This window comes from Silene latifolia, chromosome Y (assembly GCF_048544455.1).
Source record: "Silene latifolia isolate original U9 population chromosome Y, ASM4854445v1, whole genome shotgun sequence".
Taxonomy (NCBI): Eukaryota; Viridiplantae; Streptophyta; class Magnoliopsida; order Caryophyllales; family Caryophyllaceae; genus Silene; species Silene latifolia.
This window is the reverse complement of record NC_133538.1, coordinates 228,762,556-228,834,644: the sequence shown is the minus strand read 5'-3', so window position 1 is coordinate 228,834,644 and position 72,089 is coordinate 228,762,556. Positions and strand designations below refer to the sequence as shown.

General features: G+C 42.3%; 1 protein-coding gene and 1 non-coding gene across 2 annotated transcripts; one reads left to right on the top strand and one right to left on the bottom strand.

The window, feature by feature from the left end:
• Positions 1 to 25,419: 25,419 nt before the first annotated feature.
• Positions 25,420 to 25,526, bottom strand: LOC141636979 (small nucleolar RNA R71). Its single transcript, XR_012541544.1, has one exon. It is a non-coding gene; the product is annotated as a small nucleolar RNA R71 (small nucleolar RNA).
• A 21,953-nt stretch (positions 25,527 to 47,479) lies between these two features.
• LOC141630180 (uncharacterized) lies at positions 47,480 to 47,923 on the top strand. The gene has a single exon (XM_074443043.1). The coding sequence runs from the start codon at positions 47,480 to 47,482 to the stop codon at positions 47,921 to 47,923; it is 444 nt and encodes a 147-aa protein (XP_074299144.1).
• Positions 47,924 to 72,089: the final 24,166 nt, after the last annotated feature.

The window sequence follows — 72,089 nt, the reverse complement described above, 5'->3', positions numbered from 1 at the left end:
CCTCAGGACCAGAAGTTGTACTGTTACGCGAGCTGGTCGATTGACCGGCATACCTGCTGATCGTCTTTTCCTTACTACTATTCATTCCAGCCTTTTTCTTGCTCGATTCCGCCTCATCTTTTTCGGTAACATCTTCGACCATAGCGGGCCCATCAAGGGTAGACCCACTCCTCAAAGTGATCGCATTTAGAGTCTCTTTTTGATCCGGCTGCGACGGTAAATGCCCCGGAGCTCTAGTTGCACTTTTGCTTGCCAATTGGGCAATTTGACTCTCCAACATTTTTGTAGAAGTCTCTCTAGCTAGAGACTCCTTTTGCAGCAAACCCGACAGATTCTGAACCATGTTTTTCAATTAAGAAATATCAGAACCTTGAAATTGCTGCTGCTGAGGCACCTACGGAGGCTTTTGATACTGCTGCTGCTTATCAGGGTGATGTGACCATAATTAGCGCATATTTAGCCCCCGAATTAGCCTTGTTCCCATGCTTTTTAGTGCCTATTTGGGTCATTTCTTATCTTTAGTTCTTTGTTTTGCATATTCTTTGAGATTTTGATCCATTGGTAGGAAAGGAGTAAGAATCTTGCATTTTCATGGCAAAACGAGGCTAAATTAATTGTATTCAATGACCAAGCATCAAGAAGAGACAAGACTAGAAGGCCTTTGTACATATCATAGTAGAAGAACAATGTTGAGAAAGGATCCTTGCGTCCCCAAGGAAATCCCCAAGGATTTTATGAAGAAAAGGGAAGAAAAGTAGAAGAATTGACGCTGACCAACAATCCGAACGGATTGCAGACAATCCGCCCGTCCAGCCAGAACAATCCGAGCGTCCCTCCTTGGAATCCGCTCGGATTCCTCCTCAACAATCCGAGCGTCCCTCTCCTGAATCCGCTCGGATTGCACAGCCCAAATCCGGCCGTCCCGACTCTAATCCGCCCGGATTCCTGCACAGCACGGATTTCATTCTTCAAGCTACGAAAAGAGAAGCCCTTCTCTCAGAAAATACCGGGTCCTCCTTGCTCAACTTAAAAAGTGTAATTACTAGTTTAGCCCTTAGTTAACCCTAATGCATCCTCCCTAATTTTCACTATAAATACCCCATTAGGCTAATTAGAGGAGCATGTTCTTCTTATCAATAATTAGTGTAGTTAATATCAATCAAATCTCTCTTTAATATTGTAATCAAGTATTAATCAAGTTTTAATCCAAGTTTTAGTTCTTTAATCTCTCTCTTGTTCTTCCTTTATTTTGGGTAATTGAAGATTATTTGAGTTATTATTGGGAGATTAACAACCTCTCAATCTAGCATTCAAGTACTTCTATTATTCTTGCTTTATTATTGGAATCATTAGTAGGTATAATCTCTTAATCCCTTTTTAATTATTGTTAATTACTTTCATTTATTCATCATGTTTCATATTGTTGGTATGATTGACAACCTTGCTAGCATGATCAACATGATAATGAGTGAGTAGTCTCTTAGCTAGGGTTTAATGGGTGATTAGGCGAAACCATCATGAGATGATTCATGCTTAAATCAACATGCTTTCATATCTTATTTGCTTGCTTGTTTTGATCTCAATTCATGCACGTTATATTTGATGAAATGCTAAGCCTATGAATCCTTGCATTTACTATCATCTTCTATCTTTTCAATGAGACTTGTAAGACATAACCCAACTCGAGTCTCATTAGACCATGCATGTTGACACGTCTGTCGCGTACCTGTCAAAAATAAAACCTAACGGTCTCAACTAAAATGTAGTAGAGGCAGTCGAGTATCGAATCCACAGGGAGGTAATGTAACTACAGCAATCTATTTCTAATCCTATGGTAACAATTGGTGTTGATTGAATTTTTGGTTTCTAAACTACGGAGTTGAAAGGAAAGAGAAATAAAGCAGAGGGCAGTAAAGCAGGAAAGTGAATTAAAACTATCAATAAGAGGGGGACATGTCGGGAATTCGGTTCACTACGGTAGTTCAACAACTTAGCAGTAAATGACTCAGACGAACTAATGCGAGACGGATATTAGAAGGTCCTTTCGGTCCACTTCCCACCCTAAAATACCACTAACTTAACTTTCGTCCTCATTAGGGTAGTCTACTGTTTATAGCAGGCCTATTTAGTCCAATCTTTCGATCCAGGATTAATTGTAGCCAGTTTAATGGGTGACATAGAAGCGTGCACTCAACTAGGTCGGGAATTACAATTAAATTGCTATAGTGATAGAGCCTCTTAATCAATTCGTCCAGGTCATTCGCTACGTCGTCATTTTCCTACCGCAGATCCCCTAATCCCAACATGAAAGGATTTAGCTACTCATATTCTTAATAAAACTAACGTAAAACAATTTCCCGTGAGATGACATAATGAAATAATAATAAAATTCAATAACGGAAATTAGGGCAAGAAAGAACGATAACATAAACAAGAATTAAAAGCAACAAGAAGGTTAATTATTATTAAGGGAAGAGAGGAGATTACAATCTAAGCGATTCCGGCGTAAAGAACAACCGAGTCCGAGTGAAATAATCCCAAAAATAAAAGTACTTGATTGAAGGAGCAAGAGTAACGTAGCAAAAGTTCTCTTGTGGAAACTTAGAGAGTAAAAAAAAGTGAATAATAGATAAAAAAGATGTTTATTAACCTAATTCACTTAGGTTTAAATAGAAAGTAAAACTGAAAACTTGCGAAATAAAACATCCACGGACTAAGTAAAAGCCCACGCCCGTGAAAACCTCTCGATCGAGTAGATTAGACCACTCGATCGACCATCATCTCAAATAGAAGTCCCTCGATCGACCAGCAGGTTACTCGATCGAGGACTTGGTCATGTGCGGCTTACTCGATCGAGTAAGGAATAGCTCGATCGAGCCTCAGGGAACCTAGGAACCACTCGATCGACCACCAAACGGCTCGATCAAGCACTTGTATCTTCAATTCAGCTCACGTCTCCACCCAAACGCCTCGTAATGCGTGCAACGACACTTCCAAGTGCAATGTCTTACTTTGGGACAATCCCGTCTCCTCTAAATGCATGCAAAAAGGACGAAAAGGAGTATGGTTCCGCTACTTCCACGATCATTCCTACAAAAAGGACCAAATACACCAAAGTAGCCAATTCGGGGCAAAATACTATAAAAACAGTATAGAAATGCATAGAAATACGTGCTGAAATAGGCCAAAAAGATTATACATTAGGCACGTATCAAATCTCCCCAAACCAAACCTTTACTCGCCCTCGAGTAAACTCAAAACTAAACTAATGGAACGGAAATGATAACTCATAGCTAGCTTAACTTGTCTACTTGAACCAATTTAATGCAACGAAGATCAACAGTTAAAGCTAAGTAGTCAATACGCAAACGAATTATAAGCTGTTCAGAAATAAAGCTGACCTATCGACCTTGCAAGACCAACAAAACTGGACTCTCACGTGGTCACTCTTCTCTCATGAAGCAAAGGGCAAATGTTATATGTAAAAGAGAGAAGAAAAGGCAGTCACTCACCTAACTGCGACCTACATAGCATGCATGCAACAAAAATGAAAGACAATTCAAGTACTAATGCACACACTCCAACCAATAATGTCCGTCACAAGTAGAGGATTTGCAAATAATATGGGAATAGTGAGGTTCAGGTGAGAAAAGGCAAAACAAGTTATGGAAATGTGGAGGTAAAAGCGTCAAGCTAGTTCCTAACAGACCACAACAAACCATCCGGATCTCAATCGATGAAAGACTAAACACAGGTGCCCTTCACTTGGCACAAAACTCACTAGACTCAAAGCACAATCTTCTCAAAAATTATAGAATAAGAGTGGAGGAGTTAGACGGTCACAAAGTTCCCTTTTTTAAACACCGTCTGAAGATACTAACTGGAACAAACAACCTTTTTCAATTGTACATCCTTAAACATCTTCTCAACTCTGACAAGAGGGTACACTTTTCACAAAATTTTTTTTTTCTTTTTGTTCACTGTATACGTGAATCCTCATCATTTTTTCATTTTATTTTTTTTTTCTTTTCTTTCTTTCACGTTTCTTTTTTTTTTCTTTTTCAATACTTTTTTTTTCTCTCCTTCCTTAATACAAACACCAACTCCAAACGGGAATTACGGACCAAACTGCAACGAAAAACATACCACAAAAGGACAGACTAACTAGCTTGACTAGGCAGGCTTAGTTTGGAATGTGGCTAATGGGTCAAAAAGGCAAGTTTTGGTCAATGTGGAGCTAAATGGGTGAAAGATGTAAAGAAAGGGGAATTTGCAAGACCCTCCCTGCATGTGACACCAACCACAAACCCGAATATGTGCATTTGACGAGAAATTGAATGTCATAAATGTGCAAATGAGACAAACATGCTATGCAAGGAGTACTACTCTCAAAATTCCTAATGAACTGGTCATGAATGTCACCAGTTATGGCTCTAAAACTCAGAATTTTTAAGTAGTTTGCCAGTTTATAGGTCAAGTCTAGACAGTCAGCTATTATTTGAACAGAAATTCGTAGATTATGCGTATGACAAGGCTAAAGACTATCAATAAGGTGCAAGGCTCAAGTAAATTGACAAGTTAAAGTGCAATTTCATCACGGGAATCTACCGTTCCGACTCAACCTATATGCAAAAATAAACGTGAAATTTTTTGAATTTTGCCATTTTCTAATTTTTTGGATTTTTGATTTTTATGAAAATAAACAACAAATGCAAACTGAAAAATTAAACGTGAATGCAAAACAAATGCAGATGCAGACTCAAAAGGATGCAATACCCTCCCCAAACCAAAACGGACAACGCCCTCGTTGTCCTCCAGCATACACCAGCAGAAAAATGGGGGATGGGAGTATACAACCAACAAAAGAAAAATAAATAAAGGAGACAAAAATGAAAAGAGTAAGAGAACATACAAAACACGAACTTCCCCAAACCAGACTGAAAACTGGGGAAGTGAGTAGACCAGTAGCTACTCGTCGTCGGCACCGCCGTCTCCCAGGTACTCTGACTCAACAAAACGGTCTCCCCAAACCAGCAACAAACAAGGGGAGACTCGGTCGTCATCTCAGGTGATCCTCCGGACCGGGCACGAACGGAGGGTCACTCTCCTCCTCTCTGGCGGCTCGGCTCATTTTGTGCCGCTGCTCGGCCCAGAACCGCACCTCTCGTGCTACGGTGCCTCCTCCGCCTCCTCCTCTCGAGTCGGAAGGTAGTGGAGGGTACCCGTCCGCCGGGTATCGGTAGAAGGAAGGATGCGGCCACCCCCTCGGAATCGGTCGCCGGGCTCGGATATGGAACTCGTAGAGCGGGAATACGGCCAAAGCCATATCCCGTCTCATCTCGCAATGTACCCGCACATATCCGAAAGCACGGCATCACGACGCCCTTGGTCCATGACCTCGGGCGCCTCTAAAGACAGGAGGCAGACAAAATTGGCGGAAAGGTAGGATCGAAGGAGGTGGAGTGAGTGAAGGTGGAGGTGTGGGAGTGTGTGGGTCGATCCGAGTCCGAGAGGCGGGTGCGGGTGCGGGTCCGGGTCGGAGTCGAGAGCTAGAAGATGCTCGGCCTCGCGCTTCCTCTTCCTAGAAGAAGAAGCGGGGGTGAAGGTAAGGTGGTAGGTAGGTGGAGGTGGCCTCGCTCCCTCGGCGCCAGCAGAGGGGAGCGGTAAAAGTGGCGGAAGGGTAGAGCACGGCAAGGTAACAGACGTGGAACCACAGATCTTCCACGTCCTCGCGCTCCCCTTCGCCTTTGGGAACCAGGCGAAGTCGGTCATGGCTCCCAGGTCAAGGTAAGCCTCCCTATCGGGTGCAATAAGTGAAGGGTCAGTGGGGTAAAGGTGGCGGGCAATCCTAGTCGCTAGCCCGCCACTGACAACAATGGCGGTCTTGACCCGAGTCCCAGTCGATTCAATCTTTGAGCTACCAGATAGGCAATGTTTAGAACAAACGAGTACCGGAGTCAATGTTGAGGTACCCGCGAGAATCGCTAGCTCGGTGTTGGTCACGTTATTGGACTCAGTCGCCCAAAGATGGTCTCTCCTATCGACGCAAGTAGTAATGGGGGCGGGTAAGTGAACGTGAGCTCCCTTCCGTGAAGGGAAGGGGTGTGAGAAAGTGCGGCCCCAAAGCGGTGAAGGAGGTCTCGAGGTGGGTCGGTGGGACCGTCACTAACTAGGCCTAAAACCTGCCCAAACTTGGCCAAAGTTCAGTGGTGTGACTCGTTGCGGAGTCGAAAGTGAATGCAAGAGCTGGAGTGATCAGCATCATAAGAGTCGGTGTCAAAGGAATAGGAGCTAAAGAACTCGTACGTAGGGGTACGAATAGTAGCTTCCTGCATGGTGATCAGACCCGACATACCCGTCCCATTCAACAAACTACAGACCTCCTCATAAATTCCTAAGGTCTCTAGGTCGGTCCGTGCAAGGAAACGGGTGGAGGAGAGGGGGAAACGAAGGAAAGCGGCTAACCGAGTCCGGTGAGCCGCGGAAGTAAAACGTACCGTGGGCATCCACTGTAAAGGTGTGACGTCGCCCTCTCCTGTAGCTGTAGCTGTAGCTGTAGCCGCTGATGGGCTGGAGGTGATGGCTAACTGGCTAGCCTGCTGATGTGGCCTCGGTGGTGCCATGCCAGGAGACGGAAAATGAGGGATGAATCCTCGTTCCAGCATGGACAAAGGTCTGGTAGAGGCGGAGACAGCAGCTCGAACTATGGTGGTAACCAGGGCAGAAGTAGTGGTGACAGCAGGGACCACCGCTCGCGGACGGTGGAGGACGTACTAGTAGAAGGCAAAGAACTAGCATCCATCCTGCAAATGTAAAAGGGCATGATAAGAGAAGATGCTGCTAACCGTGGTTAAAACAACCGTTAACCAACATTTGACAGCAAATAATGGCCCTATCAGTCGAAACAAATCGACTTACAGCAAGTAAAACCCAACAATTCCTCAAAACTTCGAAATGCATTATGCGAGTGCTGAATAAATGACACAAATGATGATCATGATAGAGACTGAAATGAGCAAAGAACGACATATGGCAACATATAGTCTACTAGCAGGCGAAAAGGTCGACTCGCAGGGCAAGATTTACGATTATTTATGGCATGTAATGGCGACAGGGGACGGAAAAACAGTTAACAACAGTAGCAAGGAAGCATGGACTGAATCTAAACGGAGCATGGCAGCATAAAAACCGTCTAGCAGTCGAAAAATTCGACTGAGAAGCCCTAGTCGCGAAATCTTGCGCGAATTTCGAATTAAACAAGTGGATACAGTGGGGAATTGGGGTAAGATCATCAACAAGCTAATCAAGGGTAAATAAACACAAATAAATCGAAACAAATCGACTAGACATGGGATTTTCGAACCCTAATTCAAATCACCTCATGAAAATCGAATTAATGGAAGAGAAAATGCAAAGAGTGTGAAAGAAACACTTACTTGATGATGATGATCCTATACAAGCAATTAAACTTCAAATAACAAGCAACAAAGGCGGATTTTCGATTGAAAAACCCGCGAACCCTAATTCCCTTTAAAAACCGCGAAAACAAGCACAAAAGAGGGGGAAAAAAAAGGGGCTATTGAAGATTAATTAGCTATGAAGGGATTGTAGGTGGTGGATTTGGAGATTTTGGGCAATAAAATTGGGGATTTGGGGAGAAATCAATCGCACATTAAGGGGGAGTTAGACGGAAATTAGAAGTGAAATGAAATAGAATTAGGAAAATAAGAGTTTTAAGAAAGAAAACTCCCGTCCACTGTTCATTTCACTCGATCGAGTGGTTTTAATCACTCGATCGAGGACTTTTGCTGTCCCCTTTGCTCGATCGAGTAAGAACCCTCTCGATTGACCTGTTCCTCTTTGGCTTTTCTCGATCGAGTAACCAGACGGCTCGATCGACCCATTTTCCACTTGATCGAGTACAAAAACTACTCGATCGAGGACTTCCTCGTGTAGACTCTTTGAAGTTCATCCCTTCTTCCTCGACTTGCGTGAATCTTCCCCAAACCTGCGTAAAACATATCCAAACACATCCCAAAATACCAAATACGCAGAAAACACAGTCTATAGTCTCAGTCTAAGCTAAAGGATTGTCTAAACTAATTGTCCTAATTAAAAACGTAATAAAGAAATTCAAAAGAAATTCAAACAAATATCTATTACAATTTGTTACACGGGGCATTTCCCCGTTTAATTCCCATCAGCTTTCAGTAGCCCCTTGGTGGGCTTCTGACTGGAGGACGTTGATCGGAGCCATTTGGTGTTCACAATTAAGCATATGTGGTCGTTGGTCAATGGTCGATACAAAACACAATTTATACTTCACAAACAACTCTACAATTAGTAAAGAGGCAAGTAAAGGTCGGATCCCAAGGGACGGGTATTGAAATGAAGATTCTATTGTAACTAGTGGTGTCTAGGGGTGTCACAAATTGGGTTGATGTAGAAGGTTACTAAACTAAGATAGCAATGAAAATAAACTAACAAGGTAAATAAAATAAGGGTGTAAACAATTGATTAAAAGCACTAGGGTGTCATGGGTTCATAGGGGAATCATGGGATATGATCATACAAACATGTTCTCAAATTATAAGCAAGCAATTATTGTTGTGATGGATTGAGTTGGGTTATATCTTACAATCCTAGGAAAGTTTGGGTCCCGGAGCCGAATCTCTTGGATTGTACAACACCTACAAGTCGACTTAATCTTCCCTACTTAACACATGCATGGTCTAACAAGACTCGAGTTGGGTTATGTCTTACAAGTCAAGTTGAAAGGATAGAAGATGATAGTAAATGCAAGGATTCATAGGCTTAGCATTTCATCAAATATAACATGTGCATGTATTAAGATCAAAACAAGCAAGCAAATAAGATATGAAAGCATATTAATTTAAGCATGAATCATTCCCCATGTTGGTTTCCCTAATCACCCATTAAACCCTAGCTAAGAGACTACTCACTCATTATCATATTGATCATGCTAGAAAGGTTGTCAATCATACTAACATAATGAAACATGATGAATAAATGAAAGTAATTAGCAATAATTAAAAAGGGATTAAGAGATTATACCTACTAATGATTCCAATAATAAAGCAAGAATAATAGAAGTACTTGAATCCTAGATTGAGAGGTTGTCAATCTCCCAATAATAACCCAAATAATCTTCAATTACCCAAAATAAAGTAAGAACAAGAGAGAGATTAAAGAACTAAAACTTGGATTAAAACTTGATTAATATTTGATTATAATATTGAAGAGAGATTTGATTGATATTAACTACACTAATTATTGATAAGAAGAACATGCTCCTCTAATTAGACTAATGGGGTATTTATAGTGAAAATTAGGGAGGATGCATTAGGGTTAACTAAGGGCTAAACTAGTAATTAAACTTTTTAAGTTGAGCAAGGAGCCTCCGGGATTATCCGAGAGAAGGGCTTCTCTTATCGATGCTTGAGGAATGAAAACGTCTTTGTCTTGGCCGCGATCCGTGCGGATGGGAGTCGGGACGGCCGGATCTGGGCTGAGGGATCCGAGCGGATTCTTGGGCAAGACGCTCGGATTGGCGAGGGGTAATCCGAGCGGATTCCTTTGCGGGACGCTCGGATTGGCGAGGACGGACGGATTCTCTACAATCCGTTCGGATTGTAGTTCAAAGAACTTTCCTTCTTCTTTTTCTTCCCTTTTCTTCATGAATTCCTTGGGGATTTCCTTGGGGACTCAAGGATCCTTTTCTCAACAATGCTCTTCTACTATGCTATGTACAAAGGCCTTCTAGTCTTGTCTCTCCTTGATGCTTGGTCATTGAATATGATCAATTTAGCCTTGTTTTGCCATGAAAATGCAAGATTCTTACTCCTTTCCTACCAAGGGATCAAAATCTCAAAGAATATGCAAAACAAAGAACTAAAGATAAGAAATGACCCAAATAGGCACTAAAAAGCATAGAAACAATGGTAATTCGGGGGCTAAATATGCGCCAATTATGGTCACATCAAATATCCCCAAACCGAACCTTTGCTCGTCCCGAGCAAAGAGGTGACAAAGACTAGGACCAATACTAACCTAACCTAATAATAATAGCCGATATGAGACAATTAGCGGGTCTCACTCCGCCCCTTCAACTCACAACAAGACAACCATGAGGTAGGATGCCTTCTTGCAAGGCAAGGTGGGTCTTGCCAAAATGGCGACACATCCAAACATTAAGCACACAAAAACACATAATGGATGCATCTACAAAAAGAATAGCCACTTTCCTCATCTAAGTGGCGGAAATTATCTACAAGGGAAGCAATTCAAGGGTACACAATCCTTCATAGATGCAATTTGTTCAAACTACTAAGCCTAGAAGGATACCAATAAATCACCTCCAAGTTGTGTCAAGCTAGGGTACCTTTGTCCTCAATCGTTAAATGCTTTTGTGAAGAATAGACTCCCTATGGTGTTAGAAACACTGGAGGATCGCGGAATTCCCCCTCTTGCCTAGACAAGAAGAAGGGTCGTCCCCTCTCTACCATGCACAAAAATGGATATGATGGATAAAGGGATCAATAGATATTTTGAGTTTCATTTTGGGAGTTTGCTTTCATTTTTGTTTTCCCCCCAATTTCTTGTGGCATATAACATTTGAGAACACTTTCTTTTTGCCATTTCTTTTTGATTTTTTGCTTTTCAATACTTGACAACTTTTTGCATTTCTTTTGAACATTTTCAAAGTCACCCCATATGTAGGGAGGGTGCCTTATTTTTGAAGCTTTAGGAGTCTATTTTTGCTCCTCTTTTCTTTTGATGCATTTTGCAAACTTTCTTTCACTTTTCATTTCATTGAACTCAAATTGATTTCTTTTTTTTTGTGCCCATTCCCTTTGATGACAAAAATATGGTAGAACATGGATGAATGATGGAAGTATGCATGGTTTCAAGGGTCACCTTGGAATAAACGATAGCCAAGGAGTTATCACACCACAAGGTACTCTTGACTCGGCCTTAAACCATGGGTCAAAGGATACTAGCATGACACATCCTAGGGTGTTTTACAAGTATTCTAACAAGCAAAGTCTTAAGAATAAAAAGCATCTACTAGGGCCTATATACACTTGTCAAGCTTCCCAAATAGACGGTTTCGCAAAGTTTTCTAACATGCAACTACATGCCATGATGCAACTAACATATACACATCCTAATGCAAATGATTCTTCCAACTAATATGCCAAATAAACTAGATGCAATCCTAAGTTCACATTGTTTATACCGCATCAATCAAAATAAAGCCACATAGTCATTAACATAAAGAGGAAAAAGGAGATTGGAAAGATCATACCATGCGGTCTTCAATATCCTCATGTCTCGGATGTGGCGTAGTCAATCAAAGTGAACAAGGATAAACAAACACAATATATACAAGACAATATATACAAAGGAAATGAACTTGTTTTTGGTTTTTCAATTTTTCAAATTTTTATGATTTTTTGAAATTTTTTCAATTTTTATGGTTTTTGAATAAAAGTTAAGTGTTAGAATTCCCATCCCCACACTAATATGGGCATTGTCCTCAATGGCCAAAATGATGGAAATTATGCAAGAATGATGCATGATTTCTATACTAAATGCAATTCTACACTAAGCTATACTACATGATGCATGGTTTTTGTTATGACGGAGAGGATAATTTAGATTACCTCCCGTTGTGTATGCATTAACTTCCCCAAACCAAATAAGACACTATTGCTAATGTCAAAGCATGGGGGAGTTCATGCACACACTATGCTATGCATGAAACTAGATTGTCATTTTGGATTTTACAAAAGTGGGAACAATAAAGAACACCTCAAAGGAACCGAGGTGTGAGTCCTTTGATGTTGCTAGGACCAAACCAACAATTAGTCAAAGTTAAATAAAATACAAACAAACAAGATGCAAAGTTCTTTTCATGAAAAATAAAGATAAAGAGGAGAGATTAGAAAACTTCACTTGAACTAAGGTGGGTGCCTCTTGCCCGCTCCACCTAGTGATGAAGTAATCTCCTACAAATCGGCATCATCTCCTTCAATATCGGTATCCCAAATATCCCTAGAAGCATCACTTAAACTTGGATCCATGAATTCATCTTCTTCACTCTCAAGCTTCACCGTATCACCTCCACAAGAGTCGCCGCTCTCCTCCCCTTTGCGACCGTTTACCCCTTCATTGGCCTTGTCCGAGTTAGGAAAGAGCAACTCCATTTGAGCCCATGAAGGAAAAGCTCCTTCTTCACTTATCCGTCCCTTTTGAACCATGTCGTGGTATTGAGGGTAAAGAGCATAATAGTTGTCCACCTTGGTTTCATATTGACGGTAGTGCAAGTCTTGCAAGATTCCCGTGACAAAGTCGTCACGGGGGAGGATGAAGGGATTCAGATGGTTGTAAGGTTGGTAGGGAAAGGGGTAGGGAGGCACCTTTATCTTTTCACCTTGGGTTTGTTGTTCTTGTTGTTGCGGTGGGGGAGCTTGTGGGGGTGGAGCTTGCCTTTCTTGATTTTGAATGAGGTAAGAGGGTATTGGGGACAAGCTTCCTCTCCTTGGGGAGACTCGAGGTAGGTCGGCCATCGGAAGGTAGATAGGATCACCTCCTTTCGTCAACCATTTGATCCTTTTATCAACCCCCTCAAGGGTTATCCAATGGTGTTGGACAACAAGGAGGTCTTCATTAATTCTCATTCCTCCCGAGAGTGGAGTGTACTCATTGTTCTCATTGAACCTAGGATTAAAGTGCTTTGCAAGTCTTGTTATGAGTCCACCATTCACTATATGCTTCTTCCCATCATCATCACCATTTCGGAATTTCGCCCACTTTTATAGCAAGACTAGAGGTGCATTGAGATGATACCCGTCTCTTCCTTGAATGTTTAGATAGGATTCCATGAACATGAGGTCCATTTGATTCACAATAGCCGGGTCTCGGCGGGCGAAGAGGGTACCCGAAAGAAATCGGTATGTGAGCCTCAAGATTGGGTTTTGGATGTGAAAAGCAAGACACTCTTTGGTAAGAATGAAGTCCCGACCCGTCATGGCCCTCCACAAAGGTGCGACACTATACTTCTTGGGTCTTGATGTTCGGGTAGGCGAAACATCAAGACCGAACACACTCGCAAATTCCACAAGGGTCATTGTTCTAGAGACATTCTCCAACCTAAACTCTATGCTAATCACTTTGTTTGAAGTTGTAATCTTTAAGCAACTCAAGAATTCGAGCACAAGAGACCGATAGGTGGGTTCAAACATGCGAAAGAGTGTTGAAAGACCAAAAACTCAAATAAAGCCTCCACTTGGTGGAAAATTCCAAGCTTTCTTAAGGTATCATGACAAAGAAATTTAGTGGGAAGAATATTCTTACTTAAGAGTCGATGGAAGACCAATCGCTGCACATCATCAAGGAATTCCACATTCGAGAAATCGTCGAGCCTTGTGAGGTCTACAATTTCTACATGCTCTCTTCTAATGGTGTTGAGATGTGAGGTAGAGGAACTTCCCACTATCCTAGGTCTTCTTGCACTTCTAAAGGAGGATCTTCTAGGTGCCATCCTTGAGTTCTTTTGATTTGTGAAAGAGTAAGGTTGCTATTTGTTGACTGAGTGTTGAAAACCCTAGAAAATTTGGGGGTTTTTGATTTTGTGGGTGAAGAGAGTGATTTGGATATGTATGGGAGTTACAAGGGGGTGAGTTTTATAGGGTGAGTGGAAGGAGTAGTGATGTGTCATTATATGGGTGGTGGGGTGTAATTTAATTGAGAATAGTCGGGTCGAGAAACGGGCAGGGAGACGAGCGGATTCGAAGCTGAGACGCTCGGATTCTCCTCTCACGGGACGGGCGGATTCTGGGCAAGACGCCCGGATTCTGCCACAGAGTATAATCCCAGAATTTTTCTCGCCTCAAGACGGGCGTCCCGAGCATAAGACGCTCGGATTCATCAGGGTCAGGACGGGCGTCTTCTTGAGAAGACGGGCGGATTCTTCGACAGAGATTTTTTTCTTGAAATGTTCAGGGGAAAAGACGGGCGTCTTTCCACTAATCCGGCCGGATTCTCTCAGACGGGCGTCTTCTTGATTAGGACGCTCGGATTCTTCATCAGTCCAGAAACCTTCAATTTCTCAACACAGCTGGACGCGCGGTTTTTCCCTTGGACGTTCGTATTCTGCCAGGACGTCCGGATTTCCAGAGAGACGCACGGATTCTTGCTGCGAGTGTTGACTTTTTCTCCTTTCTTTCAATGCATCCCCACACTTAGGAATTTTCTCCTTCCTTCATTCAAAAACTCATTAGTAACCCTCCCTCACTTGCGCTCAAGAAAAGAATTTATGCTATTAAACAAATGCAATTAAATAATAAATACAAGTTAGAGGGTTAGTATATTTACAAATGGTGGTTTAGGGAGGACTCCACCAAACTCTCATTCTTGATGAGATGTCAAGGAGAAGGAGGACCGAGGTAGGTAGCCTCGACCTCTCCAACAAATGCTCCTTCATAGTATGGCTTCAATCTTTGACCATTTACCTTGAACTTGCTTCCATCTTCCGCCTTGAGTTCGAAATCTCCATACTTCCCAACTTCGGTTATCACATAGGGACCCATCCATCTAGAGTTCAATTTTCCCGGAAAGAGTCGGTAGCGGGAATTGAATAGAAGGACTTTGTCTCCCTTGTGCAAGGCCTTTTGTCGAATCCTCTTATCATGAAGCAATTTTGTTCTTTCTTTGTAAATCTTTGCATTCTCATAAGATTGTAGTCGGAATTCCTCCAACTCTTGGATTTGGATCATCCTCTTTTGACCGCTCAATTTGAGATCAAGATTGAGTGCTCGGATTGCCCAATAAGCTTTGTATTCCAATTCGATTGGCAAATGACATGCTTTTCCATATACAAGCTTGTAGGGGGGGGCACCTATGGGAGTCTTATAGGCCGTCCTATAAGCCCAAAGAGCATCATCAAGCTTTGTGCTCCAATCTTTCCGAGTCTTGTTCACAACTTTTTCAAGAATTTGCTTGATCTCTCTATTTGAAATTTCCACTTGACCGCTTGTTTGAGGATGATATCCCAAGCCGGTTCGATGTTGAACACCATATTTGGTCAAAAGGGATGCAAGCTTCTTTTCGTGGAAATGTGTTCCTCCATCACTAATGATAGCTCTAGGAACTCCAAATCTTGGGGAAATTATCTTCTTGAAAAGCTTGGTGACCGTTTTTGCATCATCATTCGGGGTAGCAATTGCCTCTACCCACTTTGAAACGTAATCTACGGCCACAAGGATGTACTTATTCCCGTTGGATGTCACAAAGGGTCCTTGGTAGTCGATTCCCCAAACATCGAAAATCTCTACCTCTAGGATGCCTCTTTGTGGCATTTCGTTCCTCCAAGATATATTGCCCGTTCTTTGACAAGCATCGCAATGAATGATGAATTCTCTTGTATCTTGAAACATTGTGGGCCAATAGAAGCCCGATTGGAGAATTTTTGCAACGGTTCTTCTTGCTCCATGGTGGCCACCGTAGGGTGATGAATGACATCCTTCCAAGATTCCTTGGATTTCCCATTGAGGGATGCATCTCCGGTAGAGCCCATCACTACACTCCTTATAGAGGTTTGGATCATCCCAAAAGTACCTCTTCACTTCGAATAGGAATCTCTTCCTTTGGTTGTGGTTCAAGTTAGGAGGGAGCACTTTTCCAACAATATAGTTAGCATAATCGGCAAACCATGGGGTGATGTGCCTTTCAAGTTGAGTTCGAATAGCCATCAAGATATCGTCGGGGAATGAGTCATTGATCGGGGTTTCTCCATTTTCATCATGAAACCGGATCCTTGACAAATGATCTGCCACTACATTCTCGGCTCCTTTCTTGTCTCTTATTTCCAAGTCAAATTCTTGAAGTAGCAAAATCCATCTCAACAACCTTGGTTTTGCCTCCTTCTTTATCAAGAGATGTCGAAGAGCACGGTGATCCGAAAATACAATCACCTTGGATCCAAGTAAGTAGGACCGAAATTTATCCAAAGCATATACAATGGCAAGAAGCTCCTTTTCGGTTGTATCATAATTCGCTTGAGAAGGGTCGAGGGTCTTGCTTATGTAATAGATGGCATGAAGAGCTCTCCCTACCCGTTGGCCAAGTACCGCTCCAACGGCGTAGTTGCTAGCGTCACACATAATCTCAAAAGGTAACTCCCAATTTGGGGGTTGGATGATTGGTGCCGAGATTAATGCTTCTTTGATTCTATTGAAAGCTTCAACACACTCGTCAGTAAATTGGAATTGGGCATCCTTAAGCAAAAGTTGAGTGAGGGGTTTTGCTATTTTAGAAAAATCTTTTATGAATCGACGGTAAAAACCCGCGTGACCGAGAAAACTTCTCACCCCTCTAACATTCACGGGAGGTGGGAGTTTCTCTATCACCTCAACTTTAGCTTTATCGACCTCGATGCCTTTTTCCGAAATCAAGTGACCCAAAACAATTCCTTCATTAACCATGAAATGACACTTTTCCCAATTTAAAACAAGACTAACATCTTCACATTTTTGCAATACAAGAGAAAGATTATGCAAGCATGAGTCAAAGTCCTTTCCATAAACACTAAAATCATCCATAAAAACTTCCATTATGGTCTCTAGATAATCGGAGAAGACGCTCATCATGCATCTTTGGAAAGTAGCGGGGGCATTACATAATCCAAAAGGCATCCGTCTATATGCAAAAGTGCCATAAGGGCACGTGAAGGTGGTCTTATGTTGGTCATCCGGGTGTATAGGGATTTGGAAGAATCCCGAATACCCGTCAAGGTAACAAAAGAATTTGTTAGAGGCTAACCTTTAAAGCATTTGGTCAATGAATGGTAAGGGGAAGTGATCCTTCCTTGTTGCGGAGTTTAATTTACGGTAGTCAATGCACATACGCCAACCGGTAATCATTCTTGTGGGTATTAATTCATTCTTTTCATTTGTCACTACCGTAGTACCTCCTTTCTTAGGTACCACTTGGACGGGGCTAACCCACAAAGAATCCGATATGGGATATATGATTCCCGCATCAAGTAATTTCATGACTTCTCCTTTGACAACTTCTTGCATGTGGGGGTTCAATCTTCTTTGGGGTTGAATGGTAGGTCTATGGTCGTCCTCTAGATGAATCCTATGCATGCAAAAGTTGGGACTAATCCCCTTAAGGTCATCTAGACTATAACCTATAGCCTTTTCATGTTGTTTCAACACATTAAGCAATTTTCCCAATTGGTCATCATCAAGTCTATCATTAACAATCACGGGTTTGGTCTTTGATTCATCAAGGTAAGCATATTTCAAATTTGGGGGAAGGGGTTTTAAAGTAGGAGTTTGTACCTCACTTTCCTCCTTTGGAGTGTCATTGAGAATTTGCTCCATCTCCATTAGACATTCCATTCTCATAGCATACTCAACTTCACTTTCATTAACCTCATCATATTCAAATTCCATGATGGGTTCCTCTTGCTCTTGAGTTTGTAGAATATCCTCTAGGATAGATTGCTCATCCTCTATGGGTTGACATGCTTCTACTAGAATATTATGCACCAACTCGGATTGTGCATGGGTGAGTTCTTTGTTAGCTAGAGCGGCCTCAAAGTGATCCACCTCCAACTCCCAATACATGCTCTTAGCCTTACTTGCTTCTAAGGCCTCTAATGCTTGCATGGGATCCTTGAAGTAAGGGATACTCAAATGGTCCTCTACAAAACAATCTATGAAATCCATTCTCGCAAAATACCAAACAACTTGAAAACGATTAGAGCAAACCTCGAGGGGTTTTACTTCCCCAAGGTGAAAAAGACACAACTAAAAACAATAAAAGAAATCTTAAATCAATTAAACACCGTCCCCGGCAACGGCGCCATTTTTGATCGGAGCCATTTGGTGTTCACAATTAAGCATATGTGGTCGTTGGTCAATGGTCGATACAAAACACAATTTATACTTCACAAACAACTCTACAATTAGTAAAGAGGGAAGTAAAGGTCGGATCCCAAGGGACGGGTATTGAAATGAAGATTCTATTGTAACTAGTGGTGTCTAGGGGTGTCACAAATTGGGTTGATGTAGAAGGTTACTAAACTAAGATAGCAATGAAAATAAACTAACAAGGTAAATAAAATAAGGGTGTAAACAATTGATTAAAAGCACTAGGGTGTCATGGGTTCATAGGGGAATCATGGGATATGATCATACAAACATGTTCTCAAATTATAAGCAAGCAATTATTGTTGTGATGGATTGAGTTGGGTTATATCTTACAATCCTAGGAAAGTTTGGGTCCCGGAGCCGAATCTCTTGGATTGTACAACACCTACAAGTCGACTTAATCTTCCCTACTTAACACATGCATGGTCTAACAAGACTCGAGTTGGGTTATGTCTTACAAGTCAAGTTGAAAGGATAGAAGATGATAGTAAATGCAAGGATTCATAGGCTTAGCATTTCATCAAATATAACATGTGCATGTATTAAGATCAAAACAAGCAAGCAAATAAGATATGAAAGCATCGTAATTTAAGCATGAATCATTCCCCATGTTGGTTTCCCCTAATCACCCATTAAACCCTAGCTAAGAGACTACTCACTCATTATCATATTGATCATGCTAGAAAGGTTGTCAATCATACTAACATAATGAAACATGATGAATAAATGAAAGTAATTAGCAATAATTAAAAAGGGATTAAGAGATTATACCTACTAATGATTCCAATAATAAAGCAAGAATAATAGAAGTACTTGAATCCTAGATTGAGAGGTTGTCAATCTCCCAATAATAACCCAAATAATCTTCAATTACCCAAAATAAAGTAAGAACAAGAGAGAGATTAAAGAACTAAAACTTGGATTAAAACTTGATTAATATTTGATTACAATATTAAAGAGAGATTTGATTGATATTAACTACACTAATTATTGATAAGAAGAACATGCTCCTCTAATTAGACTAATGGGGTATTTATAGTGAAAATTAGGGAGGATGCATTAGGGTTAACTAAGGGCTAAACTAGTAATTACACTTTTTAAGTTGAGCAAGGAGCCTCCGGGATTATCCGAGAGAAGGGCTTCTCTTATCGATGCTTGAGGAATGAAAACGTCTTTGTCCGCGATCCGTGCGGATGGGAGTCGGGACGGCCGGATCTGGACTGAGGGATCCGAGCGGATTCTTGGGCAAGACGCTCGGATTGGCGAGGGGGAATCCGAGCGGATTCCTTTGCGGGGCGCTCGGATTGGCGAGGACGGACGGATTCTCTACAATCCGTTCGGATTGTAGTTCAAAGAACTTTCCTTCTTCTTTTTCTTCCCTTTTCTTCATGAATTCCTTGGGGATTTCCTTGGGGACTCAAGGATCCTTTTCTCAACAATGCTCTTCTACTATGCTATGTACAAAGGCCTTCTAGTCTTGTCTCTCCTTGATGCTTGGTCATTGAATATGATCAATTTAGCCTTGTTTTGCCATGAAAATGCAAGATTCTTACTCCTTTCCTACCAAGGGATCAAAATCTCAAAGAATATGCAAAACAAAGAACTAAAGATAAGAAATGACCCAAATAGGCACTAAAAAGCATAGAAACAATGGTAATTCGGGGGCTAAATATGCGCCAATTATGGTCACATCAGACGTCACTTCAGCGATGCTGACCGTCCTCTTTGATTTCCATGAGCTTGAATTACTGTTTGCAAGAGGAGGAGGAACATAGTTATAATCTATGTAGGTTCGAACTGTCTTCGTTCTCGCCCCTCTGTCATCTTCTTTGGCATCCTTGGCTCCAGTTTGATTGATAATGGTTGCACCATGTCCCTTGACAGCTCCTTTCTTGCCTTCATCCGTACCTGCAGTAAGGAAAACAGACGAATTTTCCTCCTTTTTGCTCTCGTGATGAGGCGGAGGGTTAGCAATAACAGCAATATTCTCCAAATTTTCATCCGGAGTGTCAATAATAGGGTCAACAGAAGAGAGGGCATTGCAAGGCTGAGCTTGCATGGGGCCCTCGGAACTTGGACCGATGAAAAGTCGGCTCCTCGTCCCCTACCCGAAAGGTCAAAGTCTTCCCCGACGTCTATCACCGCACGGGCAAAGTGGACAAAAATGGTCTCCCTAAAATGATAGGGGTGTGCACATCTTAGGGGATATCTAAGACGACAAAATCAAGGGGAATAAAGAACTTCCCGATCCGAACAGTACGTCTTACGCTACACCTAGTGGCCGTGATAAACTACGGTCGGCCATCCGGGCCAGTCATGTTGGTGCAACTCAGCTTTGTCACACCAAGTCTCTTAGCTAGAGACAAAGGTAAAACACTTACGCTAGCGCCTAAATCGCATAGCGCATTATCAATCAATTGCATACCGATGTGACAAGGGATCGAAAAACTACCCGGTCGATTGCTTAGGAGGTAGCTTATTTTGAGATAGGGTGACCCCACCTCCGTCAAAGCTACGGTCTCATTATCATTAATAGTCCTCTTACGTGCTAAAATTTCTTTCATAAATTTTAAATAAGAGGGTACCTTGGTCACAATTCAAAGTGAACGGCACGGAAACTTCCAAACTCTTCAAAAGTTCAACAAATTTGCCAAACTGTTGATTAACTTTGGTATTCTGCAGCCGCCTCGGGAAGGGAACCGTAATTGGTATTTCGAGCCCCTTGTTTCTCGCTTCCAAAGTGTCTTCCGGAGCAAGTTCGGTATCCTTTGGACGCTTCTTACCTCTCGAACGAGGCCTTTCTGGTAATTCCTCGCTTAAACGAGCACTAGCAGGCTCTCGAATAAGCTTCCCGTCATCAATATCACTCGATCGAGCAATGTGCTCGCTCGATCGAGCGATTTCTTCGCCGTCGATCGATCGAGCAAACTTACCACTCGATCGACCAACCTCATCTTCTACTTCACTCGATCGAGCAGGAACTCTACTCGATCGACCAGATTCTTCACCATTTCCACTCGATCGAGCATCAGACTTCAGTCGATCGAGTAACTCATTTGTCGTGAGTCCTTTTCTCTTAACAGAACACTGTTCATCATCGCCGATGACTTCCTCGGTCCGATTTTGTACTTCCGGTCCCTCATAAGAAAGACCGCTTCTCAACTCTATCAGATTTACCGTCTCATTTGGGTTCTTCTCGTTTTGAGTCGGTAAATGACCCGGCTTCCTCGAAGATTGATTTGCGACAAGTTGGGCAACTTGAGTCTCAAGTGCCTTGAATGCCGTGTCCTTCGTTGTAATTGTTTTGCAATGGACTCGCATCATGGACTTTAACTCACCCATCTCACTCACCCCACTAGATGACGAAGCACCTTGGTTAGGAGGGTTGAAAGACGGAGGCTTCGAATAGCCTTGTTGCTTCTGGTGTGGAGGAATATATGGTCATTGCGCCCGATTTGGAGGGGCGGTGGGGTTGAGTACGTTCGGTTACTCCACCTCAAATTGGGGTGGATATTCGGCTCGTAATGAGTGTTGTTTTGCCTGTAATGTTGAAAGGCAAAGACATTGCTCATAAGGACTAGGACAATAATCAGCGACATGTCCATCTACCCCGCACCTTGTACAGACGAAAGGACCGTCTGTCATAGCATTAACCTGGTACATCCCTCCTTTGAGAGCTCCCCCTAATTCATACTTGTCAAACCTCGCGGTAAGGGCTTCTAATGCGGCTACTGAAGAGGATTCAGCGGCTCTCCTTTGGTTTCCTCTTGAATTCCCATATTCAGCCCTATGAGTGGCTAAATCATCTATGATTTTCCATCCCTTGGTCGCCCCCAAGTTGTCAAAAATCGACCATTGGTGCCTGCATCTAAGATAGCCCCTCGATCATCATATAAACCATTGTAAAAATGGTTGCACAAACTCCATTTTTCGAAACCATGATGTGGTATGGTCCGCACTAGTTTCTTAAAACGAAGCCATGCCTCGTGGAAGTTCTCGTCAGGCCCTTGTTTGAAACTTGTTATCTGAGCTCTAATGGCGATGGTTCTCGAAGCGGAGAAGTACTTCTTATAAAACGCCAATGCTAGCGAATTCCAATCTGTTATGCCGTGAGCAGCTCGGTCTAAATCCCTGTACCACTCCCTTGCAGCATCGCGGAGTGAGAAGATGAACATGGTTTCTTTTATCTGATCAGCTGTCACGCCGGTAGGTGGGGGTATGGAGCAGCAAGCAGAATCAATAAAGGTCTCCATATCGAGCCGCATCTTGATTGCAGCTCCCCCGAACTGATTTTTCTCGACCATATTGATGTATGCAGGCTTTGGCTCGAACTTCCTAGCATCTCCCGGTAATTCGAACCCTTTATAGAGATTGTCAGCCGTGGGCTCGGAGTGACTAGCAATGGTTGCTTCCTCAGCCATTTCGGGAAAATCTGGGAAAGTGATAGATTCAATGGATGAATTGGAAACTGGAGAAGACGGTGGATTGTCTTCGAAAAGCTCGTTCTCGTAAAAGCTACCACGAGAACTAGGCTCTTCCTCCGCCTCGTTGTTCTTGAAATAGTCTCCTTTTTACGTGCAGAGATCTCTCAATCTCGGGATCAAAAGGTAGTAGTGGACCACCTTGCGACCTGCGCATAAGAAGAAACTACAGACAAGATATAAGAATAGTCTAAGGAACGATGTTCCTTAAACTAAAAGAAGAATTAAAAATAAAACAGCTAGTAAATTGAACAATTGCCTCCCAAGAACGGCGCCAAAATTTGACACGTCCGTCGCACTGTCAAAAATAAAACCTAACGGTCTCAACTAAAATGGAGTAGAGGCAGTCGAGTATCGAATCCACAGGGAGGTAATGCAACTACAGCTATCTATTTCTAATCCTATGGTAACAATTGGTGTTGATTGAATTTTTGGTTTCTAAACTACGGAGTTGAAAGGAAAGAGAAATAAAGCAGAGGGCGAAGAAAGGGGAAAGTGAATTAAAACTATCAATAAGAGGGGGACATGTCGGGAATTCGGTTCACTACGGTAGTTCAACAACTTAGCAAGAAATGACTCGGGACGAACTAACGCGAGACGGATATTAGAAGGTCCTTTCGGTCCACTTCCCACCCTAAAATACCACTAACTTAACTTTCGTCCTCATTAGGGTAGTCTCCTGTTTATAGCAGGCCTATTTAGTCCAATCTTTCGATCCAGGATTAATTGTGATTTAATGGGTGACATAGAAGCGTGCACTCAACTAGGTCGGGAATTACAATTAAATTGCTATAGTGATAGAGCCTCTTAATCAATTCGTCTGTGTCACTCGCACGTCGTCATTTTCCTACCGCAGATCCCCTAATCCCAACATGAAAGGATTTAGCTACTCATATTCTTAATAAAACTAACAGCAAACAATTTCCCAGCAGATGACATAATGAAATAATAATAAAATTCAATAACGGAAATTAGGGCAAGAAAGAACGATAACATAAACAAGAATTAAAAGCAACAAGAAGGTTAATTATTATTAAGGGAAGAGAGGAGATTACAATCTAAGCGATTCCGGCGTAAAGAACAACCGAGTCCGAGTGAAATAATCCCAAAAATAAAAGTAACAGTTGAAGGAGCAAGAGTAACGTAGCAAAAGTTCTACTGTGGAAACTTAGAGAGTAAAAAAGTGAATAATAGATAAAAAAAGATGTCTATTAACCTAATTCACTTAGGTTTAAATAGAAAGTAAAACTGAAAACTTGCGAAATAAAACATCCACGGACTAAGTAAAAGCCCACGCCTGTGAAAACCTCTCGATCGAGTAGATTAGACCACTCGATCGACCATCATCTCAGCAGAAGTCCCTCGATCGACCAGCAGGTTACTCGATCGAGGACTTGGTCATGTGCAGCTTACTCGATCGAGTAAGGAATAGCTCGATCGAGCCTCAGGGAACCTAGGAACCACTCGATCGACCACCAAACGGCTCGATCAAGCACTTGTATCTTCAATTCAGCTCACGTCTCCACCCAAACGCCTCGTAATGCGTGCAACGACACTTCTAAGTGCAATGTCTTACTCTGGGACAATCCCGTCTCCTCTAAATGCATGCAAAAAGGACGAAAAGGAGTATGGTTCCCCTACTTCCGCGATCATTCCTACAAAAAGGACCAAATACACCAAAGTAGCCAATTCGGGGCAAAATACTATAAAAACAGTATAGAAATGCATAGAAATACGTGCTGAAATAGGCCAAAAAGACTATACATTAGGCACGTATCACATGTGTTGAGTAGGAAAGATTAAGTCGACTTGTAGGTGTTGTACAATCTAATCGATTCGGCTCCGGGACCCAAACTTTCCTAGGATTGTAAGATATAACCCAACTCAATCCATCACAACAATAATTGCTTGCTTATAATTTGAGAACATGTTCGTATGATCATATCCCATGATTCCCCTATGATCCCATAACACCCTAGTGCTTTTAATCAATTGTTTACACCCCTTATTTTATTCATCTTGCTAGTTTATTTTCATTGTTATTTTAGTTTAGTTACCTTCTACACCAACCCAATTTGTGACACCCCTAGACACTACTAGTTACAATAGAATTCTCATTTCAATACCCGTCCCTTGGGATCCGACCTTTACTTGCCTCTTTACTAATTGTAGAGTTGTTTGTGAAGTATAAATTGTGTTTTGTATCGACCATTGACCAACGACCACATATACTTAATTGTGAACACGAAATGGCATCGATCAAAAATGGCGCCGTTGCCGGGGACGGTGTTTAATTGATTTAAGATTTCTTTTTATTGTTATTAGTTGTGTCTTTCATCACCTTGGGGAAGTAAAACTCCTCAAGGTTTGTTCTAATTGTTTTTGAGTTGTTTGATATTTTGCATGTCTAGAAGGTTACAAAGTGATTTGTTACCTTTTGACCGTGAAATCGAAAGAACCTTGACGAATAATAGGAGACTTGTTAGGAGGAATTTGAGAGGTGTTGGTGAAGTTGTTCAACCCACTAGTGAGTTTGTCAATCCTTTCGCAATAGAAGGAGAAGAAAACCCATTACACAATATCCCACAAAATCCACCTACAATGCCTAAATTCTCGTCACACTCTATACCCACCGAGGAGAATCTACCAAATGGTACTCCTACACCGCAACATCTCACCAGTAATTTTATTGCCAAGTCCGCCTTCATCCAACTAGTTGAGAGGAGCCAATTCGGGGGAATGCCTAGTGAGGACCCTCATTCTCATATGGAAACGTTTTGCGATTATTGTGATGCTATCTCTCAAACGGGCGTGACTCAAGACCAAATTAGATGGGTCTTATTTCCTTTTTTGTTAATCGGCACCGCAAAGCAATGGTTGAAGGGCCTTGATAAGGCCACCCTTGGAATAGATTCTTGGAAGAATTAGCTCTAGCTTTCTACAAAAAATTCTACCCACCGGAAAAGACTAACATGCTAAGAGCTCAAATTACGGGTTTTAAGCAAAGGGATGAAGAATCTTTGTATGAAGCTTGGGAGCGGTTCAAAGGTATTTGTCGCTCATGTCCTCACCATGGACTTAGCGAATGGTTTTTGGTACAACAATTTTGGAAGGGTTTATATGAAGATTCAAGGAACATTCTCAATATGGGATCAAATGGAATGTTCACCGAAGTTGATGACAATCAAACATGGAACAAGATTGAGGAAATGGCGGTCCATAATTCACAATATAGTAGACCTCGCAAGGCTACTAGAGGAGGAAAGCATGAAGTGGACTCCGTTACTCAATTAGGTGCCCAACTAAGCTCCCATATCGACACAATCAACTTGAAGTTTGAACAAGCTATGGCTAGACTTGAGGAAAACTCAAAATCATCAAAGCATCATGTCAATGCCATGACGGCATCTTCATCAATCCCAAGTGGGATATGTGAGAATTGTGGAACTTTGGGTCATGACCCAAGTGAGTGTAGGGGAACAACCGAACAAGTTAATGCTTTCCAAGCTTACAAAAGTGGTACCCCTTATTCAAATTTTTACAATGAAAACACCAAGTTCCATCCAAATCTCTCATACAAAAGCCAAAATGTTCAAAACCCTCAAACAACATACACTCCACCACCCATGAGGAATCAAAATCAAAGACCCTTTTACAATCAAAACCAAGGTTACCAAAATCAAAATCCATACAATCACCAAAATGACCAAGGTTTTGATGTCCAAAAAGCGGTCCTCCAAATGCAAAAGAATCAACAAGAATTTTTCACTCAAATGCAAAAAGATAGCCAAGCAAAGGACACTACCATCAACAACATTCTAGCTCACACCAAGATGTTGGAAACACAGTTGACTCAACTAGCATCTTCAAGCTCACAAAGACAAAAGGGGAAATTACCACCTCAAAGTAATCCCCCTAGACATGAAACGGTTAGTGCCATTCACTTGAGAAGTGGTTCAAGGTATGAAGCACCAAAGAAGCAAGTTGAGGATGAAGTTGTGCAAGCTAGTGAGAATGAAGTTGTTGTGCAAAACCCCAAAGAAGGGGAATCATCAAAAGAAGAAAGTTCAAAGAAAAATGAAGACAAGGCCAAAGAGAAGGAGCCCATTGTGATTAGACTTCCTTTTCCAAGTCGTCAAGCCAAGCCCAAATTTGATGATCAACTTGGAAAGTTCATGGAGATTATGAAGAATTTAGAAGTCTCAATACCTTTCACGGAATTAATTAATCACGTACCGGCCTATGCAAAATACATGAAAGATATCCTCACAAAGAAGAAGTCGATCCGGAAACTTGAGACTATCGCCTTCACTAAGGTGAGTAGTGCAATACTTCAAGGGAGTTCACCTCCAAAGTTAAAGGATCCGGGAAGCTTCTCAATACCGTGTACCATTGGCGACACGACGATCAACAAGGCCTTATGTGATCTAGGGGCTAGTGTGAGTGTCATGCCGTACTCGGTAAGTAAAAGGTTGGGGATGGGAGAGCTTAAATGCACCAATATCACGCTCCAAATGGCCGATAGATCGACGAAGACACCATTAGGGATATGGGAAGATGTCCCCGTGCGAATTGGGAAGTTTTTCATCCCGGTGGACTTTGTCGTTGTTGATATGGAGGAAGATTCCAACATTCCAATCATCTTAGGAAGACCTTTCCTACACACCACGGGTGCGGTGATTGATGTGAAACATGGAGAGCTCACTCTAGAAGTGGGAGATGAAAGCATAACTTTTAATCATGACAAAACCATGAGAGCTCCTCGTTTGCATGAGCCATGTTTCATGATTGATCATTATAGCCGAAAAGATGAAAGGAAGAGATCGGAACTCCAATGGAGGAAGAAAATTGAAGATGCTCCATTCAAAGAGCAAGTGAATTGTGACAAGGAGAGCTTGCAAAGCTCATCAAAATCAACCAAGGAAGAAGAGGATGGCCTCATTGGCCAAGAGAAGAAATGGGGAGAGTTGTCTCCATCTAAGCAAGAGATTTTCAATGATCAACTAAATGAAGTTTGTGGTCTTTGGGACGACGAGTTTGAAGGGATTTTTAATCCCTACATTGGGCATGCCATTGATCATGATCAACAACAAGGGCCACGGTCTATTAAGGACCTCTACCACAATAATGAACAAGCTTTTGATTACTTCTTCAAGGTGTTGAGCAACATCAACAACACCTTGAACATGCCCCCTTGACATCTCATCAAGAATGAGAGTTTGGTGGAGTCCTCCCTAAACCACCACTTGTAAATATTTCTAACCCCCTAACTTACATTTCAATTTTTGTATTGCATTTTTTTTGTCATTTTTGGATTTTTATGTACTTTGATCGAAATAATTGTCATGTAAGAGAGAAGTGAGGGAGGGACTAACGACTTCAATTGATGTGTAGTGCTTTACCTTAGTGTGGGGATGGGAATTGCCTAGGCTATCCATGCCTTAGTAATGCCCCCACAATGAAGAACACAAGAAATGAAGAAGAATGGAAGAATGGTAAAGGGAAATGCATTGTGCACGAATGGAATGAATCCGGGTGCAAAGGACCAGAATCCGAGCGGATTCCCAAAAATCCGCCCGTCTTGTGCAATCCGAGCGTCCTGACCAAAAGACGCCCGTCCTGAGCTGAGCTGAAATTGAAAATTTCTTGACTGTTGAAGAATCCGAGCGGATTTCTGGAAAGACGCCCGTCTCATAGAATCCGTCCGTCTTGTGAAGAAGACGCCCGTCTTTTTGCATTGAAGAAAACAAAGAAATTTCTCGGGGATCAAATCCGTCCGTCCTGAAGCAAATCCGCCCGTCCCATCACAGAAGAATCCGAGCGGATTCCCCAGAATCCGCCCGTCTTTAGGCGAGCTTCTGAAAATTTTGAAGCTGCAGAATCCGCACGGATTGGGCCTAATCCGCACGGATTGCCCCTGCGTTTTCGAAAATTTCGACTTCTTTAAATACCCTCCCACCTTCATTCCTTCATTCATTCATTCATAAACACTACCCACAACATCAAAACCCTCATCCTCTCCATCACAAAAACAAAAACCCTCAACAAAATCCACCAAAATCAAATCAAACCATCCTTCAAACAACAAATCAATCACTCCATCTTCAATAAAAATCAAAACCAAGAACAAAATCTTCAACCTTTAAGTCGATTTTTGATTTCATAAAGGCAAAGCCTTTCACCTTCAAATCGATTTGGGCATTCTACAAATTGAAGATTTTTTATTCTTTTCTTGGTTAGTTCATCAAATGGCAAGGACAAAGCGAGCAACAAAGGCACCAAAGGCAAAGGCTCTCTCTCAAAGGCAAAAAGCTCTCCAAACAAAGAAAGCTTTGGCAATGGTGGTATCAACACCAAACTTGGAAGTGCAACAACAACAACAAACTTTTATGGGAGCATCACCTTCTACTCCGGTAATCGATCAACTCTTGCATTATCCGGAGGTAACTTTTATTTCCGATACCCATAGAAATATATTTGTCAAGTTTGCTATGAAATCAATTCAATCCTCCAAATTCATATGTGAAGATGCCTTGGAGAAATTGGGTGTTCTTGAACAAACAAAAGCCTTTTTCAATGCCATGGGTTTGAAGAAATTGTTTGAAACAAAGGAATCGACATACCCTTCCCTTGTCTTGGAATTCTTAAGTTCTTTAAAAGTTACCAAAGTTGAGGATAGGGAAAATCTTGAGTTTCGTCTAGCTAACATTAGTAGACGCATTACCTTTAAGGAATTGGGTGAAATTTTGGGTCTTAGCAATGAATCGAGATATCTTAAGCATTATGGAAAGTATGACCCCGAGCCTCTTTGGGAGGCAATCTCCGGGAAGAAATTTGATGATTTTCATGCTTGTCGTGCTCTTTTGGTCCATCATCCGGGCATAAGAGTATGGCACAAAGTTGTGGGAAATACCATAATTGCTAGGAAAGACACCAATCATTTCACAAGACTTGATTTTATTCTCCTTGAATCGGCTTTGAATGTCGGAAGAATTCACACCAAGCCTTTCAATTCTTTGAGGCTATTGGTTGATAGATGGCTTAATGTTGATAATGGGAAGAAGGGTACGACCGTTATTGTCAATGGCGGCCTAGTCACGGTCCTAGCTAAGCACTTTGATCCTAATTTCAATAAGGATAAGAAGTACAAAGCAAAGGAAGGTGGCCATCTTATTAATATGCACATTATGATTAACAAGTTCAAGTGGGTTGCCCATAACCCCCTTGACACTAAATGTGGTTGGCTAACTAGTGAAGCTAGATCGTTCACCTTACCCTCGAAGATTTGTCGCCTAAGTGTCCACCAGACCAACTATCTACTTCCCCTATCCGAAGAAGCCGAGTACATCATTCAACAACAAAAGGGTGATCATGAAACCCCCTCCTCTTCCATTGTTATACCGCCTTACCCCTTTGTGTATGAAGAGTTCAAACCGGAAGGAGTTGAAATTGGGAAAGACTATGTCACTCTTCTTATGCAAGCCATGCACAAGCAAGCTTATGAAGATCGGAAGAATGCATATTTGGCTCAATATCCTCCCCTCCTACATTTAGCTAGGCAAGGACTCCTTGATCCATCTTGTCCTTTGCCTAGTTGGGCGGATAAAGAAGCCTTGTTTCCAGGTGCATCTAGGGACGTGATGGAAGACAATGAGGTTGTTGGAAATGGTGAAGAAATTGATGATAATATTGAGGAAGATGGAGAAGGAGATGGAGAAAGAGATGATGAAGATGATGATGAACAAGATGATGAAGAAAGTGACAGGGAAAGTGGCAATGTGACCACTTCTCATGAGGGAAGTGGTGATGATGATAGCATGATGGAGGACTAGCAAGCCTTGGAGACTCCTACACTCCCATGGTTTGTCTATATCTCTTTGTATTTTATTTCATTTTGATCATTGTTGGTTTAGTCCTAGCAACATCAAAGGACTCACACCTCGGTACCATTGAGGTGTTCTTTATTGTTCCCATTTGTAAAATCCAAAATGACAATCTAGTTTCATGCATAGCATAGTGTGTGCATGAACTACCCCAATGCTTTGACATTAGCAATAGTGTCTTATTTGGTTTGGGGAAGTTAATGCATACACAACGGGAGGTAATCTAAATTATCCTCTCCGTCATAACAAAAACCATGCATCATGTAGTGTAGCTTAGTATAGAACCACATTTAGTATAGAAATCATGCATCATCTTTGCATAATTTCCATCATTTTGGCCATTGAGGACAATGCCCATATTAGTGTGGGGATGGGAATTCTAACATTTAACTCTTATTCAAAAACCCATAAAAATTGAAAAATTTCAAAAACCATAAAAACTTGAAAAATTGAAAAATCCAAAAACAAGTTCATTTCCTTTGTATATATTGTCTTGTATATAGTGTGTTTGTTTTATCCTTGTTCACATTGATTGACTACGCCACATCCGAGACATGAGGATATTGAAGACCGCATGGTATGATCTTTCCAATCTCCTTTCTCCTCTTTATGTTAATGACTATGTGGCTTTATTTTGATTGATGCGGTACAACAATGTGAATTTAGGACTTGCATTTAGTTTATATGGCATATTAGTTGGTAGAATCATTTGCATTAGGATGTTTATATGCTAGTTGCATCATGGCATGTAGTTTGCATGTTAGAAAAATTTTGCGAAACCGTCTACTTGGGAAGCTTGACAAGTGTATATAGGCCCTAGTAGATGCTTTTTATTCTTAAGACTTTGCTTGTTAGAATACTTGTAAAACACCCTAGGATGTGTCATGCTAGTATCCTTTGACCCGTGGATTAAGGCCTAGTCAAGAGTACCTTGTAGTGTGATAACTCCTTGGCTACCGTTTATTCCAAGGTGACCCTTGAAACCATGCACCCATACATCCATCATCCATATTCTACCATATTTTTGTCAACAAAAGGGAATGGGCACAAAAAAGAAATCAATTTGAGTTCAATGAAATGAAAAGTGAAAGAAAGTTTGCAAAATGTATCAAATGAAAAGAGGAGCAAAAATAGACTCCAAAAGCTTCAAAAACAAGGCACCCTCGTTACTAATTGGGGTGACTTTGAAAATGTTCAAAAGAAATGCAAAAAGTTGTCAAGTGTTGAAATGCCAAAAATCAAAAAGAAATGGCAAAAAGAAAGTGTTCTCAAATGTTATATGCCACAAGAAATTGGGGGGAAAACAAAAACAAAAGAAAACTCCCAAAAGTGAAACTCAAACATCTATCGATCCCTTTATCCACCGTATCCATTTTTGTGCATGGTAGAGAGGGGACGACCCTTCTTCTTGTCTAGGCAAGAAGGGGAATTCCGCGATCCTCCAGTGTTTCTAACACCATAGGGAGTCTATTCTTGACGAAAGCATTTAACGATTGAGGACAAAGGTACCCTAGCTTGACACATTTTGGAGGTGATTTATTGGTATCCTTCTAGGCTTAGTAGTTTGAACAAATTGCATCTATGAAGGATTGTGTACCCTTGAATTGCTTCCCTTGTAGATAATTTCTGCCACTTAGATGAGGAAAGTGGCTATTCTTTTTGTAGATGCATCCATTATGTGATTTTATGTGCTTTAATGTTTGGATGTGTCGCCATTTTGGCAAGACCCACCTTGCCTTGCAAGAAGGCATCCTACCTCATGGTTGTCTTGTTGTGAGTTGAAGGGGCGGAGTGAGACCCGCTAATTGTCTCATATCGGCTATTATTATTAGGATAGGTTAGTTTTGGTCCTAGTCTTTGTCACCTCTTTACTCGGGACGAGCAAAGGTTCGGTTTGGGGATATTTGATGTGACCATAATTAGCGCATATTTAGCCCCCGAATTAGCCTTGTTCCCATGCTTTTTAGTGCCAATTTGGGTCATTTCTTATCTTTAGTTCTTTGTTTTGCATATTCTTTGAGATTTTGATCCCTTGGTAGGAAAGGAGTAAGAATCTTGCATTTTCATGGCAAAACGAGGCTAAATTGATTGTATTCAATGACCAAGCATCAAGAAGAGACAAGACTAGAAGGCCTTTGTACATATCATAGTAGAAGAACAATGTTGAGAAAGGATCTTTGCGTCCCCAAGGAAATCCCCAAGGATTTTATGAATAAAAGGGAAGAAAAGTAGAAGAATTGACGCTGACCAACAATCCGAACGGATTGCAGACAATTCGCCCGTCCAGCCAGAACAATCCGAGCATCCCTCCTTGGAATCCGCTCGGATTCCCCCTCAACAATCCGAGCGTCCCTCTCCTGAATCCGCTCGGATTGCACAGCCCAAATCCGGCCGTCCCGACTCTAATCCGCCCGGATTCCTGCCAAAGACGGATTTCATTCTTCAAGCTACGAAAAGAGAAGCACTTCTCTCAGAAAATACCGGGTCCTCCTTGCTCAACTTAAAAAGTGTAATTACTAGTTTAGCCCTTAGTTAACCCTAATGCATCCTCCCTAATTTTCACTATAAATACCCCATTAGGCTAATTAGAGGAGCATGTTCTTCTTATCAATAATTAGTGTAGTTAATATCAATCAAATCTCTCTTTAATATTGTAATCAAGTATTAATCAAGTTTTAATCCAAGTTTTAGTTCTTTAATCTCTCTCTTGTTCTTCCTTTATTTTGGGTAATTGAAGATTATTTGGGTTATTATTGGGAGATTGACAACCTCTCAATCTAGCATTCAAGTACTTCTATTATTCTTGCTTTATTATTGGAATCATTAGTAGGTATAATCTCTTAATCCCTTTTTAATTATTGTTAATTACTTTCATTTATTCATCATGTTTCATATTGTTGGTATGATTGACAACCTTGCTAGCATGATCAACATGATAAGAGTGAGTAGTCTCTTAGCTAGGGTTTAATGGGTGATTAGGGGAAACCATCATGGGGATGATTCATGCTTAAATCAATATGCTTTCATATCTTATTTGCTTGCTTGTTTTGATCTCAATTCATGCACATGTTATATTTGATGAAATGCTAAGCCTATGAATTCTTGCATTTACTATCATCTTCTATCTTTTCAATGAGACTTGTAAGACATAACCCAACTCGAGTCTCATTAGACCATGCATGTGTTGAGTAGGAAAGATTAAGTCGACTTGTAGGTGTTGTACAATCTAATCGATTCGGCTCCGGGACCCAAACTTTCCTAGGATTGTAAGATATAACCCAACTCAATCCATCACAACAATAATTGCTTGCTTATAATTTGAGAACATGTTCGTATGATCATATCCCATGATTCCCCTATGATCCCATAACACCCTAGTGCTTTTAATCAATTGTTTACACCCCTTATTTTATTCATCTTGCTAGTTTATTTTCATTGTTATTTTAGTTTAGTGACCTTCTACACCAACCCAATTTGTGACACCCCTAGACACTACTAGTTACAATAGAATTCTCATTTCAATACCCGTCCCTTGGGATCCGACCTTTACTTGCCTCTTTACTAATTGTAGAGTTGTTTGTGAAGTATAAATTGTGTTTTGTATCGACCATTGACCAACGACCACATATACTTAATTGTGAACACGAAATGGCATCGATCACAGGGGGCACATAACTCTGCTGCTGCTGCTGCTGTGGACCCGAATTAAGGACATTTTGGTTAGTCCGCCTCAAATTGGGGTGAACATTAGAGGGATCGGGATAAGTATCAGTCTGCCTATAATGTCGAAAGGTAGCACATGTTTCATTTGAACTAGTACAAAACTCCGAAACATGTCCCTCTCCGCCACATATTTTGCATGTAAAGGGACCGTTTGAAACTGCATTAACTTTATATATCCCACCTTTTTTAGATCCCCCAAAATCTATCTTGTCGAATCTCGCAGTAAGGGCTTCTATTGCAGCTAAAGCAGGAGATTCAGCTGATCTTCTCTAATTTCCTCTAGAATTCCTATGCTCAGCTTTATGGGTGGCCAGGTCATCGATGATTTTCCACCCCTTTGTCTCACCGCTATTTTCTTGAAATCTCCCATTAGCTGCAACATTAGAATAGCTCTCTGATCATCATAAAGACCATTATAGAATTGGTTGCACAGAAACCATTTCTCAAACCCATGGTGCGGAATAGTTCACACCAGTCTTTTCAAACGGACCCATGCCTCATGAAAATCTTCATCAGGACCCTGGTTAAAGCATGTGATCTGAGCTCTAATCGCATTGGTCTTCGATCCAGAGAAATATTTCTTATAGAATGCTAGGGCCAGCGAATTCAAGTCAGTAATCCCGTTAGCAACTCGATCCAGATCTCGGTACCATTCCCTTGCAGCATCGCGAAGTGAGAATATGAACATCGTCTCCTTTACCTGGTCCTGGGTCACACTTGCTGGTCGGGGTATGGAACAGCAGTAGTCAATGAATGTCTCCATATGTTTAGCCGCATCTTCATTTGCAGCTCCCCCAAATTGGTTTCTCTCAACCAAGTTAATGTAAAATGGTTTCGGTTCGAATTTCCTTTTCGTCCCGGCTGGCAATGCGAATCCCTTATAGAGATTTTCGGCTTTTGGCTCGGAGTGACTGGCTATACTTGCTTCTTCAGCCATATCTGGAGATGTAATGGTCTCAGCTGAAGAAGTAGAAACAGGGGACGAAGGTGCGTCCTCCTCAAATAGCTCGTTCTCGTAGTAACTGGACAGAGTACTCAGCTCTTCCTCTGTCGGCAATACTCTAGATGATCATCTCAACTCACGCAAAGTCCTTTTGATCTCAGGATCTAATGATCTCAATTCACCACCCTGTGACCTGCGCATAAGAGGAAACTACAAGTAGAATATGAGAAGAGTTTAAGGAAGAGAGGTCCCTTAAACTAAGAAAAAGACTATAATAAAAACAACTAAAATTAAACAATTGCCTCCCCGGCAACGGCGCCAAACTTTGATACCGTCGTAGAGTACCAAAGATAAATTTATTATCCAAACTACTACTATAGATAGCGGCAGTCAGGGTCGAACCACAAAGAAGCGATGCAATTAATAGTTGTCTAATTTTAGTCTAAAGTAGCAATTGTGAGGGTTTTGAATTGAATTGTTCTACAACTAAAGGCAATCAAATTAAAGCTAAACTAAAGTAAATAAATGAGTGATAAAAGAAATTGGATGAAATCAAATATTAAAAGGATGTTAAGACGGTCGGTTCACTGTAGTTTCGACGGCAGTAACTCTAGGTAAACTGTCTTAAGCATGTTAGACGGGAAATTAAAAAGTCCTCTCGGTCCAATTTAACAGGTAGCAACCTTTCGGCCTAAGCTACGGGTACCTAATCTCACTAATACTAACTTTCGTTCTTGATTAATGAAACTGAAAATCTAAATTAACTTATCTCTCGATCTTATTAATTTAGTCGTCTTAATTAAGTAGTCTATTTTCCTCCCCATCTTTCGATCTTGTCGGATCGGTCAATTCCTAATCATTCAACTAGTCGCGTGCACTCGATTCGTCAAATATAGCAATTAAATTAATTAAGTCGAAGCAAATCTAACACGCTCTGGTCGATCGACCATGTATGTCAGTCGATCTACCGGAGCCCGTCAGCAGGTCACCAACGTCAAAGCCGTCTAACCTACAGGTCCCCTACATCTTAGCATGAAGAATTTAGCTACTCATGATGGTGATAATAACAGCAATAAAATTACCTAATAAAGCAAACGAATTCATACTTAAGTTAACTAAATAAATAACTATCATGAAACGATAATTTGGCCTTGGGAAATCTAAACTAGCAATTCTAATCTATGAATGAATGAAAGCAATGAAACTGAATAATGGAACAGAGAAATACCGTGAAGGATTGAAGAGAAAAGAAAAACCCAGTGCAAAAAAAACTTTATTGACGAAAGAATAATCTATTCTAATGAAATAATCAAAAGTTCAACTTCTGTGTTTTTGAACCCTAATTAATTCGATGATCCTCCGCAATAGGGAGGAGTTACGTTATATAGATAGTCATCCTTAACTTTATTCCTAAAACCTAATTACAATGGGCTTCGGAATTCTAATTAAATCTTGCGTGTAGAGTCGTGGGGTGGTCGATCGACCACTGAGACCAGTCGATCGACCGCTCTCTTTCTGGGACTTTTGTTCAAGATTCGACGTCTATAGACCACGTAGGTCAGTCTATAGACCACTGTAGCTGGTAGTCCGCTTCTAAATTCTCCATAAATCTATTTCCAGGCCTTGAAACGCGCGCCAAGTTCATTTCTTGAGTAAATACTTCATGTCAAATAATACGCCAAGTACTCGGGGACGGATTCGGCTCGATTTCCGCTGGATTCTTCACATTTCTGCAATATTACACAAAAACACAAAAGTAGACGGAAATAGGGAAAATAGTAGCTTAAACTACACAAATGAGCTCTGAAATGCGTGTAAAATAGGGTGTAAAACATCATATTAAGGACACACATCAACATTCCAGAAGGTTCCACTTCTAGAGAGCTCTATAGGAGTAGTATAAATAGGGGTAAGGGGCTTTTTTGTCAATTATCCTACCAAACACACACACCAAACATTGTATCTAAGCCTTGTAATTCTCTTAAACATTTAAGTGCAATATAAGTAACCTTTTCACATTTAGTGTCTAGCCTTCTTATGTGACATTTAGCCTCTATAACTGTAACACCCCCATATACCAAGGTGCCTTACCAAGGATCACTCTAGCATATAAAGGTGTTACCATCTCGGTTTCCCAAGGCAAGTATAACAAAAATGACCATAAAAGAACAATTATTAAATTATAAAGTTAACTTATTACATCGTCTCAAAATGCAAACCAAAGTATAAGAAAAGTGCATCTAAAACAACTCATAAAGTATCTAAACTCGCGACAACGGAAGCTAAGACTCTAAGGGGTCATTTGGTTCAGTGCGTAGGAATGGAATGAATTGGAATGAGAAACCATAGTAGTATGAGGTTCTAATTCCATTCCTTTAAAAACGTGTTTGGTTCATTTTAATAATAAGCATGAAGGAATGGAGTTGGAATCCAAAGAGAAGAGGTCGGTATGGGATTCAAAGGGGTTGGGGTGGAGTTAGAATCCATTGGGTATCTAACTCTATTCCAAAATCACCCAACCAAACACTTGAATAAACTCAATCCATTCCATTCCATTCCATTCCAAAGTAGCCAACCAAACACCCCCTAAGTGATGACATCCCCTCCTTGATCCCGCAACTAACATGAAATCATCACCTATCACAATCTGCTCACCATCCCCGAATGGATCACCACAGTTTTAAAAAAAATAAACGGTGTCAGTTAACTGAATAATCAAGATAAGAAAAACCAAAAAAACCAATACAATTCAATCCAGTCATAGTGTCATCCTCAAAACTCCATTAGTAACCAGTAACCGACTACACACTCAAGTGTGTAGCCCTGCCAGATTAACCATCGCAACAGGTAATCCACACCACCATTGGGGAACCGCAGCCTTGCCCACCAAATCCCCGCTCATCGCAACAAGCAATAAACCATGTCCATTATTGTGCAAATCCCCCTTGTGACAGGAACCACAAGGGGCAAATCAAGGGCGTGAAGCCATTCCCGAAGATGACTCCACTCAACCGAGGACGCGCCTCGAGAACACATACAAACAACAACCAATTCAAACATCCAACAAAGACAATTCTAATATCAATACTATCAAGCCAATACATCAATCAACATCGTCTTAAATCAATTAAACAGGCAACTTATTATGGTAACCCTACCTTATTTCGATTTCGAAATCACAAGCAAAGCGGAAGCTAGAACTGTTCTTCTACAAATCCTTCACCTAACAATAACACAACAATACTATATCACAATCATGCTAATCTACCTTTTTCCCAAGGAGCAAGCTGTGGTGCAGCACCAAGGGGCGCTTGAGGGAATGAGTGAAAAGGTGGAGAATATAAGTGATCGGGTCAAGGGAATAAGCGAGACGGTGGACAACGTCTCAAACAGGGTCAAGGCCTTGGAGAATTGGGTGAGCGACCTTGTGATGCAGGAGATGCAAGGTGTGTTCAACGTTCTTGCAAGCTCACTTGAAGAGAGGCTTGATAAGAGTTTGGATGAGAAGTTGGTTGCTTTAGTCCAACCCCTCTTGAAGCGAATCGACGAGCTTCAAGAACAAATTGTGGTGTGTAGAGCTGCAGTGGCATGGAGTGCCACAATTGAGGAGGCATCAACTAGGATCAATGTGACTCAGCCACCGAAATTCAACGGGAGTAGGGACGCAAAGGATATAGATAATTTCTTGTGGTGCGTCGAGCGTTACTTTGACACTCTACGAGTTGAAAACGATGCCACAAAGATCAATACCGCCAGTATGTACCTTGTCGATGACACAATTCTATGGTTGAGACGTCGATAAGCCGAGGTGAAGAAGGGACTATGCCAAATAAGAACATGGGATGAGTTCAAGGTAGACTTCAAGAACCAGTTCTACCCCGAGAATGCCGAGGAGATTCCTTTGAAGAAGTTGTGGGCATTGCGACACACGGGGACCATAAAAGAATATGTGAAGCAATTCTCATTAACCGTGTCAGAGGTGTCGAGTATGACCGAGAACTTATTGCTTATATACTTCATGGATGGGTTACAACGTTGGGAGAAACAAGAGTTGAAACGTCGTAACGTGAAGACCCTAAACGAGGCGATTGTGGCGGCGGAGTCCTTATACGAGGTGACAAGTGATCGAAGGAGGGGCAAAGAGGAGGATAGCAGCAACGAGAGTGGCGGGGGAGACTGCCAATCAAGCACCATCAGGGGTGATGGTACGAGGGCCAAGGAAGCAACACATAACCAGAGTCGTACGCAGGGGCGCGACAAAGGTAATACCTTCAACTTCTTCTTGTGCGGAGGGGCGCACATGGTCAGGGAGTGCCCCTAACGGGCAAAGCATAGCGCAATGGTGATGCAATACGAAGAGGAGGAGTCATCATAGTCCCGTGAACCATGGAGGAGGCTCGGGGCAATGAGACTTCTCAATACGGGGGCGTGGACAAGCCAATGAGATTGGCTATCGCGACATAATTTGACGTCGAGCCAACGTTAAAGGTTACCAGGGTTGTTAGCAAGGAGCATGCGGGGCTGGATGATACGACAAATTATGAAATGGAGCCGACTAAACAGGCTAACAAGGTCGCGTACGAGGTGGCAGCGACAAATGAAGAGGCGGGACGCAAGTACAAGAAGAACTTGTTAACTGTCGATGGGGAGATGAACGGTGTTCAGACTCGGGTGCTAATCGACTCAGGTGAAACACAAAACTACGTTGCCTTAAAAGTGATTAGGGTATGGGTATTCGATACACCAAAACTGGCTTCGAGTTGAAGCCATTAAATTCCTCGGCTACGCCAATTTACGGGATGACCTATGGAGTCCCAATCCGCTTGGGGAAGTGGAAGGGAAAGGCCAAGTTCATGATCGTTGATATGGACGAGGAAGATTTTGTGCTTGGCATGGAGTTTATCGACTCAGTCAGGCTATTCAAACTTGGGGACGGCGTGATCATAATTACGTCAAAGGGGAGCGAGATTGAGATCAAGCTCGCACAACAGGAAGTTAATGCAAGGATCGCTTCCTTACGAGTGATTAAGGCTCCATAAAGAGGGCGTCAACCAATAATTCAAGGAGGGACTAACCCTGCAAGGCATCAGGGATATGTTCAACAAGGGTGTTTTATTGCTGCACAACGAGTCATCAAGGCCGGAAGACAACGTATGAGTTATCGAGGGTCGACCATGATGGGGACGTATACGGCTTTGGTGGGGGAGAATGTCATGGCTGGCTTCTTACCCAACCGAGGTTCTAGTGTTAGGCGCACTTCAAAGCTCAAAGGATCAAGTTCATGGAAAAATCTAGAAGATTATAGAAGCATTTCAAAATGTCAGAGTGTTTTAAAAGTTTTCTAAACATGGTAGTGTAGATACCCAGTATCTGTGGAATCCCCAACAAACACCCGATGATTATCGGACTACAACATGTTTTGAAAATCGCTACGCTTGATCGACGGTTTGTATAACTACGTGTTGGAAAGCTCAGAAAACAGTTTCGAAAATGAAAACATTTTAAAAATACCTGGAGTGTTTTATGCACGACGACGGGGTCTCAATGATACTAACTAGATTCAAAACCGACACCAGACCAAAAACCGACTCAAAATTCAAATCCTGACTCCAACAAGGAGTCAAACATGAGTCAAACATAACAAACCCACCCCACATAACACCCACATACTAAGTATACATGGTATAGTTGGTTCCCAAGTACAAAACATATCCAACAAAAGCTAGGATAGAACAAAAGATAAATTTCAAATTTGCAAAAAGGACAGGACAACCCTTGTATTGCCCACATGCTCGCGGCTCCTTGGGTGACCAGTATGGCCACGTCACCCAAAATGCGCATCACACATTCCTCTATAAATACCCCTCAAGAACACCCCATAATCTTCACGTGAGAGTCCGCCCCTTTTTTCTCCCTTAAAATTCAAGACCTCGACTTCTAAAGTAAAAAACCGACACGTGTTTTTGACCTACCGATTGAAAACACGAGCCTTACACATTGTTTGGTACCGTCATCGTGCAACTAAAACACTTGGCTTACCACTTCGACCAACTACAGTTACACTAAAGCAAAGCAACACTCCATAATTACAAAACGGCTTTTTTTTAAATCAAGCTTTACGGCTCATAAGTTTTATACTTTGTCGATTTCTCGTCAAGCAACCGAATATGTAAGTTTGAGGGTGTAATTAATCCTTTTATTTCATGTCCTTTACTGTTTTCATGACTTTAACATCATAAAACATGCATAAAACGATTCAAAACTTGGAAAGATCGAGCCAAAACCGAGATTTGGCTTGAGACAGAAGCCCGTTGCCTCGCCTAGGGGCTCGTGCATCATATGGCTTCTCAGGTCAAAACTCAACGTGTTTGAGTTCATCATTCCTCAATGTTTTATTTTGTTTTTCTTTTTTTTCTTAAAACGGTTTTTACCATTTCAAATCATTTTTATGATAAACATTTTTTTAACCATAAATCATAATCAACCTTGGTTCTTTATACCATGACGGTTAATCCCGTGTTTCGGTGATATTATTTGATTAATGACTCTTTAAAGGGTATTTTAACACCATTTTTTTCATTTTAACAATTTTCCTCTTTTATTCATATTTGCAAGTATTTTAGTTTATTCATAATAATCCTTGGTTCTACATACCATGTCGGTTTAATCCCGAGTATGATGATAAATCTTGAATAATTACAACGCATTGGACTTATTATAATTAGTTCATATCAAATACTTTCCATTTTATTTCATTTAATTTTTCCCCATTTGTCTTAACCATATTGCATGTCACCCTTGGCTTACATATGTGCCATGTCGATTTAATTCGAGTTCGGTGATACAACGGTTGAGCAAATACATTTTACATGTTTATTTACAAAACTATTCATGTCAAGCTTGCAAATACAAACCCGACAATGAATATCACCGACATAATGATGAATACTCTCATATTTTGTACTTGGATACAAACGTGGTCTTAACGACCTTTTCCAAAAAAGCGGTTTTAACAACCTTTAAAAACGGTTTTAACAACCTTTTGCACAACCAGAAGGTTCACTGAGGTTGCCGTCTAGCCTCCGCCCCAATACCCTTCTGCTCATCACCCTTTACAAAACCGGGGGAGCCCCTTACACCGCCCATAGGCTCGCGCCTCAAAGGCTGCCTGGCGTTGTTTCTGCCTCATTTTCAGCACTTGTCTAGGACGATCTTGATTTCGGTTAACCCGAAGACATGACAGATCAGATTGACGAGTTTATATTTTACACTTCATGTTTTAAACACCTTTTTTAGACAAATAGATCGTGTTAAGCACCGTAAACATAACATGGTAAATGGATGATTAATTTCCGTCTTTGCATGCAAATCAAGCTTTAAATCCAACTCGACATCAATTACTTGATATTTGGATAAATAACCGATATAGAAAATTTCACCTGTTAGGTTTAAACTTGTGGATGCGCATTCATGCATTTAACCCATTTTATCAACTTTTGCACTTAACTAACCAAGATCGATCAATAAAGGCTGCTAACGCAGGCGGGATCGGGTGTCCGATTAAAGGGCTTCCCAATATGTACCTCATCTCTTACTCAGAACCTTTGGATAGTGGATGGCCTTATCCAGGGCATACGAGAGTCATTCTAGCGATAAGATGCTAAAAGTGGGACGAGTCCTTATCTTTAGTGCATATATCAAGCACTGCTTTGTGCTTCGTTTGGCCGAGGTATAAAGTGGATCTCGAACGGTTTTCAGGCATCCCATAATTACTTGGTGGTGACTCCGAACATCTCTGCATTGTTTTCGAGACCTTCATCGAGTCGAAACAGACCGATCTAGAGCAATCCGGTCGAGGGTATTTCTACGTCCCCAAACATGGCTCTCGGACAGCCGCATGTCCACAGATCGGCGTGCGGGTGGCCCATGTCCATATATTGGTGACTTCGCTGGGGAAAACTAGGACACTTGTGTCTTTGTGATCCATAGATGGCGAAACTCAAATGAAGTCTTGGTTGAAGTGCATCATTTGATATCACGGTCATAAGTCGGGTTCCTTGTCCGGGCCTACAACCTAACCTTTATCGAGCAATTGGCTCGTCTCGTCGGCGTTAGTTTTCTCATCCTTGCATTCGAATCGCGATTATGTTAAGCATACCATTGGTGTCACACATTTCTGTTTCGTGAAAGAGCATTCACTTCCTACGTGAACGAGGCTAGGGAAACCTACTTACACACAGTGATGGGGGGGCTAACAGGGGCGGTCAACCTTTCTGAAGTTTGAAAATTTCAAAATGTTTAGTTAAAATTTTCGAATTTTGTTGAGGCCCCCTTATAATATTTCTCTTTCTTCCCCGCTTCCTTAAAATCCTAGCTCCGCCACTGCTTACACACTTTGTTTGGATCGTCATCCCTCTTGAAAAGTGGGGATTGATCGCTTGGTGTGCAACCACCTATGTTAAGCCAAAACCCGTGTCAGCATTATGCATAATATAATTAATTGTGAGTGCTTATGTGCTATGTGATCACAAGTCCTTCCGTGTTATTTCCAAACTTTGCAAAAAAAGCCTTCGCGCATCGTTATAATGGCCATTACAAACCTCGGTCTTTTGCCGACCGTTGCAAATCACTCCTTTCTTGCCGTCGTAATGACGATTTTAAAACTTGGTTGTTCACAACCACTTCAAAGCAACCTTTCATGGCATCGTAATGACAATTAACTTGGTTTTTTAAAACCACTTCAAAGCAACCTTTCATGCCGTCATAATCATGATTTCAAAACTTAGTTCTTTACAACTATTTCAAAAGAACCTTTCATGCCGTCGTAATGACGATTTCAAAACTTGGTTCTTTACAACCTTTTCAAAACAACCTTTCACGCAGTCGTAATGACGATTTCAAAACCCGGTTTTTCATAAACGTTTCAAAAGCACCTTCGCACCTATATAATGGACATTTGCGCTGACATAATGGCCCTTTTCAAATCCCGAAAACAACGCACTATTTTCGAGACCCCATCACTCTCAAACTTTTTGAATTTCGAAAACCCTTCTTCGGAAACGACACATTGTTTTCAAAGCTGTCACAACTTTATCTAATTCCGTCTTTTGAAAACAAACCTAAGATGACCTTTTCAATCCTAACTAGCCAATTTTCAGAGATTTTTATTTTCCAAAACCGTCTGTTAAGCAACAAATGTATTTTTGAAAATTCCTATTTTTGAAAATTTCAGTCCACCATTCCAATTTTGCCTCGTGTCTATCGTGTCAAAGCAAACGTACTTATGGGGCTTTACTTATGAGTCGTCTCACCACCGAGACCCGTCCAACGGCGACCGCCGTCAAGTTGAACCCGAGTCATGGTCTAGTCAACAGCATCGTACTATCGATCGAGTCAGCACCCAAGTGCCACACATGGCCGGCCTCGTTTCTTTGTGTCCGAGATGTTTTTCCGCCTGTGTGATTTCTGCATTTTGTCATTAACCCGTGTCAAATTGTGTTGTAACATGAGCCGTTATCTGCGTCAGACGATGGCCCCGTCTTCAGCTTCATCTAACAACAATGATGATAATAACAAAGATCTTATAAATGCTCAGCTAGGAAGTCTGCTTACAGCCCTTAAGGTCACCCTAGACCGTGTCGAGACCCGTATCGACATTCTGGAGAATAAGGAGCCCGGAGAACATAACCCTCCGCCCTTAACTGAAACTGAGAAAAGGCTTAAGCTCTTGGAAGAGCAGCTCCTAGCCCGCGGGAACAACATCCTCCTTGAGAATAACTGAAGGTTTGAACCCGTCGGGGACCAACTACCTAACAACTTCATCTTAACCGATGTACCCAAATTCAAGGGACTTGAGGACCCACTCCACCATATCCGTGCCTTCAAAGATTATATGTCATTCAAAGGAGACAAGCAAGAACTCTTTACCTGGATCTTCCCGTCATTGTTGGAACCAATTCCCCGCCAATGGTACTATTCCCTTGACCCAAAGAGCATCACCACCAGGGACGAGGTTGTAGTTGAGTTCGCTAAGCAATATGCCGAAAATGTCAAAATTCAAGCCAATACTCGTACCCTCGAGGTCCTAACCTAAAATAACAAGGAGGGGTTCACCGAATTCCTCACCCGCTGGAGAAGGTTGAGCACCCAATTGGTGAGCAAACCAAGTGAATCAACCCTGGTGGAGAAATTCGTCAACAACCTCCGTCCGGTATATGACAATATTTTAAGATACCAGAACATCAAAACCTTCCAGGATCTTTAAATCCTTGGGACGCGTATTGAGGATGACATGCGCAAGGTTGTCTTGGCCAAAACCACGGGTAGAGGCTATCAAGAGTTTACATCAACCGTATCCCATCCTTACAGCCAAACCAACAAAATAGACGAGGTCAACCTCCTAGAACCAACTGCAAAGAAAGCCGAACGTCCTCAAAGGACGTTCACTAATCTACGGTCGACATATGCTAGCGCCCTGAAGAGGTTTCTGGAACAAGGGAAACTATAACCAATCGAGCCCACTTCAGACCCGCCTGAAGCGAAGAAAACTTATTTCTGGAATTCGAACGCCTATTGCCAATATCACCAAGGCAAAGACCATGACACCGAAACCTGCTTGAAGCTCAAACACGCCATTCATGACATGATTGAGAAGAGCGAACTAGCCCTACCTCCACCTGCAAAACCAAACAACAACAAAAAACCATTTGAGAATCCATGCGATTTCAGACGATGAGCCAACTCTGGATTTCTAGCACCTTATCTTGCCCGTTGAGGGTGAAATTAATGTTTTGGAAAATGAGGCCCCGGACGGTGTGTTCATATTCAGCAACGCCTCCATACTTGCCATGTTTCAGCGAGTTCAGGAGACTACTGCCAGTCTCTCTGAGAGGATCACTCGGCTCGTAAATGCTTACCACAGACAAATGTTCAACCCAACAACACCCTAGGTTTCACACACATGGCTCTTTTATGGCCTTCGCGTGCCCGACACGGTGTCGGACACGGACACACCTAGGACACGGCTCAAAATGTGTCTGACACCACAAAAACCGTGTCAGCGGTTTTATTTTAATTCACTGGCCATACTTGGTGGACAAGGCTATGCCTTTCAAAACAACAAAATCCAATTGGATAACAGTACGATCCCCAACTGCCGCCGCCCCTCATCACCGACACAAAAGCTCCTCACCGTCGCCGCTGGCCTTTAGTCGTCGACACCACATTCCAGGATAATCATTTTTCCCTAATTTATTATTTCTTATTCAAAATCAATTTCCCCTAATTTCTTATTATAGGGTTTTGATTGGTTTCTCTAATTAATCATAGTTAGTTAACATGACATAAAGAAAGGGTACTATTGATTTGGTAAAACATACAAATGAACAAAAATTAGGGTGTTGATTTTTTTAAAAAAATTTCGGAGAATGGTGGTAAGTAATGGCAGAAGGAAAATCGAGAGATTTGGAAAAAGATAAGAGATGAGGGGGTTGTTTTCAACTGAGTTAAAAAAAGAAAAGAGAATGTGAGGTGGTTTGGGTTTGTGATTTGGAGTTTTGATACTTTTTATTTATTTAGTAAGACATAAATATTTATTTGTAATTTGAAACTTTGTAGTTTGTAAGACATATTTGATTTCGACGTATAAGACATTAAGATTGATTGTCATTTTACGATTTTGTGGTCTTTAAATGACCAAAGTTTAGACGTTGGTTATAATGGTCTTCAAATTCCCTTTATTTTAATGTATATTGATATTTTTTTGCCGTGTCCGTGTCCTAAAAATTTCAAAGTGCCGTGTCGCGTGTCGTGTCTGTATCCCTGTCCGTTTCCATTTTCGTGCAACCTAACCAACACCCATGCCGCGCCCGAGGGAAGGTCCACCAAGTACCAAAACCTCCCAATTCCAAGACGGACCACCTCCACATCCATTTTGGCATTCACCCTCCAACATAACTTACAACTATCGCCCCCACAAAAATCACCCTCACAAAAATCATCCTCACAAAAATCATTCCCATAAAAATTACCCACCAAGAAACACTCCTTCCAGGTTCGCTCGTGACCCCAAAATTAATGGCACTTGGAGAGATGACGTAGATGACGTTTACAACGTCATGGAAAGAGAAAACCAAACCATGGAATTCGATCACCTCGCCCGATCCGGACGCCCTACCAAAACCCAAATCATAGAACAAACAGCGCGCCGACAATCATTGACCAGATCGTCCCAGACGCGGACATCCAACCGAGGGTCCCAGATCTGGCAACTGATAGCCACGTCTTTCGAACATCGTCAAGCCTTACCACTGGGAAGATTGACAGTACCACCCTCTTCCTCACCTAAAGAAGTGATAGCTCACATGACAAGAGACATTACTAAGTTGAGCAACCCCATCATCTTCTCCGACGAGGATATCCCTCCTTTCGGAAGCAACCACAACCTGACATTATCCAGTCCAATGTTTGAAGAAGAATGTATCCATGGTCCTAGTCGATGACGGTTCCGCTGTGAATGTTATCCCTCTCAAAACCGCACGTAAATTGGGAATTAAGGAAGATGATCTTGTCCTAACAAACCAAGGAGTCCGCGCCTATGACGGTACTCACCGCACAGCCATCAGTCTAAATACCTTAACCATCGCGACCGGACCCCTGGAAAGGCAAGTCAACTTCCAGGTGGTCAACATTGAAGCATCCTTTATCATGATCTTAGGGCATCCTTGGATCCATGCCGCCAAAGCTGTCACTTCGACATTTCACCAGAAGATTATGGTCCCCTTCTACGGAAAAATGATCACCATTCCCGGGTCCCCAATCAAAGCTTTTATACAGGTCACTGAAGAAGCCAACGACGAAATATGGGGATTCCAAGCTGTGAATGCCCTAACCGACGACCCAACAACTTTTGATTATGACCCGTTTTAAAATCTCACGATCAACCATATCCTGATGCGCCAAGGGTTCTTCCCCGGCATGTCCCTCAACCAACTAAAAAGCACCTTGCCTCCCCTGAAACAAGCCAATGTCCCCAACATCTCTATTGGGCTAGGCTAAGAACCATCCGACGAAGACATTCGCGAGATGGGCCTCCTCCCGAGGAAGCGCAAAAAACAAGGAGTCTTCCTCCGCCTATACCATCTGACCCTCAACTGATATTTCTTCCTTGAAGGAGAATCTGAACCCTGCAATGGCTTTCTTGAGCCTATTTATGACCCCATGCTAAAGGTCAAACACCCGGTATAGAAGTCTTTCAAGACTGCTATTTCATCCCCGACAATAACACAAATGCTGCACCAGTCAAGTCTGAGTCGACCCCTTGCCTGGACGGACAAGCTGTAAGCCTCCTCATTGGAGAAGACAATATCAAACACCTCAAAAACGAGGAGATCATAACTATCGCCCTCAAAAACAACTAATTTGACCCTACTACTTTAATCTCTGACGCTCACCCAAATAAAACTGTCAACGGCTGGCGGAAGACTTTCAAATGGACTGATCGCCAAGGCCGCATTCTCAAGATCACAACTAGAGAAGGCCCCATGCTCAAGGAGGGAAAGGAAGATGAGTCTGAACCCTTGTCTCATGAAAAGTCAGAGTTAGAGTCTGTCCTGGTTCCTAACATTCTCAACACCACTATCAAAAACCCCTTTCCACTGTTCTACGATAAGCTGGGGATTGTACTGGAAGTCGTACCCCCATCCACCAACAAAGTCCCTTTCCCGTTATTTTATCACAATCTTGGGGTTGTCTCAGAGGCTCAGTCAACTATTGTCACCCTAGTCCCGTGGAGCGTAGCAACCTGGAGCTTGTCCCAGGGGCCACCTCCTCTGCAGCGTCGCCTTTGACTCCCCACGAGATGTCTCTCCTGTCCGAGCTCTTTGCTCAAATTGACTTAATGAATGCCAAGTTTGCTTATGACTCGTCTCATTTTAACTACAATGCAATTCTGAACGAACATGAGAAATTTGACTTGAGTGACTACCCACCTCATTTAGCCAAAGAACTCGACAAACACGAACTTAGGACACCCATCATTGAGGAGACCGAACCCATTAACGCAGGGACTGACCTCTTGCTCGAATACAAGGACGCAATGTTGCTAGGATCGGGATCCTACGTTGGATTGATGAGATTAGTATGATCGAATGGGTAGAATCGGATCGTAGGATCGTAAGATCCTACAAATTAACTAAAATACATAATTTTGTTAACAAAATATGTTAAAATCTTGTATTTAAATCTCAAAACACCATTATCTTAGCATGTGCCCATAAGTTATTCCCGTTTATAGTAAATATCTATCTTAAGAGTCATATATAAAATTCTGGTAATTGAAAATCTTGATATGTTAATAATGTAGGATCGAGTTGTATAATTGTAGGATCAGGTTAAGATTCCACTTTAAATAAATTTGAGACAAGTTGAATCGTAAGTTCCTACAAAATTAAGATCCTACCTAGGATCGGGATCGGTAGCCACATTTTGGATCGTAGAATCGTAAGCTCCTAAGATTCGGATTAGGTGTTTAACAACTTGGTCCTAAAAAGATATGCCTGGGATTGACAGGGAGATCATAGAGCACAAGAGACCCATTAAGCTCGGAGCCAAACCCGTGAAGCAAAAGTTGTGCCGCATTCGCCTTGAATGGGCATTGGAAATCAAAGAAGAGGTTGACAATCAATTCAAAGCCGGATTCATCAAAATTTCCGAATGTTTCGACTGGGTGGCTAACATAGTCCCCGTACCCAAAAAGGACGGGAGAATCCGGGTCTGCGTTGACTTCAGAGACCAAAACAAGGCAAGCCCAAAGGACGACTTCCCCTTACCGCAATACGACATCTTGGTGGACAACACCGCCAAACACGCCCTCTTAACGCTCATGGATGAGTACACCAGATAAAATCAAATCAAAATGGCTGTGGAAGACATGCACAGGATCACATTAGCTATACAGTGGGGCACATATTGCTACACTGTCATGCCCTTCGGTCTAATCAACGCCGGAGCAACCTACAAAAGAACCGCCACCACTCTCATACACGACATGATGCATACAGAAGTAGAGGTTTATGTCGATGATATGATCGTTAAATCAAAGGAACAAGATGGCCACATCGACGCCCTTTTAAAATTATTCGCCCGTCTTCGGAAATACAACACGAGATAAATCCTCAGAAGCGTGCATTTGGAGTCACCTCCGAAAAACTCCTGGGACACGACGTCAGTAAAAGAGGCATCGAAATCGATCCAACCAAAATCAAAGCTCTCCAACAAATTCATCGGCCTAAAAACGAGAAGGAGATTTGGGGATTTCTGGGTCAAGTTCAATACATCAGCCTCTTTATAGCCAATCTCACCATGATTTGCGAGCCTATCTTCAAAAAGCTCCACGTTACCGATCATACCAATTGGGGCGACAGCTGCAAAAAAGCCTTCGACAGGATAAAGGAAATCTTAGCCAAACCACTTGTCCTCATACCACCACAGCAGGGAAAACCCCTATCCTTATACCTAACCGTCACAAACACGGCCAGAGCAGCAATGCTAGCACAAACAGTCAACAGCGAAGAGCAAGCCAACTACTACATCAGCAAAAAGTTCATCGACTATGAGACAATTGTAGAAAACATGCCTTGCTCTGGTGAGGTCCACAAAGAATCTATGGCATTACATGCTCAGCTCCACAGTTCACATCTACTCCAAGATGGACCCCATCAAGTACATCTTCGAAAATCCCGTATTGAATGGAAGACTATCCAGATGGACACTCATGCTATCTGAGCTCGACCTCAAATTCGTACCCCTCAAGGTCATCAAGGGAAGGGCCATCACCGATTTCCTAGCAGAAAACCCTGTCAGCGAGGATCTAACGACCGACACCTGGTCACTCTCTGACAAAGACATCCTTTGTGCTGACACTGGGGATGGCAGTGGGTCGGGGACCCGACCCAGACCCTGAGGGTCGGACCCTAATGGGTCGGGTATGGGTCTCATTTTTTAAGAGCCAATGGGTATGGGTCGGGTATGGGTCTTAAGAAAATAGTTCGGGTCCGGGTCCGGGTCTAAGTTATGAGACCCATACCCGACCCTTAGACCCTTTATTAAAGAAAAAAAAAATAATCAAAATTACAACTTTTCTGAATTGATACTGGCAGACTGTAGAAACCCAACTAAAGTCTCTTTCTCTTCTCTCATCCCATAAAGTGATGAAACCCAACCAAACTCTTCTGACAATACCACCACTGACACAAGAAAACCACCACCACAACACTAATACGCGACTGACAACCACCTCTTTAATAGCAGGCGACCGACAACCACCATTAACGGCAGATTAATAAACTCTTAATGTTAAAGTAGTATGAATTTTTTTTTTTAATATTATAGACCCAATAGCTGTTAATCTTGTTACTAAAGTGGCTGAAACTCGGATCCACGGGTAGACTCAGACCCTACCCTTACCCATAGGGTCCGGGTATGGGTCCTCAAATTTTAGACCCTTGCGGGTCTGGGTCGGGTACGGGTCCAAAGGGAAAATCTCGGGTCGGGTCCGGGTCTAGGCGGACCCTACCCAGACCCTACCCATTGCCATCCCTAGCTGACACCTATAGATGGGACCTATACTTCGACCGTGCATCAAACCTGAGAGGCTTTGGAGTAGGAATCCTTCTGATATCCTCCAAATGAGGACACGTTCTGATCTCAGTCAAGCTGGACTTCGCCGTCACCAACAACGCCGCCGAATAAGAAGCATGCCTCATCGGCCTACAAGCAGCCATAACACTTGGCATCAAAAGATTGAGGCTCCATGGTGATTCATCGCTCATCATCAATCAAGTGTCCGGATCACGGAAGATCCGAAGCGACAGCCTAATACCTTACCAAGAAAAAACAATCAAGAGGCCGAATTTTTCGACCAAATTGACTACTTCCACTAGCCTAGAGAAGAAAACCAATTTGTCGATGCCCTGGCAAAACTTGCTTCACTCATCAACATACGTGATGACATGACATCCTTGCCCTTATGCATCGAGAGAAGAAGCGAGCCAGCTCACATCTGCGTCATCAACAACGACGAGGAAAACCATGCAAAACCTTGGTACCAAGCCATCCTTAACTACGAAGCCAAAAACGAATTCCCTCCCAACTTCGATCCAAGAGGACAAAGAACCATCCATTTACTAGCATCACAATTCGTGATAAATCAAAACCAACTATACAAAAGAACACCTCAATGAGTCCTTATCCTTTGCATTGACCACAAGAAAGCCAAGAAAGTCATGGAAGAGGTCCACCATGGAGAGTGTGGTCCTCAGATGAACGCAATGATTCTAGCCCGAAAAATCATGCGGTTAAGCTACTACTGGACCACCATTGAAGCCGATTGCTGAAACTCCATCTGTAACACCCCTACTTACCAAGGAGCCTTACCAAGGCCTTCCCTAGTAAATAAAGATGTTACCATGTAGGTTGCCCAAGGTAAGTATGTCAAATAGACCATGACAGAACGTTTATTAAATGTATTCTTACCGTTTATACAAACATAACAAAAGCAATACAACTCTGAATCAACTGAAAGGAAGCTAAAAAGCATTAGTGACAACGACAACTAGCTAGACAGCGTGATGACTCGATCCCCTCCATATCCCACAAGCAACATATCAACGAACACCTGCTAAGCCAACTGCTCACCATCCTCGAATGGATCACCACAGTTTTAAAAACAATAAACGGGGTCAGTCAACTACATAACAAGGATAAGAGAAATACATAAATACAATCAACATACAACACAAACAGACAGACGTAGCCGTTCTTTAACTACAATAGCAATCACATACCGACTAAAAACTTATATGTGTAGCACTGCCAGATTACCCATCGCAACAGGTAACCCTCTCCGCAAGTGGGGGGCCGCATCCGTTCCCACCTATGCCCCGCTTATCGCAACGAGCGCACCCAGTTCATTAATGTTCACATCCCCCTTATGACGGGAGCCACAAGGGGCGAACATGGGGTTGGAACCATCTCCCGAACATGGTCCCATCTCATCAATACCAATCTCAATATCAACACAATACCATCTCAACCAATATCAATCAAATACAACATGTTGATCAATTAATCAATCAATCACATCAATCTCAAATTAATTACACAACCGACTAAGTAGAGAAACCCTACATTTTTGCTATTCCATGAAAATGCATCCATCATATTATGCCAAGCAAGACTCCACATCGAATCCTACAAGTAACAACCGTACCCTTTCCCTAACCTATCCAAGATATATTAAAAGATAAAAATATTCACAAACTCGCCTTGAGAGCAGACCGATGCCGACGGCGGCGATAACCCGACTCGATGATTTCATGCATAGAACATCTCCCTCCCCGGAATAGTGTTCAAGGCCACCCAAGATGTGTAGAGTGAGATGAGTGATTTGGGAGAGAGAGATATTAGGTTTAGGAGTGAGAAAAGGAACTGACGAAAATGATTTATGTTTAAGTATCTGCGTTTTATATTAACGCGCTGTCCGACGAGGTACTCGGTCGAGTATAGACATACCCAGCCGAGTACGCCGCACTCGGTCGAGTACCTCAAATACTCGACCGAGTGCCCTCTGATAGGTCGAGGATCGAGTTATATTGATCATATAATCTCTTCCGTCTCCCTTGCTAAGGCTCTCCCTTGGTCAATCAGTCGGTCAATAGGTCCCTAGCAGGGCGGGTATTATAGTCTTCCCCTCTTAAAAGGAACTTCGTCCCCGAAGTTCGTCCCACACTCCCCATCACAACACAACAAGGCAACACAAGGGATTACATAGTACTCATGAAACACCAAGTAACGCCAACGTATAAACTACAAGGTCATTATTGACACGTCTGTCGCGTACCTGTCAAAAATAAAACCTAACGGTCCCAACTAATATGTAGTAGAGGCAGTCGAGTATCGAATCCACAGGGAGGAATGTAACTACAGCTATCTATTTCTAATTCTAAGGTAACAATTGGGTATGATTAATTTTTGGTTTCTAACTACGGAGTTTGAAGGAAGAGAAATAAAGAGGAAAGCGGAGATAAGGGAAAATGAATTAAACTATCAATAAGAGAGAGGCATGTCGGGACTTCGGTTCACAACGGTAGTTTAACAACTTAGCGATAAATGACTCGGCATTTAACTAACTGTGAGACGGATATTAGAAGGTCCTTTCGGTCCACTTCCCACCCTAAAATACCACTAACTTAACTTTCGTCCTCATTAGGGTAGTCTACTGTTTATAGCAGGCCTATTTAATCCAATCTTTCGATCCAGGGTTAATTGTAGCCAGTTTAATAGGTGACATAGAAGCGTGCACTCAACTAGGTCGGTGATTACAGTTATATTGCTATAGTGACAGAGTCTCTTAAATCGGTTCGTCTAATTCATTTACTACGTCGTCATTATTCTACCGCAGATCCCCTAATCCCAACATGAAGGGGAATTAGCTACTCATATTCATAACTAATCTAACAGCATGTAAATTTCCGGTAGAAAACATAGCGAAATAATAATAAAACGCGATGATAGAAATTAGGGCAAGTAAGAATAAATGCATAAACAATAATTAAAGGCAACAAGAAGGTTAATTAATATTAAGAGAAGGAGGTGATTACAATCTGAGCAATCCGGCGTAAAGAACGACGAAATCCGAGTCCAATAATCCCAAGGTGAAAGCAACGTAAAAAGTAACAGTATGTTTTTCCAATATGAATGATAGTAAAAAGAGATAGTCTCCGAGTAAAAAGTGATGCCTAATTAACCTAGTAATCCTTGGTTAAATAGGAAAAGTCTAAGTGTTCTTGCAAAATAAACCAAACACGGCTAATTAAAGCCCACAGCGTCAAAAAGCCTCTCGATCGAGTAGATTAGACTACTCTATCGACCATCAGCTCAGGGGAAACTCCTCGATCGACCTTCAGGGGACTCGATCGAGGACTGGTCATGTGTGGATCACTCGATCGAGTAATCAGTAGCTCGATCGAGTCTTCGGAAGCTTAGGAATCACTCGATAGACCACCAAACAGCTCGATAGACCACCTGGGTCTTCAATTCAGCTCACGTCTTCACCAAAATGCCTCGTAAAGCGTGCAACGACACTTCTGAGTGCAGCATCTCACTCTGGGATGGTCCCGTCTCCTCTAAATGCATGCAAAAGGACAGAAAAGAGCATGGTTCCGCTACTCCCGCGATTATCCCTACAAAAAGGACAAAATACACCAAAGTAGCCAATTCGGGGCAAAATACTATAAAAACAGTATATAATTGCATAGAAATACGTGCTGAAATAGGCCAAAAAGACTATACATTAGGCACGTATCAAATCTCCCCAAACCAAACCTTTACTCGCCCTCGAGTAAACTCAAAACTAAACTAATGGAACGGAAATGATAACTCAGAGCTAGCTTAACTTGTCTACTTGAACCATTTTAATGCAACAGAAATCAACAGTTAAAGCTAGGCAATCAAAACGCAAACGAATTATAAGCTGTTCATAAATAAAGCTGACCTTTCGACCTTGCAAGACCAACAAAACCGGACTCTCACGTGGTCACTCTTCTCTCATGAAGCAAAGGGCAAATGTTATATGTAAAAGAGAGAAGAAAGACAGTCACTCACCTAACTGCGACCTACATAGCATGCATGCAACAAAAATGAAAGACAATTCAAGTACTAATGCACAAATTCCAACCAATAATGTCCGTCACAGCCGAGGGTTTGCAAATAATATGGGAATAGTGAGGTTCAGGTGAGAAAGGGCAAAACAAGTTATGGAAATGTGGAGGTAAAAGCGTCAAGCTAGTTCCTAACAGGACCATAATAAACCATCCGGATCTCAAACTGACTGAAAGACTAACACAGGTGCCCTTCACTTGGCACAAAACTCACTAGACTGAAAGCACAATCTCCTCAAAAAATATAGAATAGGAGTGGAGGAGTTAGACGGTCACAAAGTTCCCTTTTTTAAACACCGTCTGAGACAACTAACTGAAACAACCAACCCTCTTGTCGATTGTACATCTTCAAACATCTTCTCAACTCTGACAAGAGGGGACAATTTTACAATTTTTTCCTTCTTTTGTTTCACGTGATTCTCATCATCTTTTCATTTTTTTTCTTTTTTTTTTTTCTTTCTTACTTCACGTTTTTTCTTTTTTTTTTTCAATACTTTTTTTTTTTTTTTTTTTTTTTTTCACATCCTCCTTCCTTAATACAGACACCAACTCCAACAGGAATTACGGACCAAACTGCAACGGAAACATACCACAAAAGGACAGACTAACTAGCTTGACTAGGCAGGCTTAGTTTGGAATGTGGCTAATGGGTCAAAAGGCAAGTTTTGGTCAATGTGGAGCTAAATGGGTGTAAGATGTAAAGAAGGGGAATTGCAAGACCCTCCCTGCATGTGACACCAACCGCAAACCCGAATATGTGCATTTGTCGAGAAATTGAATGTCATAAATGTGCAAATGAGACAAACATGCTATGCAAGGAGTACTACTCTCAAAATTCCTAATGAACTGGTCATGAATGTCACCAGTTATGGCTCTAAAAACTCAGAATTTTTAAGTAGTTTGCCAGTTTATCAGGTCAAGTCTAAACAGTCAGCTATTATTTGAACAGAAATTCGTAGACTATGCGTATGACAAAGCTAATAACTATCAATGAAAGTGCAAGGCTCAAGTAATATGACAAGCTATAGTGCAATTTCATCACGGGAATCTACCGTTCCGACTCAACCTAAATGCAAAAATAAACGTGAAATTTTTTTTGAATTTTTAACATTTTCTAATTTTTTTTGATTTTTTTTTGATTTTTGAAAATAAATAACAAATGCAAACTGAAAAATAAAACGTGAATGCAAAACAAATGCGGATGCAGACTCAAAAGGATGCAATACCCTCCCCAAACCAAAACGGACAACGCCCTCGTTGTCCTCCAGCATACACCAGCAGAAAAATGGGGGATGGGGGTATACAACCAATAAAAATAAAAATAAGGGAGACGAAATAAAAAGAGTAAGAAAACATACAAGCACGAACTTCCCCAAACCAGCCAGAAAACTGGGGAAGTGAGTAGACCAGTAGCTACTCGTCGTCGGCACCGCCGTCTCTCAGGGACTCCGACTCAACAAAACAGTCTCCCCAAACCAGCAACAAACAAGGGGGAGACTCAGTCGTCACCTCCAACCAGGTCCTCCGGGTTGGGTACGAACGGGGGATCACTCGCCTCCTCTCTGGCGGCTCCGCGCTCGCTCTCGCCGTAGCCGCACCTCTCGTGCTAGTCGCTGTCTCCTCCGGCTCCTCCTCGAGTCGAAGAAGACGGAGGGTACCCGTCCGCTGGGTATCGGTAGAAGGAAGGATGCGGCCACCCCTCTGGAATCGGTCGCCGGGCTCGGATATGGAACTCGTAAAGCGGGAATACAGCTAAAGCCATATCCCGCCTCATCTCAGTAAGGTACCTGCACATATCCTCGGGCGCCTCTAAAGCAGGAGGGCAGACAAAATTGGCCGGAAAAGCCGAACCAGAAGGAGGGTCAAGTGGGGGTGGAGTGAGTGAAGGTGTAGGCTGAGGCGTGGGTGTCGGTCCAGCCTGAGCCTGGGCCTGAGTCGGGGCCTGGGAGCTAGAAGACGCTCCGGCCTCCCGCTTCCTCTTCTTAGAGGAAGAAGAGGGAGGGGTGAAGGTAAGGTGGTAGGTAGGTGGAGGTGGCCTCGCTCCTCGGCCCAGCAGCAGGGAGCGGTAAAAGTGGCGGAAGGGTAGAGCACGGCAAGGTAACAGACGTGGAACCACAGATCTTCCACGTCCTCGCGCTCCCCTTCGCCTTTGGGAACAGGTCAAGACAGCCATGGCGTCCCGGTCAAGCCGATCCACCTCGGAAAGTGCGGTGAGTGAAGAGTCGGTGGGGGTAAAGGTCGCGGGCGATCCTAGTCACTAGCCCGCCGCAGACAATAGCGGTCTTGACCCGAGTCCCAATCCGTTCCAATCCGAGCTACCGGATAGGCAATGTTAGAACAAACGGGGTACCATAGTCAATGTTGAGGTACCCCGCGAGAATCGCTAGCTCAGTGTTGGTCACGTTGTTGGACTCGGGCGCCCAAAGATGGTCTCTCCTAACACGCAAGTAGTAATGGGGCGCGGGTAAGTGAATGTGAGCTCCCTTCCGTGAGTGGAAGGGAGTGTGAGTAAGCGCAGCCCAAAGTGGCTGAAGGAGGTCTCGAGGTGGGGCGGTGGGACCGTCACTGACTAGGCCTAAAACCTGGCCAAACTTGGCCAAAGACCATTGTGCGACTCATTCATGAGTCGAAAGTGAATGCGGGAGCTGGAGTGGTCGGCGGCGAAGAGTCGGTGTCAAAGGAATAGGAGCTAAAGAACTCGTACGTAAGGGTACGAATGGTAGCCTCTTGCATGGTAATCAAACCCGACATACCCGTCCCGTTCAACAAACTACAGACCTCCTCGTAAATGCCTAGGGTCTCTAGGTCGGTCTGCGCGTGAGGAAACGGGTAGAGGAGAGGGGGCAACGAAGTAAAGAAACTAACCGTGTCCGGTGGGCCTCGAAGTGAAACGTCACCGTGGGCATCTTCTTATGACAGTGCGATAGCGCCCTCTCCGTAACAAATGACCTCGGACGGGTGGAAGTGAGGGCTAGCTGGCTAGCCTCTTGGTGTGGTCTCGGTGGCAAAGATACCAGGCTGCTGGAACGGGCGTCCGTCCACGATCCAAAGAAAGAGAAAGGCCTGGTAGTGGTGATGGCTGTGAGGCCCGAACCGAGCTCCCGGCCGAGCTAGGTGCGCCGTACACCGTCCCTGCCAAGTGAGACAAGGAAAACAGGTGCTGTAGTGGTGACCAAGGTAGAGCTAGTGGCAGCAGCAGGGGCCACTTGCTCGCTCACAGAAGAGCTGGAGGACGTACTAGTAGAAGAAAGAGAGCTCGCGTCCATCCTGCAAAGTGTCAAAAGGGCATGAATAAGAAAAAATGCTGCTAACCGTGGTTAAAACAACCCGCTAACCAACATGTGACAGCAGATATGAAGCCCTATCAGTCGAAACAATCGACGTACAGCATACAAAACTAAGCAATTCCTCAAAAATTTTCGAGAAAAAGCAAGTGAGCGGTGAATAAATGATGAAGCAGTGACTGCCAAGGAGCTAAAACAGCATGAAACCAAAAATGGGGCATGTATGACTCTGGGCAGTCGAAAATAACCTACTCACAGCGCGAAATTCCTAATAATTCAAAGCATGTAATGGCGATAGGGGACGGGAGAGCAGTTAACAGCGGTTAATATCAGTAACACGAAGGCGATAACCGCAATTACAAAGCAAAACAACCGTCTGACAGTCGAAATTTCCGACTCACAGGAACCCTAATCGCGGAAATCGCGCAAAATTCGAATTCATCATGCAAAAATAGTGAGGAGATGCCAAAATATCATCATCAAGCTAAACAAGGGCAATTAAACACAATTTAATTGAATAAATTCAACTAGACATGGAATTTTCAAGCCCCTAATTCAATATCACCTCAAAAATTCGAATTGAATCAAGAGAAAATGCAAAGAGAGTGATATAAATACTTACTTGATGATGATTAACCTACAAAAAGCAATTAAACCTCAAAAACAAGCAACAATGGCGGAATTTTGATCGACAAAACCGCGAACCCTAATCCCCTTGGAAAGCCGTGAAAATGAACACAAAATAGGGGGAAAACAAGGGGTTATGGAGGATTAATTAACTAGGAATAAAATGTAGGTGTTTGATTAGGTGATTTTTGGGCAAGAAATGGGGATTTGGGAGGGAAATCAATCGCAATTAGGGGAGGTTAGACGGAAGTTATAGATGAAATGAAATAAGATTAAGGAATTAAAGAGTTTAAGCTAGAAAAACTCCCTCGGTCCCTGTTCATTCCACTCGATCGAGTGGTTTGAGGTCACTCGATCGAGGACTTGTTGATGTCCCCTTACTCGATCGAGTGATCATCCTTTCGATCGACCTGTCCTTTTGTGGCCTTCCTCGATCGAGTAGACAGCAAACTCGATCGAACCAATTTCCATTCGATTGAGTACAAAAGTACTCGATCGAGGCCTTCCTCGTGTATATTTCTTTGAATTTCCATCTTTTCCTCCTCGGAATGCGTGACATTTCCCCAAACCTGCATAAAACATATCCCAAAAATACCAAATATGCAGCAACAAAGTCTATAGTCTTATTCTACGCTAAAAAGAATGTCTAAGCTAATTGTCCTAATTAAAAACGTAAATAAATCAATTCAAAGGAAATTCAAAACTTGTCTATTACACTTTGTTACACGGGGCATTTCCCCGTTTAATTCCCATCAGCTGTCAGTAGCCCCTTCGTGGGCTTTCGATGGAGGACGTCACTTGCGACATCGATCGTCCTTTTTGACTTCCATGAACTTGAATTTCTAAGAGGAGGAGGAACATAGTTCGAATCTATGTAGGTTCGAACTGTCTTTGTTCTCGTCGCTCTGTCAGCTTCCTTGGCTCCAGTTTGAATGACAATGATTCCACCCTGTCCCTTAATTGCTCCTTTCTTGCCTTCATCTGTACCTGCAGCAAGGACAACAGACGAATTTTCCTCCTTGTTGCTCTCGACCTGAGGCGGAGGGTTAGCAATAATAGCAATATTCTCCAAACTTTCATCTGGAGTGTCAATAATAGGGTCAACAGAAGAGAGGGCATTGCAAGGCTGAGCTTGCATGGGAGCCCTCCGGAATTGGGACTGACGAAAAGTCAACTCCTCATCCCCTACCTGGAAGGTCAAAGTCTTCCCCCCGACATCTATCACTGCACGGGCAGTGGACAAAAATGGTCTCCCTAAAATGATAGGAGTATGCACATCTTCGGGGATATCTAAGACGACAAAATCAACGGGAATAAAGAACTTCCCGATCCTAACAGGTACGTCTTCCGCTACACCTAGTGGCCGTGAAAGACTACGGTCGGCCATCTGGACAGTCATATTGGTGCAACTCAGCTTGGTCACACCAAGTCTCTTAGCTAGAGACAAAGGTAGAACACTTACGCTAGCGCCTAAATCGCATAGCGCATTATCAATCAAACTCATACCTATGTGACAGGGGATCGAAAAACTACCCGGGTCTGATTGCTTTAGAGGTAGCTTATTTTAAGATAAGGGTGACCCCACCTCAGTCAAGGCTACTGTCTCATTATCATTAATGGTCCTCTTACGTGCTAAAATATCTTTCATAAATCGTAAATAAGAGGGTACCTTCATAAGCAATTCAGTGAACGGCACGGAAACTTCCAAACTCTTCAAAAGCTCAACAAATTTGCTGAACTGTTGATTAATCTTGGTATTCTGCAGCCGCCTCGGGAAGGGAACTGTAATTGGAATCTCAAGTCCCTTGTTCCTCGCTTCCAAAGTATCTTCCGGAGCGAGTTCGGTATTCTTTGGGCGCTTCTTACCTCTCAAACGAGGTCTTTCCGGTGATTCCTCGCTTAAATGAGCACTAGCAGGCTCTCGAGTAAGCTTCCCGTCAGTAATATCACTCGATCGAGCAATGTGTCCACTCGATCGAGCACTTTCTTCAGCAACTGTGGTCGATCGAGTAACATCCCCACTCGATCGAACAACCTCGTCTTCCTTTCCATTCGATCGAGCACTGTGCTCACTCGATCGACCAGCTTCCTTACCAATTCCACTCGATCGAACTGTTTGGCACGGACTTGATCGATCGAGTAATTCGTGTCGTAGGTCCTTTTCTCTCGAACAGAACACGTTCATCATCGAATGACTTCCCGAGTCCGATTTCTTCATTTCGGTCCTTCGTAAGAGAGACCGCTTCTCAACTCTATCAAATGCACCGTCTCATTTGGATTCTTGTCATTTTGAGTTGGCAAATGACCGGCTTTTCTCGAGGATTGATTTTCAGCCAATTGGGCAACTTGAGTCTCAAGTGCCTTGAATGCCGTGTCCTTCTGCTGTAATTGCTTTGCAATGGACTGCATCATGGACTTCAACTCGCCCATTTCGCTCACTCCACTTGAAGATGAACCGTGGCTAGGTGGGTTAAAGGACGGAGGCTTCTGGTAGCCTTGTTGCTTCTGATGTGGCGGAATATAAGGCTGCTGCTGCTGGTTCGGAGGAGCGGTGGGGTTAAGCACATTGTTCTGGTTGCTCCACCTCAGATTGGGGTGGATATTCGGCTCATAATGAGTGTTGTTTTGCCTGTAATGTTGAAAGGCAGCACATTGCTCATAAGGACTAGGACAATAATCAGCGACATGTCCGTCTACCCCACATCTCGCATGCACGAAAGGACCGTCTGTCATAGCATTAACCTGGTACATCCACGGCTTTAGAGCTCCCCTAGTTCGTACTTGTCGAATCTAGCGAAGGGCCTCTAACGCAGCCACCGAAGAGGACTCAGTGACTCTCCTTTGGTTTCCCCTTGAATTCCCGTATTCAGCCCTATGAGTGGCTAAATCATCTATTATTTTCCAACCTTTCGTCGGCCCCAAGTTGTCAGAAAATCGACCGTTGGCCGCTGCATCTAATATAGCCCTCTGATCGTCATATAAACCATTGTAAAAATGGTTGCATAAACTCCATTTCTCGAAACCGTGGTGTGGTATGGTACGCACTAGTTTCTTAAAACGAAGCCATGCCTCATGGAAGTTCTCGTCGGGTCCCTGCTTGAAACTGGTTATCTGAGCTCTGATGGCTATGGTTCTCGAAGCAGAGAAATATTTCTTATAAAACGCCAATGCTAGCGAATTCAATCTTATATGCCGTGAGCAAACTTTGTCCAAATCCTGTACCACTCGCGCAGTCGTCGCGGAGTGAGAAAATGAACATCGTTTCTTTGATCGTCGATCACCGTCACGCCGGTGGGAGGAGGTATGGAGCAGCAGTAATCTATGAAGGTCTCCATATCTTTGGGCGCGTCTTCCTTCGCAGCTCCCGAACTGATTTTTCTCGACCATGCTAATGTAAGAAGGCTTAGGCTCGAACTTCCTAGCATCTCCAGGCAGTTCGAACCCCTTATAAAGATTGTCAGCGGTGGGCTCGGAGTGACTAGCAATGGTAGCTTCCTCGGCCATTTCGGGAAATTCTGGGAAAGTGGTAGATTCAGCTGATGAATTGGAAATTGGAGAAGATGGTGGATTGGCCACGAAAAGCTCGTTCTCGTAAAAGCTACTGCGAGAACTAGACTCTTCCTCAGCCTGTTGCTCGAATAATAGTCTCCTTTTTACGCGTAGAGATCTCTCAATCTCGGGATCAAAAGGTAGTAGTGGACCACCCTGCGACCTGCGCATAAGACGAAACTAAAGACAAGATATGAGAATAGTTTAAGGAACGATGTTCCTTAAACTAATAGGAGAATTAAAAATAAAACAGCTAGTAATTGGAACAATTGCCTCCCCGGCAACGGCGCCAAAATTTGACACGTCTGTCGCGTACCTGTCAAAAATAAAACCTAACGGTCCCAACTAATATGTAGTAGAGGCAATCAGTATCGAATCCACAGGGAGGAATGTAACTACAGCTATCTATTTCTAATTCTAAGGTAACAATTGGGTATGATTAATTTTTGGTTTCTAACTACGGAGTTTGAAGGAAGAGAAATAAAGAGGAAAGCAGATAAGCAGGAAAATGAATTAAACTATCAATAAGAGAGAGGCATGTCGGGACTTCGGTTCACAACGGTAGTTTAACAACTTAGCAGTAAATGACTCGGATTTAACTAATCGTGAGACGGATATTAGAAGGTCCTTTCGGTCCACTTCCCACCCTAAAATACCACTAACTTAACTTTCGTCCTCATTAGGGTAGTCTACTGTTTATAGCAGGCCTATTTAATCCAATCTTTCGATCCAGGGTTAATTGTAGCCAGTTTAATAGGTGACATAGAAGCGTGCACTCAACTAGGTCGGTGGTGATTACGGTTATATTGCTATAGTGACAGAGTCTCTTAAATCGGTTCGTCTAATTCATTTACTACGTCGTCATTATTCTACCGCAGATCCCCTAATCCCAACATGAAGGGGAATTAGCTACTCATATTCATAACTAATCTAACAGCATGTAAATTTCCGGTAGAAAACATAGCGAAATAATAATAAAACGCGATGATAGAAATTAGGGCAAGTAAGAATAAATGCATAAACAATAATTAAAGGCAACAAGAAGGTTAATTAATATTAAGAGAAGGAGGTGATTACAATCTGAGCAATCCGGCGTAAAGAACGACGAAATCCGAGTCCAATAATCCCAAGGTGAAAGCAACGTAAAAAGTAACAGTATGTTTTTCCAATATGAATGATAGTAAAAAGAGATAGTCTCCGAGTAAAAAGTGATGCCTAATTAACCTAGTAATCCTTGGTTAAATAGGAAAAGTCTAAGTGTTCTTGCAAAATAAACCAAACACGGCTAATTAAAGCCCACAGCGTCAAAAAGCCTCTCGATCGAGTAGATTAGACTACTCGATCGACCATCAGCTCAGGGGAAACTCCTCGATCGACCTTCGGGGACTCGATCGAGGACTCGGTCATGTGTGGATCACTCGATCGAGTAATCGTAGCTCGATCGAGTCTTGAAGCTTAGGAATCACTCGATAGACCACCAAATGCTCGATAGACCACCGGGTCTTCAATTCACTCACGTCTTCACCAAAATGCCTCGTAAAGCGTGCAACGACACTTCTGAGTGCAGCATCTCACTCTGGGATGGTCCCGTCTCCTCTAAATGCATGCAAAAGGACAGAAAAGAGCATGGTTCCGCTACTCCCGCGATTATCCCTACAAAAAGGACAAAATACACCAAAGTAGCCAATTCGGGGCAAAATACTATAAAAACAGTATATAATTGCATAGAAATACGTGCTGAAATAGGCCAAAAAGACTATACATTAGGCACGTATCAATTATCATTACATGTCTAACACCACCAGTTATCGTGACATGATTATGACGACCATGAAACCACTAAACCGTTTTGACAATAAACTGATGTCAAACATGTTGGAGTATTTGTCCTCCACAATAGTGCGAGATAATATTATTAAATCTCATTAAGGAATATGCATGGGATATTCATTGGCAATACTAGTCAGCTAATCAACGTATATCGGTAACGGTTCGCCAACTAGGGTTTGACGTTACTGTCGTGAGACGGCGGTGTTCAGCTGATCCCTTTCGGTCACACCTAAAGGAACGAGCCCCAACACGAAAGCTAATTAATTGTATGAGATACAATTTAAATTAGTCCCTTGATAAAATGACTAAAAGATTAGTCGATTAGATTGATTTAGAGAGATATCGAGTGTTGAACTCGAGGTGAGGAAATTATTATTTAATTATGCGATAATTAAATAATAAATTATTTGAGATGGGAATTAATGATTAAGCAGTTAATTATTAAATTAGTACTAATTGACTAATGTGATTAGTATTGGTACGTAAACTATATGTATAGCGGTACACATATATTTATGGAGTGATTTAGACGAAATTAATTGGAAGCATTTAAACATGATACGATGTTTAAATAAAATTTGCACGTATTTGTGCGACAAATATAAGAACCAAAATGGACCCGTAAATGGGACATTGAACTGTGTAAATAGAGTGTAGTGGATGATTATTGACATAATCATTTCACTTTACTTGTTGTTTCTTCCATAAGTCATCCTATGATCATTTGCATGTGATACAAGATTGGACAAAAATAAAAACAAGTACACTCCCTCACTCCACCAACTCCCACCCGGTTTTCCTCCTTCTTATGGACCAACAATTGCTCATTTTTTACACACTACTTCATTTTGTGTATTTGCATGTGAAAAGCTTGTTGGTCTCTCTCTCTAAAACCATAATTTACTAAGATGTTAGTAAACAAAATTATTACTAAGATTGTAAGAAATATTTACATATTATCAAGGGTAATCTTATTAATATCTAGTTAATATTAGTAAGGTTGTTGGGTAAATTCTTGGGTGCTTAAGAAATGAGGTCTTCTATTTTGGACACTTGAAGATGGAGGATCTTGCCATTTATTTTAAGCTCAAGAACAACCAAGATGGGTGATCTTGGTTGTGCCCAAATACTACCATTTCTCAATGTAAGGAAAATTGTTTTCCTCTTCTTTTATATTAATATGCTTTTATATTGCATGCATGTTACATAGATCACATAAACTCAAGTTATGAGATAATGTGACATTTAATTAGAGTGTCTGATTAGGATCTATGATCTTTCAAAACCGTTTAGAAAACAAAACTTATTGTCATAAAATAGTTTAAATAACAACGATTAAAAGTTATGAAAATGACAGTTTAAAGAGTAAAAGCAAGTACGGTTTAAAGAATAAAAGCACCTATTTAAAGAAGTTTTGCGAATTCCATTACCGCGACGTTATCTAGCCCTTTTAAAAAATAACTTCGTCCCCAAAGTTCACTCCCAACTATAGAAATGAAGTGTATATATATATATATATATATATATATATATATATATATAAACACAAAAATTACGGAAGCATATATTACTTTTCTAACAATTATGAGCATGTACGGAACAGAAGTAAAGTAACCATGTTCGTATAAAGTGGAGATAAAATAAATTGCAATCATCAATGCTAGGAAAGGCGTATATAGCAGACAACACCATCGAGTAATATATAATTATCATGCTTTCATTCATACTAACTCCCATATCACTTCCGTCTCAATTCCAAACCAAACCGATGTACCGTCCCAAAATTTATCATACAAATACCATACCATACACCAACCGATACAAAGATTCTTGTGAAAACACGTACAACAAGATTTAACAACTCATTCAACTAAACCACGATCTAAGAATCAAAACACTAACGCAAACACAAGGTACTTGGTCTATTATCTGTAAGAACTCGGCCAAGTACACTGTACTCGGTCGAGTATCCAGTACTCGGTCGAGTATCTGGGGGGGGGGGGGGAACTTGTTTGTTTCGCATGTAGCAACCTGGAAGCTGTAAATTCTACCTACAAAACGTATTTTACCCATCTACCAACTCAAAAATTCAGGTCTTAACAACCTCAACAATACGGAAAAGCAAGTTATTACCCTTATGGCCGATTACAGTCATCCCAAATAAAACCAAATATCAAGTACCATAAGAAATACATCATAACATCCAACAAACAAAACAATGTAAGTTGAAACGGAGCTTAAGTGTCCGCATCCTCGTCCATGTGCTCGTCGCCACCTGTGCCGGATGTCCCTGGTCCCTGATATGCTCCTGCTGAGTAGTCACCATCGGTCCACCTCCCTGCCTCATCTAGCTGGCTACCATAGTTGGCTCCCCCACGATCCCGCGTGGCAGCCATACTCGTAGCTCTCCGGGGTCCTCCACATGGTGCGGTCTATCCCATACATATGGAACACTCCAGTGTCATCTCCCGGTCCCTTCCACCATACCGGCTGAGCAAGACCAGTCCCCACCCCCTGCTGATATACCAACTCATGCATGTTTCTCCATACCATCGTGGTAGATACCCGCTCCGTAAGCTCACTAATCTGCATCCTAGGGTCATTGACCGTAGAATAGGGCGAGTACTGGGTCGGGTAGAAGCTCGGTGTGGTAAACGAAGGCGCGATCTCTACCTCTTCAGTCATCCTTCCTCTGCGGTACTCACGAGGTGTCGGGACGGTCGCTTGCTTCCCCAAAGCAGTGACCGGCTAAGGCAAGTCTAAAAGGATCTCAGGGTTGATCAGATAAAATAGGGGCTCAGGCCGGGGGTCTCCACTACCCTAGTCATACTCCTCTAAGTGGTTAATCACCGGCAGGTTCTCCGGATCAGGAAGTCTCATCCACTTGGTCCCTTTTACTCTTCAAGCTAAGGTCCAGTCATCTAACTTCCTAAGCCACTTAATGTGGTACCAGTAGTGCTCATCCATGATGGGAATAGTCTCAAGCAAGGCAGTTCCTGACACCGAAGGAGCTTCAAAGTCGGTCAGTCTCTTGGCTTGGCTGGTCACTATGGCTCCACAACTAAGATAGCGGCTCTTGGAGCGAGCCATAAGTGCCAAACTGACACACACCACACCGGGAGCACTGTAGTAGAAGCACTCCCTCCGGAGAGGGTTAAGGTAGGACACTAAAAGTATTACCTCGTGGGAGTTCAACTTACTTACATCTTTCCGACCAAATAGCAGACAAGTCATCGTCCTCAAAAACATGAGAAGAGACACATGTTGGACATCATTAATCAATATGGCACTAGAGGTCGGGGCGGGTCGGCCGGTAAGATAAGGTAGGTAGTGGGGTGCCCTACTCTCGGTTGCTACATCACCGATGTACCCATCCTTCTCAGTCTATAGCCCCAGGTGTTCAGCAAACTGTTTGAGGGTTAACTCATGGCCGACGTTAAAAATACGGAAACTAATTGCTTTTCCTTTCACATCATACTCAAAGGAACTCAGAAACTCTAGAGTGAGGAACGGGTAAGACTTTTTACGAAGGTAGTACAACCCCTTCATCGCCAAAATCTCAAATATATAAGATATATTCGATTCTACAGCCAAGTCATTCAAGATCTCCAGGTCAACATAACGGGTCGGCCTTATGGTACAACCCATTAGGGCTACGAAATCAGCCCGCTGTTTAAAGTTAGCGAAGATTACCGGTGGGTAGTTGTCAACTTGAGGGACAAGCGGCTCCTCACTGGATTGGCCTTCTTCGATCACGACATTAGCGCGAGTCCTCTTCTTTGAAGGGGCTCTGGCTTTCAGCATGCTGCAAAAATACAAGTTCAACAAGAATTTTCCGGAAATTATACCATAATAAGTGGGATTTTTCACTTTATACACTTTTATGGAGTCTTAAGACGGATTTTTCTGTAAAAGGGCATGAAATATCAACTTTGTAGAGCACTACCACTATCAATTTGAACTTTATGAGAATCCTACATGCAACCTAAGTGACCAAAAAATTAAAATTTTGGGGCAAAACCCTTGAAATTTTCAGTACCAAATCGGAAGTTTTTGAGCTTAGAACCCATCTTTTGTATATGTAAATCAATTAATAAGAGCAATTACTACAAAATTAACATCATACAAACATGAATCTTTCAATTAAAAGGGTAAAAAATTTCAAATTTGGGGCAAATTACTCAATTGCTTTGATTAAAAGTAAGAAGTTTTTGAAGATATATTACCTTAAGTCGGAAATTGATTATAAAGAGCAAATCCAAGAAGCAAATCCGAGAACAAAATTAGCACAAATCACCCTAGTGTAGGTTGAGAGAGAAAAGTTTTGAAAAGTTTGTGTGTAAAATAAGTGGTATGAAGCGTGAAATAGAATTAAAAGAAGGTTATAAGGTTTCCGGAAAAGTAGAGCTGAATCGCGAAAAATTGGGGTACTCGGTCGAGTACTGGGGCTACTCGGTCGAGTATCTGGTTCTACTCGGTTGAGTACTGAGAAGTGGTTTTTTAAGTCAGCTACTGCCCTCTAAGTACTCGACCGAGTGCCAATATACTCGGTCGAGTTGCTCGGTTGAGTACTCATTGAACTCGGTCGAGTACACCTGCACAGTGACGGAATTGAGTTTTTACAAATTATTTCCCTGCAAAACAACAAATATTGTTCAGAGTCCAAACTTATTTGGGACTCTCCACGTTTAGGCCCTACTTCTATCAAACATTAGGCAACTTATCAGCTACACATACCCCCTACGACTTACTTGTACAACACATATCATACTTCGGGTAATTCCTTTAACGGAAACTAGCCATGTTATATGCACACATAACCTACTCAAGCTTGATTATATCACCAACAATGTATAAGTAAGGTCATAGGCATATAAGCCTCTACTCCGTTTATGCATATAATACTAACTCAAGTAATTCATACACTTTGTCATATCGTTACATGTTGAACCGTTACTATCTACCATTACTTCCTTTCCTACGACCAAACATTCGCAGAATTCTAATCGACCATACGCAACTCATTGATATGTGGAAACACACATCATCTCTTGCATCCTAGCCACTTCATCGTGACACCAAACACAAACAAACATCCAAGAAAAACCTCATATTACACATCCAACAAACACACATAACCCATACGTTTACCCCACGCGAAGTTACTGGCTTAAGCCTGATGGGGCCTGGATTCTGAGATGAGGGCGCCTTCTCATCAAAAACCAACATAAGAGGGCTCCCAACACACATACACCATGTTCATTTTAAATTGACACCCTACATTCATTTGGTTCATTGGTTCACGTTCCAAATCGTCGCTATGATACCAATTTGTATCATCCACACTTACCCAGGTGCCTTACCAAGGCCTTCCCCAGTAAATAAAGGTGTTACCATCTAGGTTGCCCAAGGTAAGTATATCAAACAGACCATGACAGAACGTTTATTAAATGTATTCTTACCGTTTATAAAAACATAAGAAAAGGAATACAACCCTAAATCAACTGAAAGGAAGCTACTAAGCATAAGTGACAGAGGCAACTAGCTAGACAGCGTGGTGACTCGATCCCCTCCATATCCCGCATGTAACATATCAACCAACGCCTGCTAAGCCAATTGTTCACCATCCCCGAATGGATCACCCCAGTTTTGAAAACAATAAAAGGGATCAGTCTACTGCATAACCAAGATAAGAGAAATACAGAAATACAATCAATTTACAACACAATTATAAAGATGTAGCCGTTCCTCAACTCCAATCGCAATCAGATACTGACTACAGACTTAGATGTGTAGTTCTGCCAGATTACCCATCGCAACAGGTAATCCTCTCCGCCAGTGGGGGACCGCAGCCGTTCCCACCTAAGCCCCGCTCATCGCAACGAGCGCACCCAGATCATTAATGTGCACAACCCTCTTATGACGGGAGCCACAAGGGGCGAACATGGGGTTGGAACCATCTCCCGAACATGGTCCCATCTCAACAATACCCACCTCAATATCGACACAATATCATTTCAACCAATATCAATCCAATACAACATGTTAATCAATCAATCAATCACATCAATCTCAAATTAATTACACAACCGACTGAGTAGGAAAACCCTACCTTTTTTATATTCCATGAAAACATGTCCATCATATTATGCCAAGCAAGACTCCACATCGAATCCTACAAGTAACAACCGTACCCTTTCACTAAGCTATTCAAGATCTATTAAAATATAACAATTATTCACAAACTCACCTTCAGACGCGGACCGATGCCGACGGCGGCGACAACCGACTTGATGACTTCATGCATAGACTGTCTCCCTCCTCCGAATAGTGTTCAAGGCCACCCAAGATGTGTAGACTGAGATGAGAGAATTGGGAGAGAGAGATTAGGTTTAGGAGTGAGAAAAGGAACCGACAAAAATGATTTATGTTTAAGTCTCCGCGTTTTATAATAACGCGTTGTCCGATGAGGTACTCGATTGAGTGTAAACAAACTCGGCCGAGTACCTAAGATACTCGGCCGAGTGGCCTGTGCTAGGTCGAGTATCGAGCTACATTGATCATCTAATCTCCCCCGTCTCCCTTGCTAAGGCTCTCCCTTGGTCAACCAGTCAGTCAACGGGTCCCTAATAGGGAGGGTATTAAAACGTCAAACGTTGCCACAATTGCCAACTCTTCGCTAACATACTACACACACCACCATCCCTTCTATACACCGTGACATCACCCTGGCCTTTCTCGACCTGGGGCATCGACATCATCGACAAAGTCAATCTTATATGCACCAAAGGGCATTGTTTCGTCCTAGTCGCCATTGACTACTTCATTAAGTAGGTTGAAGCACAATCCTATGCTGTCTTGATCGCTAAACAAGTGGCCAAATTCATCCAGGACAACATCAATTGCAGATATGAGGTACCCCATAAAATCATCAACGATCAAGGCTCCCATTTTTTAGCCGAAGCACAAGCCTTGTTAGATAAGTACAAAATCAAACGACGCCGTTCATCTCCCTACCATTCCCAAACCAACGAAGCAGTAGAGGCAGCAAACAAAACACTCGTCACAATCATAAAAAAAGTGCAG

Coding starts and splice junctions, on each gene's coding strand:
- LOC141630180 (XM_074443043.1), top strand. CDS start 47,480: ATGGTCCTAGTCGATGACGGTTCCGCTGTGAATGTTATCCCTCTCAAA.